Source organism: Coptis chinensis, chromosome 5 (assembly GCF_015680905.1).
Source record: "Coptis chinensis isolate HL-2020 chromosome 5, ASM1568090v1, whole genome shotgun sequence".
In the NCBI taxonomy this organism is placed as follows: Eukaryota; Viridiplantae; Streptophyta; class Magnoliopsida; order Ranunculales; family Ranunculaceae; genus Coptis; species Coptis chinensis.
The window spans coordinates 20,968,570-21,040,658 of NC_141460.1; the positions used below are offsets into that span (position 1 = coordinate 20,968,570).

Consider the following 72,089-nt stretch of genomic DNA (forward strand, 5'->3'; position numbering starts at 1 on the left):
GTAGTAACTGAGTTGACATGTTCATGGAGGTGATCAGTACTAGAAGTTGTCCCAATGTGGCATACATCTTCACTCTTCAATATTGGTTCTAATAAGCTAGGTTGAGTGGCTTGTGTCTTTACAGGCAAAGCAATGGTGAGTTTGTCGACCTTAGCCTCTAGAGACTCCATTCTAGAACATTGACTTGCCTGAGATTGCTGGAGATTGAGCTGAGACTGTGCAATAAGCTCTAGAACACTTTCAAACTTCTGATTTTTTCGTGATAGCAAAGTAATTGCATTCTCCAGTTCAAGGTCTTGCATAATTTCTCCTAGGATCGTGCAATAGCTCTCCACTTGTATTAGAATTTTGTTGAGAGTATAATTGTGTTGTTGAGGACCAACCGTGAAACTTGACTTGTCGTGGAATATAACTTTGATCTTGAGAACACTGGGGTCCAAAGATTCTGTCTCCAATAATTAACTTGAAAGTTATTACCACCTTGGTTGGGCCTCTCGAAATGAATTTATATTGTACTCTCCAACCGATGCATGTTGATAGTAACTAGGACATTCTAGAGTTGCATGAGAAGTGTCCGAACAGACTTCGCAGATTGGCTAGCTTGCATGGTCGGGAGAGATTTAGCTTGAAACTTGTTGAACTTGGAGGGATTCATAGAGAACTGATTAAATTTCTTACTCAGAGTTTCAATGCTGGTGGCCAGGCTGGCCAATGTAGACTTCAGTTCTTGATCTGATTGTTCATGTGCTTGGTAGCCAAATTGCTTTGACTCCCCCTCCATGCTAGCGACATCCTCGTTGCTAGTAGTCCACTGTTGTGTTTCTTCAGCTAAATTCTCGAGAAAGTTGTAAGCTTCCTCTCCATCCATCGATGTAAACTTGCCTTTGTGCATTGACTGTATCATCTGCTTGTTCATCATCGAGAGTCCTCGATAGAAAAAATGAGCAAGTGTGCTCTTATCGTATCCATGATGTGGACATGAGACTAGCAGATTATTGAATTTCTCCCAGCTTTGATGATATTCTTCAGTCACCTTCCCTTTGAAATTGTTGATGGCTTGCTGCATGGCATCTGTCTTCTGGGGTGGGTAGAACTTGTTCATAAACTTTGTTCTCAACTTCTCCCAGTTGTCTATTGAATTGATCTACCGTGGCAGTTAACTATTCGGGATGTTTTTACCTTCGAGTGAGAGTGGGAACAGAATGATTTTGATACTCTCATCCCTGATATTCTGGTTCTTGAAAGTTCTGAGGACTGATAGAAATTTGTTCATGTGAACATAAGGCTGAACATTGTCTGAACCGTTGAACTTTGGAAGCATAGAGATTACTGATGCTCTAAGCTCAAACTGGTTAGCTTCTGTTTCTGGAAAAACAATACTGCTGGGTGGGTCTCCAATGATTGGCGAATAGAAATCGCTCAACTTCTTCCTCTGTTGTGCTTGCATGGGTGGGATAGCTTTAGGATTATTGGTGTCCAAAACACCTCCATCATTGCGTGCGTGCATTATATCAATCCTGTCTTGTATTCTTGCTATGCGAAGATGATGAAAACTATCCTATTATGCTTGAATGCAATTAAACTAATATGCAACTATTCTAAATTATACTAATATGCAAAACTACTTTCCTTCAACTTGGTTGGGCTTTGCAGCTAGTATCTCGCCCGTTGTCTAAAGCTGTCTCTTCTAGGGTTATGGTGAATCACTTGGATTGCTTAAGTACCACGTCCCACAGACGATAGTCCGTTTGTCAAGATTCAGACAAGAAACACTAGAGTTTGATATTTCACTGTGTTGGCTTACAACTTCAATTGTTGAAAAGATCCTAAATGCAATTATATTAGAAAGTAATAAAACTAAACTAATTATGATGCAACTAAACTAAGAATGAAATAAAAAGAATGAAGATTCGACTAACCTGGATGGTAGATCTTGTCTTTGAGATGTCCTTCAAGCTTCTCTCTTTCTCAAAAAGATGGATGATACGGTTAAAATTGCCTTAAAATCCAAACTTCTAATCTTGAAAGAAAACGTTAAACATAAACAACTTAAACCGGCAGCGGCGCCATTTGACACTGCCTCTTTTTTGTGTGTGTAAATGTGTATGGGTGATGTAGATAGATGATGGTCGTTGAACAAATAGAAGCATATCAAAACCTAATTATCTCTCAATAAGTAAAGGATGAGTAGGGTATCGTTCCACTTTTAAGTGTATGGTTATATGAAGGACAGGACTGGAAAGGGGGTTTGAGGGATTAAAAACTATGATTATAGATATTGTAGATTCTAATGCTAAACTAAACTAAACTAACTAAACTTATACTAAAGCTAAGAATTGGAAATAAGGAGAGAATATGAGAGAGATAGATTCAAGAGATTCAAATCCACCAATGCTTTTGATTCAATGACTTTTTGCTTCATGTTGTTCTCCAAGTAGACTACAATCGGGCAATCGAAAAGAGTGCCGATGCCTTTTGGGTGAAACATCGTTAAACAATTAACTCTACTTAAGGTTGTTCCTATATTCATGTTACTAGTATCTTCTTTCCTTTTATGTGAGCTTGGGCAGCTATTCAATGAATCACCATCTAAGGCAAACACAAGGAATACTTCCCTTACTCTAAAACACTACACAATTAGAAGAAAATTAGAGAATAATAGTATAATATTCAATTACAATAAATAAAACTCTATTCTAGCATTATATTCAATTGCAATAAATAAAAGCATGTTACTAGCAAATATTCAATTACAATAAATAAAACCCTAAACTAGCATGATATTCAATTGTAATAAATAAAAACCTTAATCTATACTTCCATCCCCTGGTGTGGGCAATGGAACTAATAACTAAAAACATAAAGAACTAACCTGATTGAAGAACACCATAAACCAGAAGAATCATTAAACCTTAAGCACCGGCTTCATCTCCTCCCTTGAAGGAGAAGATTAGCCTTCCATATAGAAGGAGGAACACGAAGAACGAGAAGAAGAAGAGTTGAAGAACATAAAACTAGAAAGACTAATTTATTAAGACTCTCTACCTCAAGTTCTGGAGACAAGAATATAAGTGAATTGGCCCTTTACATGAGGCACTTGGGTCCTCTATTTATAGGGGTTACAATGAGCTCTAGAAGCATTCCAAACCGTCATTTGTTTCCTAATACAAATAGACTTCTTTCAGAGTCCAACTTCGTCTTCAAAACTGAGAAGGAATTGGCTACATTAATTCGATTCATGCGTCGGACTCATTATCCATGCATCTCAGACTCAAGAAATGTGCGGACTCACGATCTATGCGTCCCAGACGCAAGCATTGAGTCTAGACTCACGATCCATGAGTCTCAGACTCAGAAGTCTATTTTCCCTCTTTTGCTCCATCCTTCTATCCTCTTTTGCGGGCTTTGGTCCAAGCAACGAATCCTTTGGCCTTGGGCTTCCAAATAGGCTTTAAAATAGGTCCAAGTCACATCTTTAATAGCTCCAATTCCTTGGCCTTCTCCATGATTGTCCACGGGCCTCCCATGTGATCCTTAATGCTCCGAATTGCTCCGTTTTACCCCATTTTCTCTAATATTCTACAAAACTCTCTTTTTTACCTGTAGAATCTTAAAACACAACTTATAAACACTATTAGTCCACTAAGATGGCTAAACAAGAGGCATAATCGAGGGTTAAATAGCACTTTTTGAGCACTTATCATTTGGCTGTGGGTTCCAAGTCCAATATTGTTGCTAAGGGTAAGGTTTACGTGGAGCTTGGACCAGAGACTAAGTTGCACAATGTTCCCTTAGGGCCAAACAATGCACGCGTATCAGTAGATAAGATTTTGGGAGGTAAAAATCATGTTGCTCTTCCTATACCATTTCGCGATGAGCTGGTAATTTTGAAAGATGCTCTTGGATCACAAGTTGCTTGGCCAAAGCACTTAGTATTGAAAGGCATTGAGGTAATTTCATTAAGTTTTAATTTATTTTGAAGTACTTTAAAATATTTTTTGTGTGTCTAGTTTTTTTTTTTAGTTCTAAATATTCTCACCTAAAATTTGTTGAAGACCAAAAAGGCTAATTCTCCGATACCAGCAAAAAATTCTAAAAAGGAAAATGCTGAAGTAGCAAGTCATGCACCAGTACGAAATCATACATTGGATCTTGGAAAGGTGAATACTAATGCTCGAATCCCTGTTTTATGTTATATTTGCAATTAACCCATTATGACTTTACAATTCATCTTAGGGCCGGAGTTGCAGTTTGGCTGTGGATTTCAAATCCAATGTTATTGCTAAGGGTATAGTCTACGAGAAGCTTGGACCAGAAACTAAGTTGCACAATGTTCCCTTAGGGCAATACAACTTACATGTAGCAGTTGGGAAGATTTTGGAAGATAAAGAACAAGCTCTTCTTCCTGTACCAGTTGGTGATAAGTTGAAATTTGTGGAAGACGCTATTGGATCACACGTTGCTTGGCCCAGGGAATTAGTGGTGAAAGCCAACCAAGTAAAAATATCGATGATTGTAAATTTATAAGAATCCCCCTTTAGGATCTGACCTCTCCCTTTCTCTGTCTAGCTCCCTCTATTTATACATTTCTCTCTTCTAATCCACCTCATGATCCTTACACAACTCAACATTCCACCTCCAATTTGTGTGGATGTGCATCTGGCACTTCTGCTCCCGACGTACACATAGGCCATAACACAGCCCACTACGGGCCATAACACAGCCCACTGCAGGACACTTCAAGCCACTGCCGGCCACCTACAAACCACTTCCAAATCACGTACACATAGGCCATGTTGCGACCACCCTTGCTAGACATGACATTATAATTTTTTATGCTTATCATTTATTCTTCGGTTTCTGAATCAAGAAAAAATAGGGCAACCGAGTAAAAGTAAAGGTGAAAAAACTAAGTCAGCTGGCCACAGCAAAGGAAGCGATCTATGCACTTCCTTTGGTGCCATGATTGGTACAATTATTCAAAGTGGTCTACTTAAGTTTCCATATGGACAAGAATTATTCGGAGAGAACATAGAGTTTTCATACATAGAGACAAATGATGTGAAGGATGTTTGTAATCTTGAATCTGTCGAGTCTCCTTGTATGGTTGCATATATGAGGTGATAAAACTTACGTTGTTACTAACTATTTTATTGAATGTTTACTGCGCTTATAAAATGAGTTGTGTTTTCACATTTCAGATGCTTGTATGAGAAATTTGTGTGTTCTAGAGATGGATATTTGTTTGTCAACTCGGTTTTCTTTAGTGTTGCGGATTCAAAAGAAAAATCTAAACTTGTTCTTGTTAGATTGAGGGAAGCAAACATGAATGAAATTGTTTTCATTCCTTACAACCCATGGTATGGACATATATTATATTGGTTTTGTTGAACTCATATTTGGTTACAAGTACATATTAAATGCTAGTTAATAACTTGTTTGGTTTTAGCTTCCATTGGATTGTGATTGTCATCGACTTGTCTAGTATGGATGTTTATTGGTTGGATTCGATTTACATGGTAAATGCACGGTGACATGGAAATCATTGTCAACACGCACGTAACTATTTCCATACGCATTTATTGTATATACTTTTTTATTATATATGTAGACTTTTTATTTCTTATATTGACATTAATTGCTTAATTTTTTAACTTGAAGTGCGTTGATAGCTTTAAAAGGGATCCAAGTGAATAGAAGTTCTCAAAAACCATGTTGGCACCACATCAAGGTAACCGATTACAGTTACTATTTTTTTTTTTTTTTTTTTATAAGCAAGCAAGGTTGTTTGAGAGGTCCCCTACCCCTTTTCATTAATAATTGTAAAAATTGTATTACATCCTGACATACACTTTCCCTATAGCATCATCATAAACTATTTTCTTTATATCCTCAGAAAATGAGCTAGGGATAACTTTTATGTATCTTGCATCGGGTACATTACTTGCTAAAGCATCAGCTAATTTATTACATTCTCTATAAACATGTCTTATAGAAAACATTTCCATTTGACCCATAAGTTCCAATGCATCTGTAAGCTTCCTTGCTTGCCATGGGGTGTTGCTCCTGTTTTTAGTGAAGGAGATAACATTTGTAGAGTTTGTCCTTGCCTCCAACAGCTGTCCCACCAAAAAGATGTTTGGAGTCAATGCCCAACTTATTCTTCCCTCAAAGAAAACACACGCTTAGTTGAGCGGAGTTGTAGTCTCCAAAGAGACCTCCCTCACTCACTGACTTCCTTACAACTGGAAGAACTGGACACGAAATTGCCTATGTAGTACGCAGAAAAAATTGTACCCTGACATCACAGTTAACTAACATGACAGCAGTAGGAACCACATTCAGGCAAGGAAACCCGACAACCAACTAGCCCGAGACTGAAGAGACTACACTAGAAGACCAAGGGCCTTACAGAATAAGGACTCATAGCTTCCCCTTTACCACATATGTTATCCATACCCAAGCCGGAGAGCACGCCATCTCTTCTAAGCTAAGACGACTGCCCTCAGGTACTTGACTGAACAAGGTCAACTCCGCAACTTACAGTAGATTGAATGAGTGGTTCGTTATACCACTGATACTGCCTTAACAGCTACTTGTGTGGAGCTTCTCGGCTCATCACCTTTACGTTCTCGAACTATAGCAACCTTTTCCACAGTAGTGAGATATCCCCTAGTAGTTCCATACCTCGGCACGAGATATTCATCCAATCGGACCTACCAGGGAAAAGGACTCGCACAACCCGGCTGTGTGTCTTAACACCAAAAGTAAGGATGACAAGAGTTCCTGCCTAAGTGTCAAACCAATATCCGATCAACGGACTTTGACGCCTTTGGAATACACCTCTCAAAACGAGAGGAAACTAATCCATCCGATCTACATTACATAGACCACTGGTCAAAATCACTGCGTAGGACCCTTTCAAACCTGCTATCCCTGTAGATTGAGCTAATAAATTACATGCAGGTTATTGATAACACCCTAGCCAAGAACCCTTTGTAGAACTCTTGAATGACTCGGAGACCAGAAAGAGTAAACATGATCCATCCTTAGGTTAGGTACTTCTCTGATTGGTTTATTCCTTGCAGAACAGGAAATGTGAGGATCGCTTACCTGACGCTTTCTTCTGGTATAAAGAAAGACAAGGGACACACGAAACAAGATAACTATTCGCTACCAAAAGTCTTCCCCGTCTCCTGAATCAAGAGAGGATCACATAACATTATTGGCTGGCACCTTTGGGAACTTTTTCGGTTCCCGTAGGTATGCTTTCCTTGGAAGGCGCAGAACCAAGCATAGCTTCCATTTGCAGCTTCAAAAGCATAACTGCAGTATATACTTGTGAATAGTCTTTTCTGCCAGTGAGTTTCAGTCCAGGAGGAAGAGTAGTCCGACAGTCTCTAAAATCACAAGTTGCCCACTCACAAAGGAAAAAAATAGAACACACCAGTGACAAGCTGACTGTACCTATCCACTTCAAGGATGCTCGTAAGCAAGGACTAACTTCAGCAATCCAGACTTCCTTACCACCACTATCACAAAGATCCTCAAAGAGATAACTATAAGCCTCTCTAACATCTCCCACAATCAAAGCTTTATCCAGAGTATGTACAGCTTTAGCTAGCCACACCACTACCTTGAGCTCCATGGCTTACAACCTTGACAAGATTGTCCACACGTTTCTGAAGAGACGAAACAGGTTCATCGAAGGATAAGAACTTACAAAGAACTGGTCGATACAGGCCCTGCAATTCTTATTGTGAAACCCTTGCCTCCGATTATGCTTTTTCTATTTAGAACTAAATTGTTGTGAAAATACAATTTTGCCCCTAATAAGTAATTTGCCCCTTAATTCAATTTGATATTTTTGCACCCTTAATTCAATTTGATATTTTTGCAGGGCCCTCTGCAACCAGATGGTAAACAATGTGGTATTCATGCAATGCGCTTTATGTGAGACATAACGAGCGATCCTTCTCTTTTTCCATTGAAAGTAAATAAAATACCTCATATTTTAACTTAATTTATGCTTTTGATATCTTTAGCAACTGTGTTTTTAACTTTTTTTTTTCTCTATTTTGCAAAATATTAAACTTGTTTCTTATATTCTAGATAAAAAATCTTAACAATAAAAAGGCCTTCACCGACAAGGAAATAAATGAAGTTCGAATGTATTTTGTTATGTTCATCCAAGAATGTATTATGAACTATCCTCAAGATGAAGATGGACCATAAGGCTGAAGACATATATGTGGGTGATTGAATTTGATGAGATTAGGTTATTTTTTCATTTGGATTTGGATTAGGCTGATTATATTTATATGAATTAGATTGGAAATGTGTTATTTATTTCATTACGTTTTACGATTAAGTACAAATATATATTGGTTATCCAATGGAATTGGAATGTTTCAATGAAATTAGCAATATATATGTGTTATTTGAAATTTAATGGATCATATTCAGATATGTAGTTTATTCAGGTGTATAGTTTATTGCAGGTCCCCAATTTTGGGGGTTTTTATATATATTCACGTTTTTATTTTTATTTTTAATAAAAAAAATATATATATACATATCATTGTTTTACCCAAACCGTCATGACTAATGGTACTTTTTATGACCGTTAAAAAGGATGAATGCATAACCGTTTATTTAAAACCGTCACAAATCATATCATTTGTTGTGACGGTTTTTGAGCAGTTGTTACCGTTTTTATGGTAGAGAGAGGCTAGTCTGGAACAAATATTTGTGACGGTTTTAGGAAAAAAAATAAATGACTCTCACTCCGTCACGGTTTTGGAAAAAAAAAAACCTTCACAAAAGACTTTTTGTGACTGTTTTTAACAATGATATAAAGCCTTTTTTCGTGCTTAACAATCTTCCAGTAGATATAGCGCGCCCGCGCCTCGAGTCAAGTACACTGCACCGTTTGTTTTGTTCCTATTTAGAAACTTATAATATCTATATAAACAATTGTAATCTCCTTAGAAATCAATCAAGTAAATATTCTCAAATCTCTCTCTCTCTAATTTATCATGGTATCAGCCTAATTTCGATCCAAATCCTAACCCTAACCACTCTAAACTTCCATCTCCTCTCAATTCTCAATGGCTGACGCCTTAAACACCAATAATGACTCTCCTCCAGGTTCTGATGATCCTTTATTTGTCCACCACTCAGATAGTCCCACGACTATTCTCGTCTTTCCTCTGTTATCTGGTGACAATTATCCGACTTGGTTACGATCTATTTCTAGTGCCCTTCAAGCAAAGAATAAGTTTGGTTTTGTCGATGGCTCTGTCACCTCTCCCACTACTCCCAAAGAAAAATCCAAGTGGCCGCGATGTGATGACCTCGTTGCTTTATGGATTCTCAATTCTATTACTCCAGATATCCGTGGAAGCATCCTCTATGCCGACTCTGCTTCCAAAATCTGGAAAGATCTAGGTGACTGTTTTTCACAAACTAATGCACCCAAGGTCTTTCAACTGAAGGATTCTGTCACTCTTATCAAACAAGACAATCGTGCGGTATCTATTTACTTCACTTTACTTAAATCTTTATGGGATTAATTAAGTTCTTTGTCTACTATGCCTGTTTGTATTTGTGGTCATGCATCTATTTTTGCCAAAGAGGTTGAAGATGGTCGTTCTATGAAATTCATGCAAGGCCTAGATGCTCGTTTTCACTCCATTCGCAGTCAAATTCTCTTAATTGATCATTTTCCTCGTATGTCCAAGATTTATTGTTTAGTCCGACAGGAAGAGAAGCAACAAGAGATTCATGCACTCTTTCTTCCTTTTGCTCCAAATGCTGCTGCCTTGAGTACCCACTTCCAAAAGACCAATTGGGCTTCTTCTTCCAAATTAGGCCTGTCTAAACCTCCACAAAGCAACACACTGGTTCGCAACAGCCTCGAGCGCGTCGCCCTCAGATACAAGGCAACCAGAGTGTGCACGCACTCGTTCATTCTGCAACCACTGTAACCGAGTTGGACATCATATTGGTACATGTTACAAACTGCACAGTTATCCACCTAAGCCTGCTCAAGCCAATTCGGTTAGAACAGACTCCAATTCTCCTATTTTCTCCATAAAACAACACAACTAACTTCTTAGTTTGCTTGATTCAGGTAGTACCTCTTCACAGGCAAGCCTGACAGGTATATCTCTCTCTTGTGTTTTTCTAAATCCATATGGATCATTGACTCTGGTGCTACTAATCATGTATGTCCATCATTACATCTGTTTTCTCATTATCATACTTGTTTAACACATTCTACTCTTAAACTTTTGGATGGAACATACCATTTAATTACTCATGTTGGTAATGTTATTCTCTCCCCTCTATTGTATCTTGACAATGTTCTGTTTGTTCCCACCTTTCATTTTAACTTGCTTTCCATTAGTAAACTAGTCAAATCTCACCCTATCTCTGTCACGTTCACTAATGATTCTTGCCTTTTTCAGGACCAGTTATCGAAGAAGAAGATTGGATTAGGACGGCATAATGGGGGACTCTACCATCTCCAACTAGCTTCCGTTTGCTCATCCCATAACTCCACCACCAATAATTTATGGCATTATCGCTTAGGACATCTCTCTTCCATGCCTTTGCAGATTTTAGCTAAGCAGTTTCCTTTCATTTCTAGTTCCAATAATGCTACTTGTAATGTATGTCCGCAAGCTAAGCAAACACGTTTATCTTTTTCTCATAGTTCAATAAAAACTATTAGACCTTTCCAAATGATCATTGTGACATTTGGGGTCCTTTTCATTTACCATCCTATTCCAATGCTCGTTTTTTTCTTAACTATTGTCGATGATTTTAGTCGTGCTACATGGATTTATCTTATGACTGTAAAATCTGAAACTGCCATGCATTTACAATCTTTTTTTGTCATGGTTCATACTCAATTTCATTCACTCATATCTAGCCATAGCAACATTGATGAACATTTTCATGAAATCCAAGTCCTTCGATCCGACAATGGATCCGAATTTATATCCCATAACATGCAACAATTTTTTTCAAAATATGGGGTTATCCACCAACGTAGTTGCGTTGCTACTCCCCAACAAAGCGTTGTTTTTGAAAGAAAACATCGTCACTTACTCAACGTTGCACGAGTGTTACGTTTTCAAGCTCATCTCCCATTATCTTTCTGGGGTGAATGCATTCTCACCGTAAGCTATCTTATTAACAAAATTCCTAGCACCTTGTTAAATGACAAATCACTTCATGAACTTTTATTTTCAACACCTCCCACTCTTATCCATATTCATGTTTTTTGTTGTTTATATTTTGCTCACAACCACTACAAGAAAATGAACTTTTGCCCACAGATGCCCGATATTTTTTGCCACGGTTATGAACCTTTGCTGATTCGCCCACTATTATTGACCAAAGGTAATAATTTTTTCATCCGTAGGTCTACTTACGGGTACGTTTTCTCTGGCTGTAGATTCACACCAACGCTTTTTGACCGTGGGTTAAGGGATCGTAAATTGGGTGAGTAGACCACAGTTGCTTGACTTGCTTCCCCATCACTTGTTTAACTTTACAAAACAAAAACAAAGAAACCGTCAATTTTCTACTTCCCCACCACCGCTCCCCACAATTAGCCACTTGCTCTTTTTTTTTTTTTTTTTTTTTTTTTTCACTCTTTCTTCTTCTCACATCTCAACAAGATAATGAAATCAAAAAAATAATTTATTTCAAGCACCGATTTTTTTGTGTATGGTTTTATTTGACAAAAAATTTCAATTTTAATTTTCTTAGGATTTACAAGCTTTGTTTCTCTTCACTACTCAAAGACACATTTTTTTTTCCTTCAATGTCTTAACTTGGAATCATTGCTGACCGAAACCCAGGTCAATTTATTTTCTTCAAAGGTTTTCATATTCATTTATTTTACTCTTCTACTTAAAGATTGTAGATTTGCCTTTCTAGTGTTTATTGTACGTGTTAATTACTATGTTTCCATATGTTAATAATAGACAATTGATAAAGTAAGGTTGGGATTTCAGTGTTTGAATAACTAATTGGATTTGTCACTGCTGGGGTTTCAAGCTAGTGTATAAATCTGTAGATTTGGGTAAGTTTGGGTAAGTGGGTTTCACATACTGAAAATTTATTTGTTTCTATAAGGTCTAATTGTTGATGAATAAGGCCTAAGAAATTTTTTTGTTTGTAGAGATGTAACTATAATAATTGGGCTGAGTTTGGTCTTCTTTGACTGCATAAGGTCTCGAGTTTCAGGTGTGTATGAGATTGGTTCCTTCCACTGCTTTAAGTTTTCCAAGTCTTCATTGTTTGTTAGTAACATAAACTGATAATTAGTACAAGGAGAAACATATAATGCATTATTCAGTTAGCTCTGATATACATTTTATTTTTGTTAATCAACACTTGTAAAAACTACTTTTGTAATATTTGAAATAATTAAACTGGGTTGAGAATCGATGCTCGATGATGTAGAACTCAGAACACCATCTAGATCATTAGTTCACTTCCATAATACCCTTATGTATATCAATTATAAGAAGTTTGGTAATTTGAGAACGGCGGTGATAAAAAATGTCTAGGTCTTGGACTTGTGTTCCTTTAGAGAGATATTATAACTCGTCTAATGCAGTGACTCTGATTTTATCGGGTCAAAAGCTGGATTAATGCCCTGAGCTTGTATCAAGTAGGTAAAGTCTAATTGCTACTTAATCCATATTTTCTTTTGCTTTCATAGATGTTTTCCATGGACTGCCGAGAAATACATTGGAGTTATTAAAGGCATATATAAAGAGAGATATCATGGAGTTTTGTGTGTGTGTGTGTGTGTCTTCATTTAATTGTATTTCTCAAAATCTAAGAATTATGTGACCTGGGACATGGGTTTGTGTTAGAATCATTTATTGCTATTTTTACACTCACTTTCCACTTAGAGAAATTGACACTGCTCTGTGTCCTCTAATATGTGATTTCTTTTCTTTATTCTTGGCTAGATCGATGTGATGTCTTTGTCATTTACAAGGATTAGGATAAACAGGTTTGGACAAGACTCAGTTAACTACCTTTAGTTATGACAAAGAAATCACAGAGACGTCTTGTGCAAAGATGAAAGAGGTCCCCAGTCAGTAGTATGTCGCTTGATCAGTATTTTTGACTTCCGCCAAAGGGCTTCCACTCACAAATTCATGTCGATAGAAGGCATGGCAAGAGCAGTGCACCCCGTTGGTAAGAGATCTGTTTTGAATTTGTAAGAGATGTGACAGTTTCTTTTAAGTTAAGTAGTGTCTGAGTTGGAAGTTTAGGATTCACCCTTGATCATACCGAATGGTATTTTTAATTTTATGTTGCTATATAGATCGTGTGTCTTTTAATCTTTTGGAATATGAACTATCTTATGTGATTTAACAGTATTCTCTCTCTCTAGAATAAGCTTATTTTATTCTTTGTTCATGATATGTTTGTTATTAGTTCACGATAGGCTTATTATAGTTTAGATGGTAATTCAAGACTAGTCATTTATTAGTGCCTTGCATTACTCTTTATATGTCAAGAAATTGAATCCTATACATCTGTCTACAGTTTTACAAATATAAATATGGAAGAGTAGCTGATATTTTACGAAAACCCCCAAGAAATCGAGTGATTTCTATGGTTGATGTAGATGAATGTTAACAAATATAAAATTCCATTAGAAATGTATGCAAACCCATTTAGAAATACGAGCTCTTATAGGCTGTATAGGGTAATTTCCTGTTTGAGTAATCATCAAGTCCCGTTGTGCTATACTTAAAGAGCATTTAAATATTTTATCGGGCACCAGTGAGTAATAGTTTATTTATAGTTGACAGTCATGTAGATTCCTTAATCCCGCTTTTTAACTTAAAATGGAAGTTACTATAATTTGTAGGAGAAAGCATGATTAGACGCACCTCCATATCATATTTATTCAGTCATTCAAGGTACCGATTTGCAGTTGATAAAGACTAAACATTGTTGCTGCGTTACATCTCTTTTCCAGTCCGAAACTTGATTACTATAGTTTTGTCCGTTGTTAATTGTCGGAGTGTTGCAAAAATCCTATTTTAGTCAATTTTGGTATATCATTGCAATCATAAGCAATTATCTTCACGAGTTGGTCTGTTGATTTTCCTTTTGCAGGTACTGCCCCTTCAAAGAGTAGACTTAAGTTATTGAATAAGATTGATGAAAAGCATCAAGGAAGTGATGCAGATGTTGAAAACTATTATGTAAGTTCAGATTTTGATAACATGTTTTTTTCTAGGTCTTAGGTCAACAAGGTGCATGTAGGCTTTACTTCTATTTTGATTAGCACCATTTGATTAAGATAAATTACTGAATAGATCACTCTTTAGTTTTATACACGAATTTCTACTTTGGTTTGCATTTCCTAGTTAATTTGCTTAGTTGTAACTAGTTACCGACTTTCCTTTTTCTAAGCATTTGAGTGCGCACATATTACAAGCATTGGGTCATTCAGGCCTAAGAAAATCATTGGGCTGCTTGAGTTTTGAAAGGTTAATAACTATAAGACGTCCTTCCAAATATTTGTAGAGAATCTGTTCATTGAGCCATTTTTCTCATTTGTGCTTTAGCGCAGGTTACGAAAATGCTAGTGGTGAATGGGGGGAACATCATCAATACTTTACGGCTGAGAATATGGAAATTGGATCTCCTGTAAGTACAAATCCTTCCCTTGTATATTCCAGTATTCTTGTTTCTCTTTAAGTATCACTAAAGTCTTCTTTTATTTGACATGTTTAAGGGCATTTACAATGATAACCCATCTCTCGTGTTTCACAACATGTACAGGTACAATCCTCAAATGCCGTTTGAAGTTTAGGCTTTCAAGGGGTATGGCTATACTGCCGAGGATTGGGTATTAAGAATTACTTCATTATCGGGAGCGTTCAATGGCACTACTAGGACCTATTTAGATGGGATGTAGTGAGTGATGTTTGCTTCTAATATGTTTTTCCTATTGAGATTTTATTAGGAACTTCCCTAATCTTTGTAAATATGTTAGGCTAGAAGATGGAAGATCCTTGAGACCATTGTCTGCTACAGTTATGTCGCTTAGGCATCATAATTTATGATTGGCTTGATATATCTTGGTTCAAGACACTACGGCTTTGGGTCCGACTACTTCAACTTATATATTTGTTTGTTTCTTTGATTTTCATGGTTCGTGCTTGTATAAAAAATTATACGCGGTGTTTAACATTAACTTGCATGTATGGATAGTTAACTTTTATATACCTAGCATGCTTGTTTTCGAGATCTTGGTTAATTCAATCAATCCTTGGCTTTGCGAGCTTTCTTTTATAGATCTTTTGGGATAAGTAATGAGGTGTAGGATGGTTATGGTGATTGGTGGTTATTTGTATTCAGATTTTGGGTTTAATCTCCCTGCTACTTAAATGGTTTCACAAAAACCCCCTCTAACCGAACACATGCGTAAAACCTCCCTATTATTTAAAACATAACATTAAAGCCAAAACAGACCAAAATACCCCTGTAAAAACCGGGCTGATGTCATCAATCTTTACTTAAAATTTCGATTTAAGGACAAACCGGGTTGACGTCATCCTATGTAAATTTGTATTTACATATGACAATATAAAATTACATAGTGTTTTTAACCTATTTAAATTTAAATTTTCATATGAAATTTTTTTTCATAAGAAAATTTATATTTATATTTACATATGAAAATTCATATTTACATAACCTGTGTCACCTGTCAGATGTCAGAAAAAATGTGTAAGAAAAAATGTCTATGAAATTTCATACTTGCATATGTAAATTTGTATGCACATATGTAATTTCATATTTGCATATGTAAATTCATATTTCCATAACCCGTGTCACATGATTAGAACTCAAATGTCAAAAAAACGTCTATAAAAATTCAGTGACTGTACATATAGTTTTACAAAATGTGTCTATATAACATCAAAATGAGCGATAAATGGAGCAGCGCCACCAAGGCCAGCCGGACGACGAGAAAGAGGAGTTTGAACAGGTTCTACAACAGGTAGAATTTCAGGGTTCCTATTTAAACCAGAATCGTGCAATTCCCCAATTGAAGGAGACTCTTCTTTCTTTTGTTTATCCTGAATTTCCAGCACTTTAGGCTCCTTGACCACATCCTGACTACTAGAGCCTTCATCAATGTTCACACTGGCGTCGGGAACATGTAAGTTACGGGAATCTTTTACTTCCGATTCAGCTACATCTGAAGTATCAGGCTGTCTATTCTTAATTTCTCTCTCTATCTCTTCATCAGCAGAAAAAGAGATAGCATTGGTTACACATTTTTCTGTTTTCGAGTCCGAATCTCTTCCTTAACAAAGGTATCCACATGAGCAGCAGTCTGTCTCAGTTCACAAGTCTGGTCACTTTCAAAGATCTTCTCTCTAGACTCAATCCCTTCGAAAGAGACAATATCATTAGAACCAACAAAATGAAATAGTACCAGAAGAGCATCACCATGTACTGTTATTACTAGATCAGATATGTCTTCCGGATCCCTTGCTACAAGCAGTCAACATTTGGAATTAGCCAAGAAGCATCAAATTTTCGATTAACTAAAATCTTTCTGAGCAACCGCTAAATAAGGGACTGATTATTGCAAAGAAAAGTAAAACAGATTAACGGTCTGTGAATAAGAAATTTGTCATGGCATGTCAGAAGTGGAAGAGTCACTGGGAGCAGATTGGACCCTAAGGATCTCCTATTTAAAAAACAAAATCTACCTTAGACATCCCAAATCAGTTTCTTTCTTGTCCATAGTAAAATCATGCATCAAAATTTTTGAGCATCACACAGGAGTACAGGACAAATCACTTATCTAAGATAGAGGTTTACAAATCTTGCAATCAGAAAATTTTAATCCAAAGAACCAATTCTCAAATACATACCTTAGTATGAACTGCCAAGCTACTAACTGCCAATATTGGAGATCCATCGGCATCACATGCAAAGTCAACAATCGATCCCGACAGATAACCCTGATATTTCTGCAAGTAAAAAAGGATGGAGGAACAATTCTATAATTATAACGTTTAAGCATATGGACAATATATCAACTGATTACCCTTCAACAAAGCCCACAATAAATGCTTACAAAAGCATTCACACATAAAATTAGATTCTCTACTGTAGCCTTTGTCTTTATGAACACAAATTCGAATACCATCATAACCAGCCTCACAACCTTACCAAAGTTTCTCACTCACTCAACAATCGCCTTCACAATCACCACCTACTCTATCTGCTATATGCGATGACGGTATGTAAAAATGAGTTGCCCAGCCCCCTAACACTACAATCAGTGGCGGAGCCAAGAAATTGAGTGAGGTTGAGCCAACCCCAACCCAACCAAGCATAAAAAAAAAAACTCATTTTTAAAACTAATTATTTACAACTCTTATTTGAAATTATTATTTGTCACACAAAATGAAAGGAATCAAAACTGAATGCCAGTGCAAATCTCTAGACTCATTAGTATTATTATGTACTAATGTCTAGATATTTTATGAATAATTTCAACAATTCTTGTGCATCTACATTTCTTATTTTTTAATTCTCTTAGGTGTTTTAGATATGATTAGGTTTTACTAATGTCACATAGAGTGATGCAATTGTTCAAAGAGGGGCTCTGTTTTTGGTTGAAAGGGGTCAGGACTATATACAGAGATTATTCCAAGTTCTTCGAGGAATTATATACGTACTTAAATTATTTTTACCGGATTGTGAGGTCATGAATAGTAATTTGGAACTTCAATCATCATCTCTAGAATTACAAGTCAATCATTAGGTCTAGTATAATGTCTCGGTTCAACTATCTATAGTGCGCATATCGCTTTTGTTTTAACTTTGGTTACGACAAGTCAAAGACATTTACCATCTGACTAATGCAATTTAGATTTAAAGAGGCAGAACATGAGCCATTACCAGATGAAAAGTCAGAAAACCTTTTAATTCGATCTTTCGGCCTTCTTCCGGTTGCCTTCCATAAATCAAAGGACTAAGAATTGACCAATAACAAGCTAATCCAAGACTATAAGCATATATATAGAACACTCAAAAGAATTAGGTTAAGTTTTTTTTTTTTTTTTTTTTTTTTTTTTTTTTTTTTTTTTTTTTCTGCTTAGTCTTTTGGTATAGTGAAGTATATTTTTTTTATTTTTTAGAAAGTGAAGGTGAGCCATGGTGTACCCTGGGACCCTCTAGCTCCGCCACTAACTACAATACATAATCCTCTTCTGATTTCCAAAAAAATGAAAATTGCAATATGAATGATTAACAAAGTTGGCGGACATATAAACATACATCTTTTACATATATAAAAGTATAGGATACCTTAGAAAACGTAGAGAGTGTGCCACTTAACACTCTGATCAAAAGCAGTTCGAACTTCTTCAATTGGAGGAAGTCGAGCAGCAATTGGAGGAACTTCTTCTCGGTCGAAATTACGATTAATATAGAAAAAGGGTAAAACGGGTAATAAAATAAAATAAGAAATAGAAATCAGACTGGAATTTCACTGTTATTGGAAAGCAGGGAGTTTTTGTGATATTGGCCGATAAATAGGGAGGTTATGTGATATGGGCCGATAGGATGGTGTTTACACTCATCCGGATTCAAACCAAGGGGTTGAGCCCCATTTCTTGTATTTGTAGGTATAAGACCTTTGTTAGGTGATTGGTGGTTATTTGTGGATTGCAGGGGAAAAGATCTCATAATTGAAAATATCAATGATTATTATTATTTTTTTTTAAAAATGACTTTGCCACGGTCTATAGCCGTAGCAAAAACAGTAGATCCCACGGGCCAAAATCGTAGGAAAAACTAATCTTTTCCCACGGACCAAAACCGTAGGTAAAAGTGATTTTTTGCCACGGATTTTCCAACGGTTTCTGCCATGGCCATACCGACGACAATAGCTGACACAAAGACCGTCGCTATTGATAGGCTTTATCTATGGTCATGTGAGTAGACTATTTTTGATGCAAAAAAACCCACGGTCCTGCGACGGTCCAAAACCGTGGGAAAATTGGTTTGGTTATTTTTATGCTCATAAAGGCTATCGCATTTATGATTTATCTTCTAAGAAAATTTATACTTCCCGTGACGTGATTTTCTATGAGAATGTCTTCCCCTATCAAAATTTATCTTCCCTTATCCCTTACCCATCCCCAACAATGAGACATTCGACTTTCAATCATCTCATGTAACTCCAAAGAGATGAAGAGCACGCGCCGGCTCTCGGCCACTACAAAAATTGAGCGCGCTGCTCTCAACCACCACAAATTGAGTGCGCCCTCGCGCTCTCAGCCACTACAAATTGAGCACGCCTGCGCCCTCAACCACCACAAATTGAGTGCGCCCGCGCCCTCCCTATTGACACTCTTCCAACTCAGACAGCTCCGATACTTGTAATTTTGGAACTCCTTCAATCACCACAACCCAACCCTCCTACCTCACCTCGATCTACTAGAGTATGAAACAAGCCAGTGTACTTTTTAGACCATCCATGGAGTATGGAATTGAGTTAACCCAAATCTTATTGTAAGAAAAGCCTCGAATCACCTCCTCCTAGAACTCAACGAAATGGAAATGAAAATTTTACTTTTGCGCCGTCAACTCCTGTACTTAATTGGACCAACAATATGGTGGAAGTCTAATCATTCCTTTGTTGTTAGGATTGCAAAGGCTTGGAGTCCACCAAGACTGCGGCAGAGGTGGATTCACTTCTACTCTTGAAGCAGCTGTCTCGTGGTAGAACTGAACTTCATTGGTCACGTAAACCATGGCTTGCAGATATCAATCACTTTAATGAGGTCAAATTGCAAGGATCTATATTACGAAAAAAACGGATGTGCATACGGGCATGCTTGACACGCTTTAGGCATAATCTGACTTTCGAAAGAGAGAGCTAGCCACTGACTCGCTCTCATCTCACTCCTTTAGGGTGGTGATGTGGCCTCTTGAACAAATATTAAGAGAAAAGCATTTTATTATCTCAAGTCCTGCATGCTTAAGTCCACACTGAACATTCTCATATTACATGTTTATATAGAGACATTACACTGAAACCTAATTAACCTAAAGCATATTGTTGTAGGTGTCAACTGTTGGATTGGTTACAGGTGTTATGAGTTGTCTACTAGTCTGTTGGATTAGTTACAAGTGTTGTGAGTCCTTGTATAATGACGTGCTCACTGTAGTGTTGTTAGGAAGCTTTGACTTGCGTTATACTAGTTGTAGTGTGAAAGATACGGTAGGTGTAACTACTAATAGCTAGAGAAGGAATTATAAGAAAAACGTTGTGGCATATGAGAAAGGGCTTCTTGCTGCACAATTTTTACTCAATTCTTCCTCGTAACATTGTATCAATTTCAAACTCGGTAAAAATAAATTACACTAGCATTAATCTTCATATCTAAGTGTTGGAAAATGGGTATTGACTAAGGTATAGGGGCGCGCGCCCTATAATATGCTTTGGTGAAGGGTGCACGCCCCTAGTCTTGATCAGCAGAGTTTCTCCAGGAAAGGCGAACATCAGTACTATAAGTTGATTCTTCACAAGAGCACGCCTCCATGCTCTTGCACAGGTAAAGTTTTGGTTTTACCAAGATGATTGAATTTTGTCTTACACCAAAATTTCAGATTACTATATAAAAGAAGTTAGGGTTTTGACCCAAAATGTAAGCTAATGAGTGAGAATAAAAAAGAGAGATTTGAGAGAACATTCTTTGTGAGTGATTCATTTTTTGTGAGTGATTAAGAATTGATTGTTGTGTACAATCAAAGCAAATCCTCTTGTCGAAAGCTGAAATAATCTATTTATATAATCAGTTCTAGTACGTTTACCATTCTCATATTTGGCTTTCTTGAATTCGGAATTACTTGATATGATCCTATGAACAATAGCTGTGTCTGTAAAGATCACGTGCTGATTCGGCGTTGCTCACCGATAAGGGGGCGTTGCTCACCGATAAGGGGAATTATTTCCTTGCAGTTTGATTAGAGAGTAGTATGATCCACCGTGTCCAATCGCAAGTAGGTTGGAGTGGGATCCTTTTTCTACGACTTTCCCATCCTTAATCACTGCTATGGAATCTGATTTTTGTATTGTAGACAGTCGGTGAGCTACAACTACGCATGTTCTTCCAATCATCATCTTGTCAAGTGCTTCCTGAACCAGGTTTTCTGATACGCTGTCGAGTGCACTTGTCGCTTCATCCAATAGCAGGATTGCTGGATTCTTTAGTATTGCACGAGCAAGTGCTATCCTCTGCTTTTGACCTCCTGATAATTGGAGTCCTCTTTCTCCGCAGTAGGTTTCATACCCATCCTTCATGGAGCTGCAACAATAAAAGTGAAAAAAAATGTTCATCCATGAAGAGAGCATTTTGCAAATAGAAACTTGAAGCTCATACCTTATAAATTCATGAGCATTGGCAAGAACTGTAGCCTTCGTTAGTTCAGCTTCAGTCACATTCTCTTTACCATATGTAATGTTCTCGCGGATAGTTACAGCAAAAAGAGTGGGCTCCTGACTAACCAGTGCAATATGTGACCTCAGGCGTTTAAGGTTATAGCTCCTTATGTCCCGTCCGTCTATCTCTACTGCACCTCTCATTGGATCATAGAATCTCTCAATCAGCCCAAGAATAGTAGATTTTCCTGAACCACTTTGGCCGACCAATGCCAACTTTTCCCCAGCTTTCATCCTCAGATTCAGACCCTTGAAGATCATCTGGTCAGGCCTTGCTGGATAAGAGAAAAACACATTTTTTAGCGCAACAAGGCCTTTGATTTTATTGTCAGCGTTGATTCCTTCCTCGTTATCAGTCTCGATCTCACTTTTCCTGTCTAGGATTGCGAAAATGGATCTGATGGCATCACCACCCTTAGCTAAATCCGTTGTCATGCTTCCTGCATCGGCAATGCTCTTCCCTGTGCTCATCAAAATAAAGAATGCTTGAAAGAGTGCCTTTGCAGTTATTAGCTCTTGAGTCATCAGCCTCCCTCCGTACCAATATGCCAAAGCTATGGAAGCTGTGGTGATAAACTGGGAACTGCATAAGGCAACACCTGCAAACCAGGACTGTTTGATGTTCTCCTTCTGAGGACCTTTGAAAGTTGTTTCAAATAGATTCACTATTCGTTTCTGAGAAGAGAATGCAGTGATGGTCCTGTGATTCACCACTGCTTCACTTGCTAGTTGGCTTCCTTCACTTTGGGCTGTCCGGGCTTTTCCAGACATGCTCTTCATGAATACACTCCTTGAATAGAAACAACCAATGACAAAAGGCTGCATGGCGATCATCACGCTGGCCAACCTCCATGTGACTATCAACCCTAGCACAAATGCAAGGGAAGCACCAACAGTGATCTGAACTAGTAAGGACATTCGATCGCCAATAAGTGAGCGCGCCATGTTGGCTTCAGTCGCTAACCTTGCACAAATGGCTGCACTAGTGTTTTCATCGCGGTCAAACCACCCTATCTCAAATGTCAATACCTTCTCGAGCATTTTCTCTCGTACTCTTTTAGTTAATCGCTCTCCCATAATCGCAAAGTTGTAATGTTGGAGGAGATTCATGATAAAGCTGAAACCTGCTATAGCTAAGAAGATGACACAATATACATTGGTCTCTGATCTGACGAGAGATTTGTCTGGCAAGAAGTAAACTGAAGCAATTGATCCCAAGCAATAGGCATGTATGGGCTGAACGGCACCGTAGCCGACAGCACCTATGCACCCAAGTAAAGTTCTCTTCCACTCAGGTGCATTCAGCTGTAGCAAACGCCACTGCACTGGTGGTGAATGAGAGGGTGAGTTCAAAGTTTTGTCATCTTTGTCATCAAAGGTATGACTTTGAGTAAAGGAACGTGTCATGCTGATGGGCGGTGTTCCTGAGCTGAAGATCCATGCTGGGCTGATGGAGTATGTTGGGGTGTTAGGAATGCTTGATCGTACATTAAATGGAGGCAATGAACTCTTTGTCCTACCATGATGGCTGCCTTCTGGTGGTAAATAAGATGGATCTGAAGCTTCATTTTGCCCTGTTTTCTGTTGTACCTGCACCATTTCAGAATAGACTCCTCCCTTATTTGTTTGGATCAGTTCATCATGAGTACCTGATTCAATAACTTTCCCTGATTGAAGTACTGCAATGAAGTTGGCCCTGCGTATGGTTGAGAGGCGGTGAGCAATAATGATTGTTGTCCTCCCTAGTGTTGCTTTATCAAGTGCCTCCTGTACTATCTGTTCTGACTGTGCGTCCAATGCACTTGTAGCTTCATCTAGAAGCAGAATTTTTGGGTCTCGAATCAAAGCCCTTGCAATGGCAATCCTTTGCTTCTGGCCTCCAGACAGTTGAACTCCAAACTGCCCAACCTGGTATATCAAATGAATATGGTAAGTTGAAATTTAAGATTCACTAAACATGTATAAGTTTTGAGTATTGGCTGAAAGAATTTAAAAATCAAAAGCTTTTCCTTACTTGAGTCTCGTATCCGTTGGGTAACTTGGTGATGAAATCATGGGCATTTGCATCCTTGGCTGCGCTAACAATAAGATCCACTGAAGCTCCTTCTTTTCCAAACAGTATATTCTCTTTAATGGATGTTGCAAAAAGAATCGGCTCCTGGTTTACCAGGCCCATTTCAGACCTTAGCCATTTAAGTTGAAGTTTCTTGATTTCATTTCCGTCCAGGAAAATTTTACCTTTGACAGGGTCGTAAAACCTTTGCAGAAGTGAAATGATTGTGGACTTTCCAGACCCACTACCTCCTACTAGCCCTACAGTCTTACCAGCTGACACTTTAAGATTGAAATCTCGCAGGATGCGAGAATCTGGTCTTGATGGGTAGCTGAAAAACACATTTATAAACTCCAAGTCTCCATTGACATTTGCTAGAACCTTTCCTTCTTCTTCGGAATCTATAGCAGGAACTCTGTCAATCATCTTATATATCTGCGAAGCCGTAGCCATTGCCTCTGACAAGAACGAGATATTTGGGAGGGCACTCATAATAGACCTGAATTCGGAAAACTTTCAGTGTTAAACAGTCATACTTTAGAGAAACAAACGTGTACAATGCATTTCTTCTATCTTTGTATTATTAGGTGGAATTGTGGACCTGTAGTCTGTTATACCGGTCATTTGTTATTCAAGGTCGTACTGTAGAGGCCCCTAACTCTTTGATCAACTACTTGAGAACCTTTCCCTTTTCCTCTTGGTGAAGGAGTAGAAGGAATTTTCTTGTGAACGGCATTTATATGCTAATCCTAATTACAGACATGCATGGAACATACTCAAGTTTTCCTTTTTACCAATTTCTAAACCTTAGGACCAAAACTAGCATAGATTTTCTAAAGTTTGGTAGAAAAAAGTGGTGACAAGAAGCTCACAGTCCTCCCATGATCGTACAGATTCCAGCAACAAAAACAGGACCTCCTTGTTCACCCTTCTCAACTACCAGAATGCTTCCAATCCAAGACTGGAAAGCCCAAGCAGCGAAAATCATTCCCATGCTCCCAATCAACATTCCCTTTGTAAACCCTTGCTTTATTCCGAGCTTCATACTTTGCCGAAGCTCATAGCTGAACCTATCTATTGTCTGGCCCTCGCCTACATACGAATACACAGTTCGAACTGATGAGACTGCTTGTTCTGCAATTCCTCCAGCAATGGCGTAAGCGTCTTTCATTTTTTTCCCCAATTTCATCATGACCTTTCCAAATCCAACACCCGGAATGATGAACAGTAGTGTGAATGGGAGGCCAAGCAAGGCCAATCTCCATGAGAGTAGAAAACTGACTAGGAGACTGAAGATGAATGCTGATACTTGAGCAAGGCAGTTGGGTATCTGCAGAAATACAAATGCCAGGATTTCAATACTCATGACATTATAATCTGATGAAATTGCAAACATTCATTATGTTTATGTCTACACAGAGGAAACGGGTGTCAGAGAAAACCTTTTCGCTTAGAGCTTCTTGGATTGAATGGGTACTGGAGGAAATGGTAGAGACAACCTGGTAGGTTGTTGAAATGTTAGTTTGAGTATCAAAGAAACCAACTTCCTGCCTAAGGACAGACTTTAGGTACTCCTTTTTAATACGAGATGTCTGTCGTTCTGCTGTTCTTGTCCAACAGACTCCTTCTGCGGAAATAACATTCAATACACGATGATAGTCGCATAGTTGATCAAGTTACAAAATCAAATGATAAATACTATAAACACCATTGATATAAGGTTCATTTTAGCTGTGAATTTGAATTTACGTACTGCCACAAACTGTTTGTAGATTGAATACTAAAGGAATCTATGTAAGAGTGTTGATCGGAGCACACATACCTACAAAAGCACAAACTCCAACTCCAATAGCAAGGAACAGCAGTTTGAGTGAATACTACAAAATCAACAAAATCGAGGTTAACATTTTGCACCGTTTGAGTTTTATAACCTAGTGGTACTGCGAACAGGGAACTAAATCTACCGTCTGCTGATCAGGATAATATGAGCACGTTGTAGGCCATGCTCCATCGAATTGAACGACAGTTGATAGGAACCAGAAAAAATGTTTTTCATAGAAGTTGCAGATGAGCGAGTGTTGGGACTCATATATTTTGTATGTTATTACGCATGAAGCAGAGCAGTACAGCTTGCAAAACCAATGAATAACATCTATCAAACTAACCTTGTCGACGACATCATTAGAGAAAGAGATACCACCAGACCCATAATCATTGATTGCTCCACTTAGAATCAGCATGGTGAGTGGGCTCATCAACCCATCTCCAATGCTACCCAGAGTTCCGAACAGTAGTAACAACTTGTCTACCCCATCAGCATATCGGAAAAGCTTAAATATGGACATGCTATTTCTCTTGTCCGAATCTTGGGATGCATCAGTGCATGTGACTTAGAGATCTTATATCTTCTTTGTACTAGTAACTTTTCGGCTTTAGTATCGTTTTTCTTGCATTTGGACACTAACACTATACTTCCTGACGTAAACTTTGATCGTCTTAGAGAGCTACATCTTTGGAGGTCGCCACCTTGATTGTCTCTGTATCCGTTTTAACTTTTAACTGCCCCAAATGGAATCAATTGTTTATAATGACTTTAAAAATACATTGTACTTCCATTTTTTTACAATCAATACAATCCATTAAATCTGATTGGACGGCATGTGAATTAGCCGTTAAAAAGGAGCTACGTGAGTTGCATCCCCGTATTTCCCCATTTGAGCCTTTTTTTTTAATATGACTAAAATGCCCTAACAGCAAAATACAGGATCATTGCAAGTTGCAACTACAAAAGTGTGAGGATATTTTGTTTCATAGTGATTCGTGACCACAAATTGATTCAATTGTGCAAAATTCAACTAACTTTCTCTTTTGCTTTCTCATTTATGAAATTTTCAATAATTGCATTTGGTCATTTATTTTACTGATCAGGGTAGTACACTGAACGGGGTTGGAGCTTATATTCCTCCGATAAAGAATTTGCAAGGCTCCTATGATTCAAATTAGTAGTGTTATACCATCTAAATGAATGGAGGGTATTGAATGTTGATATCGTTTATGGGTATTTCCCGAATTCGACTATGCGTCTGTGAATTGTGAATTGAAAAAGGCGATAAGCAATTGATTCTTAGGGATGATATTGTTGGAGATATTAGAAGTTGTTGTTGAAAATGACGCTCAAATTGCCATCGGAATGATCCTCTTTAAGGTCTCTGTACAATACAGTGAAGCCTCAATCACATTGTCATTTTTGTGACAATCTTGATTTGGATAAGTGTTCTAAGTGTTTACTAGCATAAGTAGTAGATAAATTTTTGTGATCAAAAGCTTGGTTTTCAGATTCTGGAATCAAGATCACCAATTGATTTTTTCTAAGAAATACATCTAGTTTTTATCATATTTATGGATTGATGAAGGAGTCTGTTAAAGAGCTAGGCTGTTCAACTACTTTTTAGTGTTTCCATTTGTGGCAGTACAATTTCATTTTGTGAGAGAAGATATTAGTTTTCTATTCTAGTGCATAATGAAAATTCAATTTGTATTTGAGGGTATTTTGGTCATACAAGTAAAATGAGAAGGTGATGGAACTCACATTAGCTTTTTTAACGGCTAATTCACATGTTGTGCAATCGAATTTAACGGATTGTATTGATTGTAAAAAATTGAAAGTATAATATATGTTTAGGCAAAAAAAAAAATATTGTATTTAATGTAATAAACAGCAAAATATATTATATTTTTAGGTCACTATGTCATTATAATACAGTAAGAGGTATGGGCCGTTATAATGACATTAATGCCTCCAGGGAAGGAGTTGCTATTGTTACGGGGCTGTTTTAGATAAATGGACTTAAATAAGGAAAAATGCAAAATAAAAATGTAACTGAAATATATAATTGGCTTGGACAATTGAACAAGGATATCTAAAACTGCAGTTGCAACTTTAAAAATATGATAAGCAATTTTCACAATAAATCTTGTAATATCCCTGGGCCATTCACTTTTCTGATAAACTAACTTGGTTTAATGTAAGTTAGGCCTTTGTGTGCTTAGCCGGCATGGTTGGCTTTTAGTATAAGCTAATGTGTTTTTACCGAAAATCCAAGCATGTCCTTTCAAAACTGAACATTGTGTAGGGGTTTTCTGTTTATCTGTTAGATGCCTAGTGCCTCGATTTTGTTCTCTACTTTCCATTAATATATTGTAATTTAATCAAACTAAGCGTATTCAATCATCCAAGTATTCGTAACTGATGTATGATGTATGAAAAAAAAAAAGAGTTCGTCTACCACGAGGATATCCCTATAGGGACGCCAGCCGAGACCGTTGGATCCGAGATCTAACTGTCCGAAAATAAAAAACAAACCCATATTCTCTCTCTTCCTTTTTGTTTTTGATTTTCGGACCATTGGATCTCGGATCCAACGGTCTCGAAACACTCATCCCTATAGGGATATCCTCGTGGTAGCCCAGATAAAAAAAAAATATATGTTTGTCATAACTCATACAAAAAACATCTCTAGGTGGAGGCATCAACTGTATATTTGCCTCCACCATTTAAAATTTCTTCAAAAACCATTTCTAGGGGGAGGCAAATGTGGAAGTATCAATGTGGTGGCCAAATATTATATATACCGATATTCACCATTATTTCAATAAAATTATAATACAATATCAGCATGAGAGCCGATATATTCACTACTAAAAAATAGTGATTTTATATAGTTATAAAATCTCTTAATATCGGTTGTAAGTAAAACCGATATAATAATTCCCTCCAAAATATCTGATATCGGTTCCAGTTTTGTAATATTGGTTTTGAATTTCAAATATCGGGCAGACTGTAACCGATATATTAATTTTGCAATTTCATATCACAAAATTGAAACCGATACAATTAGTTTGTTATATTTAATATCGGGCCGATTCATGTGCTATGTTAATAACTTAAAGCCATAACTTAATATACTTCGTTAAAAATTAAAGCTCTCTCAAAGTATGTTATATCACTTAAAATCATAGGCGGGATACAATGCCGAAAGTTTTCAGTCTCCCGCTTAAAATGGAAATAGAAGACAACTTTCTTCTCGCAGCCCACAATACTTCAAACAGCAAAATAGAAACTTCTCGTTCAAAAGTAGATATCTTTCTTCTCCAAAGTTGTGACTTTTCTTCTTTTCTTTTGCAGTGCTTTGGTGTGTTTCCCCGTAGTAATTTTTCTTCCTCTTTTGCAGTGTTCTTCTTGTTTTTGTGAATATCTTTGTGTTTACTGTGATTATGCATCTGTCGATTGCTAAACATGGTTGGGGTTTGTTTTAGTTTTCAATATAAAATGTAAATATTGTGTTTTTTTTCTGGGTTCTTGCTAGAACGTTGATCTGGTCATAGTTTTGGGTGTGAATATATTAGTTTATGAAACTTTGAACTTTGATGCTCAGTTGTTTGACTAAATGTTTGTTTAGAATGTAAATTAAAGTGTGGCTTATGTTTTTTGCATCAGTTAAATTTAAAGTAGGTAGCTTCATTTCCATTGTCTAGCTTAGAACCACACTAATTACCAAATTTGCTGGAAACTTAACTTATCTATGATGCATTAAGCTACCTTACTTCCGGTTCTAAACATTTTCTTTGTATTTTAATAGGAATGATTTAAAACAAATCTTGAAGTAAACTTTATTATTTTCCAGTTTTGTTTTTGTATTTGTTTAAATATACCTATATTTTGTAAGTTGTACATGTGTTTTTTTACATAATATTGGCATTGTTACGAAAATTCTTAGGTAATTAGGCAATGACTTTCTGATTATTTCTTGTTTCTAGCATTTTATTCTGCTATCCAGAAATGGACAAGTCTCAGATGTCGTAGAATCGGTTTACTGCATACGGGAAAGGGGTTGAAAGTTTTATGACGTTTGCCAAAAAAAAGTTTGGTGAACATAATCCCATGCCATGTCCATGCAAAACATGTGGGAATCTCAATAAATTTGTGGCTAAGGATGTTGAGTTCCATATGTTTTACCATGGTGTTGATGGAAGTTATACCAAATGGATATGGCATGGAGAAAAATCTCCTGGTTAAGCTCCATCGAGTGTGCCTTTAGATAGGCCCACCCAACACCATTTTGGGAGTGAAGCCCCAGGTGATGCTGCACTCGCAGATGATACCACACCCCTAGATGATGCTGCAAGTACAATAAAATTGGCTCAGACCGCTTGTGGCCAGTATTCATCTAATCCCGAAAAGTTTCAAAAAATTCTTGAAGAGGCTGAGGAACCTTTATACAAAGGTTGCCCAAAGTTCACCAAATTATCTGTGGCCGTTACATTGTTTAATGAGAAAGCGAGGAGTGAGTGGTCTGACATAAGCTTTTCACGGTTGTTGAAAATCATTGGAGATATGCTACCCGATGATGATAATTTACTACCCCAAAGTATGAGAGAGGTGAAAAAGACATTGTCTGTGTATGGGATGAGCTATGAGAAAATAGATGCCTATCCGAATGATTGTGTGCTTTATAGAAAGGGATCTGATAATGAGAATAAAACTAATTGCCCTACTTGTGGTGAGTCAAGATACAAAGTGAATAAGAACGACCGACCGAAAAGTATTTTCCAACGTAAATTGGGGGCCATCAAAACTTCGACAAGAGAGAGGGTATTTTCCACCTATCCCTAGGTTTAAGAAATTGTTTCAGTCGATACATACATTGAAACATATGACTTGGCATGCTGACAAGAGAGAGGTTCATGATAAGTTACGCCACCCAACGTGGGATATAGGGGTTAAACTCCCCGCATGGAAGTTGGTAGATGATATATGGTAAAAGGAGTTTGGCCAAGAGCCAAGATATTTAGAATGTACCTTCGAGGAAGATCATTGGCACTTTGGGTGAGCAGATGGGGTTAATCCATTATGGCTCAATGAGCAGCAAGTATAGTTGTTGGCCAGTAATGTTAGTCACTTACAATCTCCCACCTTGGTTGTACATGAAAAGAAAGTTTGTTATGTTAAGGGATGAATTGGTACCTGATGTAAGTGAAAAGAAAGCGTACTTACCACCAGCTTGTTACTCATTATCTAAAGAAGAGAAATTTAGTGTGTGCGAAACATTGCATAAGTTAAAAGTTCCAGATGGATACTCATCGAATTTCAGAGCATTGGTATCTATGCAAGACTTGAAGTTGGGGGGTATGAAATCTCATGATTGTCATGTGTTGATGTAGCAATTACTTCTCGTGGCTATACGATCGGTGTTACCAAAACATGTGAGGATTGTACTTATCAAATTTTGCTCATTTTTCCATGAATTATGTGCGAAGGTAGTAGATGTTCCTAGATTGCTTGAAGTTTAGAAGAATCTGGTGGTCACCTTGTGTTTGCTAGAAAAATATTTCACATCGTCATTCTTTGATGTTATGGTTCATTTAACCGTCCATCTTGTTCGAGAAGTCCAACTTGGTGGTCCCGTTTGCTTTCGATGGATGTATGGATTTGAGAGGTATTAAGAACATTAAATATTCTTCTAATATTATTACTAATTTAAATTATTTAAAGTAAAGAGTGGTTTATGTGTTTTAGGTATATGTCGATGTTAAAAGGTCAAGTAAGAAATGGTTATCGTCCAGAAGGTTGCATGGTGGAATGTTATATTGATGAGGAAGCGGTTGAGTTTTTTAGTGAGTTCTTCTCTGAATTGGATGCAGTTAGAATTTCTCCCATTGAAAATAACACACCCTCTGAAATTGTGACTGGAAATAATCCTCCAGGAGGTGATTTTCTTGAAGCTGATGTTAAGTCCTTGGAGCAAGCACATTGCTATGTATTGCACAACACAAGTGTTGTTCAACCATATATTGAGTGATTATACTTCAACTATTTGACTTACAAATTTTACGCTTTACTCTAATTCTTTATGGAAATTTTAGAGCTAACCATGTGGTTCATATGGAAAATTATGTAGGAGACACATGAACCACCTAAAGAAAACATTTCCCCGACAGTCCAAAGTTCAAAAATGGTTACAAGATGAACATAATCGTTCTTTTAGTTCTTGGCTAAAAAACGAGGTAACAATTGTCAACAGTAAAACATGTGTTGTGTCTATTTAATAAATGTAGCTAACATTTTTAAGGACAGGTTTTTGAAGATCAGTGCGTCTCCGGTAACAAAATCTCAGAAATCTTGAGATGGGTATCACAAGGTCTCCGCATACATGTAATGAAATATCATGGTTACACAATTAATGGCTATCATTTTACCACAAAGGATCGTGATGCTTCACGTATCAGTCAGAATAGTGGTGTTAGTCTTGTGGCCACTGCAATGCATGTCTCTAGTGCAAAGGATAAAAATCATGTTTTCTGTGAAGCAGGATACTATGGTGTTATTGAGGAAATATGGTTGATTGATTATGGTCATTTCAAAATACCAGTGTTCCAGTGTGATTGGGTTGACAACAAGAATGGCTTTAAGGTTGATGAGTTGGGTTTCACCATAGTTGATCTTTCTAGAATTGGTTATAAATCCAATTCTTTCATTTTAGCCTCTCAAGCAAAGAAAGTCTTCTATGTACCTGATCTAGTCAATCAAAATGGTCCATTGCTCTAGCAGCTCCTCAAAGAACCTATCATGCTGATGACAATGAAGAAGACCTCTTTGATGCTGGCATTGAAGATCATACCTATCCTGAAGTAGTGCATTATGATGAACCTTTGGATGCTGTAAATGAATCTGAGAAAATGTACACACGTGAAGATGTTGAGGGGATTTGGACTGACAATGATATTTAAGTGATAGATCTTTTTGCATGGTGCTACTGTTTCTGGTCTTTTTTTGTCTTACGACCTATTTTTTTGCTTGTTTTGAAAATTGATGCCAAAGACATGTAATCAGTCTATGTATGGTAATTGTGATTTTTGTGTAAGTGTCTTTTGTTCCTATATATTTCCTGCATTGCATTGTTGTACTATGTTTATTCATACTCGTATGCTCTGCATTGCATTGTTCTGTGTATCATGTTGAACTTACCCATTCCAGGCCATGCACAATATATCTATTGATGTATGTTTTTTTCATAGCATAGTAATGGATCTGGAAAGGAATGGTGAATCACAGGACAATAGAAGTAATGTTGATCAACCCCACATTTAGAAAAAAAAAAGAAGGAAAGCTAGTAGGGGGACAACTGTAATGCTTGAGATGACCAAGAATTGGGATGGAAAGGTAATTACTGTTGAGTATGATAAAAAAAGGTAGGCCTACACCACGAGCAGTACGCAGGAAGATAGCTGGTTATGAAAGGGCTTTGGCAAGAGTAATGGTCCCACTTAACACATTTAGTGATTGGCGCAAACTAAAAGATCTTTGGGGAGGGCAATTGGAAAAAGATTTATGGGCTACAATGCAGGTAAAGAAATATGTGCTTTCCGGCCTGTTATTTATATATTTTAGAATGAATTTTTTGCGGGCTTACCATTTAATTCATTTGATATAGACAAGATTTGTGTTAGATCCAAATACGAGGGCTCAAGTTATATCTGATATTGGCCTCAAGTGGAGGACATTTAAGACAACTCTGACTACTAAGTACATACGTCCATTCAAAGATGATCTCGAACTACTTGTGGCGCCACCTACAAAGTATAAATATCTTGACAAAATGGTTTGGACTGCATTTGTGCAATCAAGGTTGACCCCAGAGTTCCAGGTATATATCTACTTCTTTTGTCTATTAATGTATTATATATATATATAAACTTGCTACAATCTGAAAGGCAATCCAATAATGTGTATACACACCGACTGAGTAGATCAGGCTATATGTGGGTCTTGAATAAGATATTATAAGTACATTTAGTAAATACTATTTTAAGTAGTTTCTTACGTTCAAACTAAACTAACTTAGATGTCTAATTGTGTTGTTATGGTTCATGTGTAGAAAAAAAAATCCATAGAGACAGGCATTTTTGTTGATCATGAAGATAGGAGTGTCAAATGGAAATTGGCTCGTCAAAATAAAAATGGCAAATATTCAAATGATGCCGCAAGGGAAGTAATAGGAAAAGTTGTAAGTTTCCATTGTAAACTGTTTTAGACTTTTTGTAAGATTTCCCAAGGTTGTGACGTATCAAACGCCTTAACTATAGTTTGTAGGTCCGGAATTCTTCCTAACTGCTCCATTAATGTTAATTTTTATGGTTCGAGCAGTAGGTCGTTCCCACTGATTGCTCTTAATTCGCGGGGCAGTAGGAAGACTGCCTTGCATGTCCATACATCAAGCTATTTTTATATCACCTGTATACAAATGGCTCGGGATTCACTTGTTTCATTATTATTGTAGGATGATCTGAAAAAGCAAGTAGATGAGGGGATTGTAGTGACTGAGGGAAGCAATGATGTTCTTGCTATGGCTTTGGGTACCCCGGAGCATTGTGGGCGAGTTAGAGGCAAAGGGAAGCATGTCACGCCAATGGCCTATTTCAAAATACCAAAATGGGGAACAAAGAAGTATAATGCGGAGCTGTTGGCCCAATTACATGAATCTCAAGAAAGGGTGAGAGTTTTAGAACATATTGTGAAGGAAAAAGAGACAAATAACTCCCACCATTCAGAAAATGTTGCATCCAATAGTAGTGGCATCTCAAGAGGTCAACAGGTAGTTTGCCAAACCTTAGCTTTTTGGTTTAGTAGAAATTTTAGAAATTTATGCAATGTTGCTTTGTCTTTATTTATTGACTTTCACTATCTCTTACATGTAGTTTGAAGGATGGTGGTACTTCAAAAGTGGACAAGGCAGCTTCAAATATTGAGTTAAGTATCCCGCAAGTATGTTTTATGGGCTAAATTGTGAAATTATATCCAACATTAGTTTCATTCTATCATATACATTAGTATTTAGTACTTGTATGTATTATTTGATAGATGCAGAATGGTAGATTGGCTTTGGGATCAAAGGACAAGATTCTTGCCAAAGGAAAGGTTTATGAGAAGACGGGACCATTGGAAAAAATTCACAATCTTCCTTTAGGGGAGCACAATGTAAAAGTGTCAATTGATTGTGTATTGTGTCCTGATTCCCCTTCCTATACTTGTACGTGGTGTTTTGACCACTATTTTAGATGCACACAACTCATTTGTGGCTTGGCCTGAAAAGCGGGTGATAGTAGGTGATAAGGTAAAGTATATTTTCTAAATTTTATTAGTTATGCTTTTAGAACTATCGTAACTAACTTTAACATTTTTACTTGATTGTAGGATGTGGTTGATGATTCTTTTGCAGCTAGTGGTGAAGTGGCAAGTCAGCTCCAAAAGTTTGGCAAGATTATAGAAAAGATGATGAAATCAAGTCAAATAAGTATTCCACTTGAGAAGGGGGTGTTTGAAGAAGAGATAGCATTCAATCGTTTCTTCAAATCTGATTTATTAGATGTTTGTAACATGAAGAAGCTTAAGGTTAACTTAATGACTGCATACCTAAGGTAAACTATTTGTCTCAAGAGGAATCTTTTATACACTGGGTGTTATTGCCATTTAATTTACTATACTTATTTTTTTAGGTTTCTCTACAACCGATTTGAAATTTCTCGAGCAAAATATGGATTCTTCCATCCTTCACATTTCAATGATTTTGGAGATAGAGAAGAAACATAACCTGATAAAGAGAATGAAAGTTGTGAGAAAGGATCAACTAATTTTTGTGCCATACTCCACCATGTAAGTGTGTATGTACTGCATATTCATGTGTGTTCAATGTATCTTACTAGTTATTTAATTTTAACCACTTGTATGTAATTAAATCTTTCTTGTCATTTAATCCGTCCACTTTTGTGGCTTTAGGGGTCATTGGCTTTTGTTAGTCATTGATATGACATCAATGGAAGTGTTTTGGTTGGACTCCATGGTACAAAAGGCTATTGACTTGGATGTAAAGTTCATAGTGAATGAGTGAGTAGTTCATTCTTCTTTTTTTTTTCAAGGCTTCATTTTTAAAATACTAAGTAAGTAATGGATCTTGTTGTGTGAAGTGTGATGAAAGTGGCAGCTATGGAAATGGGAAAAAGAACAAAAGGAAATCCGACTTGGGAATTGGTGAAGGTGAGGAATGAATAGTTGTGCTGATGATATACCACATAGTTTAATCCTCTGTGTGTGACTTTTTTTGTCTCTATGTAGTGCCCTAAACAAACGGGGAATAAGGAATGCGGCGTTTATGGAATGAAATTTATGAAGCACCTTATGGAAGATCCTCTCGTGTCGACCAAATCTAAGTTGAAAGAACTTGGGGAAGCAGTGACATACAAAGACGAGGAGCTTAATGATATTCGTTTGGAGTTAGTTGAATACATTTTGGATTTTATCAACCATGGAGAATAGGTACTTCCTACGCTTTTGGCTCTTAATTGGCATGAATGCATGTTTGTCTTTCTTGATGGAATAAGGGTAGTTTTAATACTTTGTTGATTGACTGATCCATGACCATGGAAATATTTTACTGTTAGTTTATGGTACCATATATACCTTGCAGCTTTATCGGGGAATTTCTCATCTTAGTGGGAGATTTCCAAGCGGTATGGTACATAACATAAATTAACACTCAATTTCACTGATTAAAACATCAGTCTGAACTGTTTATTACAAAAGATGAGTATATGGAGATGGGTGTTGACTCTCTTTTCTACTCCCTCAAACACGGATGACATCCATCCTTTGTTAGGCATGTCCCTTTCCCAGTCATTAAGTGAGATATCAATTCCCTGTCTTCAAGTTCGATTGAAACCTATTCCCTTTACGACCTAAAACAAGCTGACCTCTGCATTTGTATTCCTATTAAGGACAAGAGTTAGACTTGTCTATTCCTACTAAAGGAAAGATAAAAGTGACTTAGCTACTAGAGCAGTGCAGTAGTCAGGGAGTTAATGGTAACCTTATCTATGTACTAGATGTATCTGGACATGCTCTTTCTTCCCCTGCCTTTGGTCAAAGGCGGTCGCATATGTCGGTTCTTTTGGTGATCTGAAGCCGAGGAAGGCACTCGTAGGTGAGCTTGAGTGAGTGTGCCTGGTAGGAACAATCAGTCTGTCCCTTACCTGCCCATTCAAGCCTTTCAATATCTCATTTGGTTAAGCAATTGATAGGAAGTAAACACTTACACTTACACTACTACACTTATTTGCCATGCATGTGTGAAATAGTGTAAAATAATATTCAATGTTAGGTTGGCGACTTCTCTTGGAGTTGAGTAGTTACATGTTTAATTTGCTTAGTGTACTTGCATGGTATTATTTTGTCAGGCTACTCTTGCAAAGTATTGATGAAGTGATTGATTTATGCCGTGTAGGTAAAGTTTTCATTGGAGAACTAATGGGGCAAGCTTTACATGGAGGCATCATGTGCTACTTTTGGTTTTTTGTTTAGTTTTAATTTTTTTTGTACATGCATGGAATGGAAGTTAGAGAACTAATCGAGGAAGCTTTACATGGAGGCATCCTGTGTTACTTTTGGTTTTTTGTTTTGTTTTAACTTTTTGTACATTTTCGCAACACGTACTTTTTCAGTGGAAAATTGTCTATAACAAGCTTTCTTATGCAAGTCTTCCTTCGTTAGCGTACTGCAAGGATGTTGTTGGTATATTGTGAGATTGCAGGTTATTTTGTGGTGCTGCAATTGGTTTTAATATTAAATAATAATAATAATAATATTATTATTTCGGATATAACAGACAATATCAAAATCGATATAACAACTCTTTTTTATATCGGTTTTCTCTGTTAGTTATATCAATTTTTAATAAATTTATGTTATAAATACATAAGATTATTACATCAGTTCATGTTTAACCGATCTAGAAAGGGACACTTATTATATCGGTTATGGTTATCTGTTATATCGGTGGTACTTATATCAGTTTGAAGTTCATTGAAAACCCGATATAATAAGTCTTTTATATCACTTTTTAGTCGATATAAAACCAGTTTTTTTTTTAGTAGTGATTCATGATAAATTTTAGGTACAAATGAAAGAGACAAGGATAGACATATGTCAAAAAGCTATTGGATGGACACATGTGGAGCAACTATAAAAGGAGTGGAGACAAAAGAAAGATGGACGAGATTCATTTTGGACACTTTACTTTTTCTATTTCTCACATGTAAACAGAGAGAGAAAGGGTGAACAGTGTAAACCACCATTAATGAATAAAGAAAAAAGCTTTGTTAATTATCATTCTCTTCTTGCATCGTACATTGGCGCCGTCTGTGCATCGAAGACAAGAAAACTTTTCTTTTCTTCTTCTTCGATTTCGAATCTATGTTATGATGAAGAAGAGATTGATTGGTCAATTGAGTTTTTCTTACTCTCCACCATTAAAGCTTCAAAGATAAGTTTCTTGATCTCATTCTTCATTTCTTGTTTTTTCTATTTTCTGAAAAAGAAATTACTTCTAAAACTGATTTCAGCATTTTCCATCATGGATCTATGACGTTTGATTCTTTAATTGTCACAAGGTTTTCGTTATTGAAAAGGGATGTGAACTCAATTTTTTGTTTCTAATACTGTTGATGATAAGCCTGGTTATATAAATGTTGAGGTATTTAATAATAAGCTTGAGATGATGGTTTATGGAGTTTGATATTGGTTAGTTTTCTCTCGTTTTTGTTTGTTTGTTTGGGTTTCTTGGGTGTAAAAGTTAGGTTCGATACTGGAGGATGTACAATATCTCGGAACTTCTTCCTTGTTTCAACTCTGATAAACGTAAAATTGAATAATTTACCTACGAAATGAACGATGAAACTCAAAACGCAAGTGAAACTAAACTTAATTACTTGTTGCTATCAAAGATTTATATACTCTCAATTCTATCAAAATAGAGTGGAGTAAAAAGTTAGTTCCACTCTTAGTTATTTAGCATTCAAGTTTCCTAGATTGACTAATCTATTCAAAGTCTAATGAGAGCAATGGTGGGAATTATACTACGATGTGAATTAAAACTAGACGAAATATAAAGATGATAACTTTATTAAATTTAACTAAACAATAATTGAATTATAAATTAATAACTATGAATTGAATAACAACCACTGAAATTAGATCTAACAATTTTAAATGACAAAATTGAAATGAACAAGAAATAACTATTTTATTTATCTAATCAATGAAGAACTATGATTCAAAGAATTAATATAAAACAATGTATGAAACTAATTAATTTAACTAATTGAATTCAAAAACTAGATCTACAAGCTATTTTAATGGCTACTTTATATTCTAAGCTATCTAACTATATCTTTCTTAAGAGCTAAGTCTTGTTTTATGTAAAGGAGGAGATCAGATCCACAATTTCGTGCATAGGCTGAGGTCTCATGTTTTGGGTCGGAAAATCGAGCCCAAAGCCCAATTTCTTTAGTCCACAGAGCCCGTTTCAGCTAGCTTTGACTTCAGTAGACTTTTCATCTACTTTTTCTCCTCTGATTGGGTCAAGGCTTAGACCATTGGAAAGCTCTTTCCGAGCTGGTCGTTTTGACGTAAGGTAGGTCCAAATCCGAGGCCTGAGTCCAAAGATATGGTCTTCGGAAGTTCTGCTGACTTGTGCACTATTTCTGCCCGTGTTGACTTTTCAGCTTTTGACCGGGCTTCATAAAGGCTTTGTCTCCTTGAATCTTGGCCTTTATCATAGAACTTCTTAGCAACCAACCCTTTGCTCCTTTATATCGCCAAAGTGGCACATTTCTGCACATAATTGAGTTCCATGTCTGAAATACATAAAAGCACGTAATTAGCATTAACTCTTATTTATTACTCGCATAATTGGTCTAAAAGTAGTATTATTAAGGGGTTAAAACTACAGTTTTGGGCTCTTATCAAACCACCCCCAAACAGCATTTTGCTTGTCCTCAAGCAAATATGAGAAATTAGCATAAGTGACCAAAAATGGAGTTCTAACTAATCTCGTTTCGCCGAGTGCGATTGCATTGACCATATGCAACAACGCCTTAAACCACTAGGAATTCCCTAGTGGACGAGTTATAACATCGCGAGAGTTTTTCAGTGAAGGTACTCACAAACTTCATCTATACTACAACGACTCAAAAATAAAACTATTGTTTCCTTATCTATGTCTCAATTATCTATACATCTCACTAGCAATGAATACAGAATAATCAAGTCGAAACCTAAGCTAATATATGTATAATAATATATTATCTACGAATAAACATATTTGCAATGAGTAATACTATGAGATGAACTAGCAGGTCCATTTCTGAAAACTCGGAATAGCGTCCATAAGTAGGTCCTCACATAAATGTCAAGACAAAAACCACTCTGATTTTTCCGCTCAAGTTTCGCTACTCCAGTGTGCAGTGGGCACACTTTACCTTACAAACTCAATGACACACAAGGAAGCCGGAGTTGATCAAACACATCTGCCACTTACTATCACACTAATCTATTCCTAATTGAGCTAGAGGTCTTTATTAGGTGTTGCGGGGATTAGGAGGTGGTTTTAAGAAGGAAGGAAATGGATATTCAAAAAGAACAAGTCTGAGATAATAAAGTCTTCATATTATATAACTAGAGAAAACCTTATTCTTTACTTTTGCTTCTACACTTTGTTTCTATCCTTAGCCATATATAAATATATATATATATATATATATATATATATATATATATATATATATATATATATATATATATATATATATATATATATATATTTTTTTTTTTTTCCTTTGGCTTTTGACTCCTTGATTCTATTTTTGGAGTTCTAACTCTTTCTTTTATTTCATTTTTCTTTTATTTGGATGGAAACTTACTTTTCTCTTCTGAAGCGACTGACGAATTCTTGATTTCAAAGGTTATTCTCTTTTCTATTCTTCATCTCTATTCTCAAACTTACTCAAAGAATTGGGTAGGTTGATTTTTTATTTTGTTTTGTTTTGTAACAGGGTAAAGGATTTGTGGTTTATGAAAGGCTAAAGAAAGGCTCAGAGGGGTGACTAGCGGAAAATAATTCATAGGTTGGAATTTCTGGCTATATCGATCCAAAGAAGGCCTAAATTCTCTCTTAGGATATGGTATAGTGATCTAGCAAGTGGACGTGTGATTTCTCTATCCGGATTTTACTTCTCCCTTGTGTCATTTCTTAAATGTGTCACTCATATAAGGCTTTAGGCTATATTCTCACAGAATTTGTAGAATAAGTACTCTAGCCTAGATTTCAGAAACTTACTGCCAACAATCATAGATACACTCATGTAACATATTTATAGATAGATGCAAGGATTATTACATACATATTAGCCTAAGTTTCTAAAAACTATTCTAATGCAAAAGCTACGTGAAACTTCTAGATTATTGAGAGCATAGAGAAATAAAACAATACCAATGTTCCTAAGTGTATAACATACTTTTTATTTATATTTTTAAAATTTTTAAATTTTTTAGCTAGAAAACAAGTGCATATTATACATATCTATATCCTAACAGATGTCTTAATTACACGTGTTTCTATGCCCCAAACAAGAAGCATGCTTTGTCCTCAAAGTATTTTAAATAAAGAGGGTAGGAAAATACCATTGAAACGCGTGAAATTCCGGAACATCTGCAAAACAAGATTATAACATACTAGTATAAGAGTTCCACCCGTTATGGGGTTAATAAGAAATAGATTGCTTGGGACATAAACCGACACTTACTGAAACTAACACTTACCTGTACTCTCGTTTAAACATTGTCCTCCTCATTTCCCTCTTCAAAGAGTCAATGGTATCATGTACTCCTGTTTACCTGTACTCCCATTATGGGGTTCTTTCGCATCCTGCCATGCCATGATAACTTGCCAAGCCCGCCGCCGGGTGTTGTCAACTTGTGCTAACCTCTTTAGTGTTACTATGTTTGATGGGGTGTAAGGAGCAACCAAATGAGGTTGCACTTGCCATCCCGACCAAGTCATTACTCGAAATGAGCGAACCACCCAATGGGGGGTCTCATGACTTCAACCCTTTTCCAATTCGTGAAATGGGTACATAATTCTGGTAGACAACTGCGAAGGATGCGGCAAACCAAAACAGGCATAAGAAGATACTTATGGCACATGCTTTGGGCTCTCTTAAGACTAGCCACTAATACTCGGGGAATGTCATATCGGTGACGTCCCTCAGCTAAAGCAAGGAAAACGTCACCAGCGGTACTATTTGCAGAAGTAAACTGGAACTCCCCTAGAATATTCATGAGGATGAATAACATGGTGGTGCCTATATTTAGGGACATGCTACCAAGGGCTATGTTGTAATGCCTTTGGTCCATTATACGAAATACCCCTCCCCCATAATACTCATGGAAATATGTATAGTCATAGAGGTATGAATTATCAGTCATATATCCCCACGTGTGAATAGGATCAGGTATTGGTATTCCCGAAACTAATGCTACCACATACTTACTGAATTCTAGGGGTGTGTTATCAACCGTGATGGAGAATTCTTGTTCTCCATCCTGGTTACAATAGAACTTAACATTATTGTAGAAAAATTCAGTAAGCTTAGGTGAATACGAGTCGTCTTCACTTACCAGAAGATGCCTCCATCCGAACTGCGTGATCCTCTTGCGGAACCAATGTCCATAAGACTCGCTCCCCAACAAGTGTTCAAAAGACTGCTCCGGTATTACTATAGGAGAAGTCATCACAAAACTACTCTCTAGAACAGCTGCAACTATCCCGGAATAACCCTCATAAAACTTGAAATTTTTGGTGCCCACAGGGGTCAGGGCGCAGGTGCGCTCAAGGTATGCCTGGGATGGGCGCGGGTGTGCTCTGTTGAGTTTCGAATTCCAGGCACTTGGGTGCAGGGTGCGCTCACTTTTAGCCTGGGATGGGCGCGGGGTGCGCTCAGGATGAAAACTGGAATTCCAGTGTTTTGGGCGCAGGTGGCACTCAGGTTTATGCTGGAGAGGGTGCAGGTCGCTTCGGGGGGTAGAATTCCTCGGCGATCTTGAGGGTGCAAGTGGCGCCCATGAGTGAATGCGCTCGGGGAGCTGTGAGGCCGAAGTGCGAAGGAAAAATAAGGTAAAGTGGGAATGAAACGTGAGAGATGAATGTGAGATGTAGTTGGGGTTGTGAGTGTAGAATGAATGTAGTTTTTATAGGATTTAAGTTGCTAAAACGAATCGGAAGTTACCTAAAAAGTTTTAAAGCAATTGCCGGAAATAATAAAATTTCCAAAACCGAAAACGGAAACAACCCATATTCTCTATTCCAAAACAAACCTAATATCTTTTAGGTTGAATTTAGGTTAGATACTACCTAATTTATCGAGATTTCATCCTAACACAATATCTATTTATAGCGATGCTCATATCGGCAATATTCTCAACCCTCATTCCAAAACAACTTCTGAAAATAGATGATCATATAACGAATTATGTTAGGCTAAATAATACCACCCCCAAACAATTCGGGATGGTGGGATTAATGATAAGAACAACGCATAATTTGAAATTAACCAACTTATATTAAAATTGAATTCCAAATAACATACGAGAACCAAATTCAAATTTAATTACTGAACTAATCTTTTTACATCCGTACTAAATGAAAACAAATACAATAAAACAAATCAACTCATTAGATCCCTAAACTACTCTCTGCTAGTAGTGGAATGCGCTTGAGAAGCAGATGGCTCTTGGGCTTCCGATGGGCCAGAGTCATCCGTCTTCTTGGGCGACGACTTCGTGCCTCGCAGGCGGCTCCTCCAAAAGAACCCCCAGGGTGGAAAGCGCGGCAAGCATGTCGTCACCGGGCCGGTGCCGAAGCGTCTATCTCAGCTCTCGTCAGTTCCCACAACTCATCCTCGCGCCGGGCATGAGTCTCGAAGTTATGATGCATGGTAGCCTGCCGAGTTCAGAGGTCTTCACAAATAGTATTGAGAGAATGCATGCCACGGTGAATCACAGCCATGCGTTCTGCATCCGACCTACACCTCTCCAAGGCATCGACATCAAAACATGCTGTGTCATCCTCATCCTCCGAGTCACTCTCCTCGACTACCCTCTCTTTAGGCAACCTCCAAACTCTCTGGATACACTCCGTATAAATATGATGATTTCGGTGCTCCTTCAGGCAAATCCTATCAGACCTCGGAGTTGCTCTCAAGGTTATATGATCTTCGTTATCAAAACAGGGAGAGGTGCAATACTCTTTCCAACTCCCATAATCATGTTACGCAAAAACTCCAAAATATAGAACTCATACTTCTGCTCCTGGAGTATCCATAGAACGTGAAGGCAGTTTAGACCGATATCACTGACTTTATCCTTCCCTATGACATTCTTACCAATCCACTGAGCTACAGCCAGCTGGTTGGTTCGGAGAGACGACTGGCGAACACAATGCGAGCTCGCATTGTAGTTCCCTTCCACAACAGTCGCGTTCATCAAAGGTTCTACAGCAGTAAACTGGGAATCCTGTAATGTGGCATCGAGATGGTGTCTAGGTGGAATGCCTAAAATCTCAACCAACAACCCAGTAGTAACCTCTCTCCTCCCAGCCACCTTAACAAAAATTCGATCCCCATTCAACTCCCTCGTCCTATAAAACTCTCGTACCAAATCTTCATGGTAAAAATTGTCTGTCGAGTACCACAAACCACTCCAGTCTCTCCTAGCCATCTCGTCACCGTAAAACGGCGTGAAGTGGTCGGCAGTAAAAGCGTGCTCCAGCAATATCCGACGTCTTTGAGCCATTGGAGTTTTTATAAGATGTGTGGGTTTGAATAAGGTAGGGGACTTGTTTTGAAACACCCTAACTAAAAATAATGGCAGGAGGCGTGGTGGTGGTGGTGGCAGTCGAAATTTTTGAATTTTTGGTGGTGTTTGGTTGTTTAAGTTGGTGGAGGTGGTGGTGGTTGTAGCTAGGAGGAGATTTGGGGTGGGTTTTAACTTTGGGCATGGGTGTATTTAGGTTTCTTATTTTTATTTATTTTTTAGGTTAGGTTTTTGAAGCTTTGATGTTTGGTAATGGCGGTTTGGAGAATGGAATCGCGACTATTGGTGTGAAGGAAAGAGACGCACGTGCGCTGCACGTGCGTGCGAAGTTAGGCCAAGCCCACTTGATTTTCCGATTTTGATTTTTTGATATTTCACGCAACTTCAAACTTAAATTGCCACTTCGTTACCGGGCCTATTTTTGTGAATGAGGTATGGAAATGATCAGGAGAGAATTTCCAATCCAATGATCCATAAAATACTCTAATCTGACCGTTGGTGACATGTAAGAAAATAGAAAACGCCTTAAAGTGCGTGCATGACGTAAGTTATGCGAACGAATGAAATCTAATTTCATAGATAATGTTAACCCGAATCGTAATATAATTAAACGGTCTAGCCAACACAACTGGAGAGTTGAATAATCCAGGATGGAACGAACACCCCACCCCCAAACAAATTTTAGACACACAATTGAGAAAATTTGTTTTAAAAAGTGGGTCTTTTAAAGTCAGATTCCCGAGACTTCTTAACTTACTATGTTTGTGATTTTAACAAATTTTTTTTTTATTTTTTATATAAGAAAGCAAGAAAGCATTAAATGCATAATTCACACCATAGAGGGACATGACTCAAAACTCAAGAAAACATGCAAGAGTGGAAAACGTGAATTATGTTTAATGTGGACTTAGGATCTGGTACTTACAGCCACACACTCCATAGGGAGGGCCCGGTTACCTTAATGGTGCACTTACCAATATATGGAAATGAAAGGAAATATACCAATGAAAAAGGTCAGTCCTTATAAACAGGATCCTATAAAAGGACTTCCTCTACATCAGGGGACAATAGCTCGTGAAAATATTTCAACCGTTGGCCATTTACTTGAAAGGTACTGTTGTCCTCGGGATTTACCAAGGTGATTGCCCCGTAAGGGGTGACTTCAGTAACCAGAAAAAGACCAGTCCAACGGGTTTTTAATTTCCCTAGAAAAATATATAGACGGGAATTGTAAAGTAAGACCTTTTGACCTACCACAAACTCTTTGCACAAAATTTGCTTATCATGAACACGTTTCATGTTAGCTTTATAATCCTTTGCGAGGTCATAAGAATCGCTACGGATTTCTTCAAGCTCATTAAATTGCAACTTGTGCTTGACACCCGCCTCATCAAAATTGAAGTTAAGGATTTTTATAGCCCACATAACACGATGCTCCAATTCAATGGGCAAATGACAAGGTTTCCCAAATACAAGTCTAAAGGGAGACATACCTATAGGAGTTTTGAAAGCAGTCCTATATGCCCATAAGGCATCAGATAGACGCTTTGACTAGTCTTTCCTATCAGGATTTACAGTTGTTTCTAAGATCTTTTTGATTTCCCTATTAGAAACTTCTACTTATCCGCTAGTTTGCGGATGATACGGAGTTGCTACCTTATGTGTAACTCCATATTTTTTCATAAGAGATGCAACAACTCTGTTGCAAAAATGTGTTCCACCATCACTAATGATGGCCTTGGGAATGCCAAATCGACTAAAAATATACTCTTTTTCAAAAAACACAACTGTCTTATGGTCATTGCTACGGCAAGCCATGGCCTCTATCCATTTAGACACGTAGTCCATAACAACTAGAATATAGATGAACCCGTGGGAAACTAGAAAGGGACCCATGAAATCAATGCCCCATACGTTAAAAATTTCTACCACCATGATTGGATCCAATGACATCATATTACGCTTTGTGATTCGCCCAAGTTGTTGGCAACGAATGCACGCCTCGCAATGTACTTGGGCATCTTTAAAGAGAGTAGGCTAATAAAACCCACATTGTAGAATTTTAGTAGCTGTTTTCATACCACTGAAATGGCCACCACACTCCTTTTCATGGCAGAATGAGAGAACCTCATTATATTCCCACTGGGGAATATAACGACGAATAATCTGATCTGTACAATACTAAAAAAGGTAAGGCTCATCCCAGTATTATAGCTTAACTCTGGCCAAGAACTTCTTACGTTCATTTCTTGAAAAATCATAAGGAATAGCATCAGCCGCTAAATAATTCACAATGTCAGCATACCATGGTGTAGAAAAAATAGCATACAAATACTCATCAGGAAAAGAGTCGGGTATGGACTCCGAATCACTATCATCGTCGTTTGTCAGTCTAGATAAGTGGTCGGCAACTACGTTTTCGACCCCTCTTTTGTCCTTTATTTCTAATGTGAACTCTTGCAAGAGGAGAATCTATCGGATTAATCTCTGCTTAGCATCCTTCTTTGCGAGAAGGTACTTGAGGGCTGCATGGTCGGTGTAAACTAGGGTCTTAGAACCAACCAAATAAGGACGAAACTTATCTAAAGCATAAACGACAGCTAAAAATTCTTTTTCAGTAGTTGTATAATTCCTTTGAGCATCGTTTAGAGTTTTACTAGCATAATAAATAACAGTGGATTTATTATCTAGTTTCTGTCCCAAGAAAGCACCAACTGCATAATCACTAGCATCACACATGAGTTCGGAAGGTTTAGACCAATCGGGAGGCTGTATAATGGGTGCAGAAGTTAAGGTGGCTTTTAAAGTTTCAAAAGCCTGTTTACAGTTAAAATTAAAATCAAAGATGCCATCCTTTAAAAGCAGATTAGTTAGCGGCCTAACTATTTTCGAAAAATCTTTGATAAAGTACCTATAAAAACCTGCATGGCCTAGAAAGGCTCCAATATCACGAATAGTCCGTGGTATAGGTAGAGTCGCTATCTTATCTAGTTTGGCCTTATCAACTTCTATGCCATCACTAGATACAATGTGACCTAGTACTATACCCTTTTTTACCATGAAATGACATTTTTCCCAATTTAAAATTAGACTTTTCTCTTCACACCGTGTCAAAACCTTAGATAGGTTAGACAGGCAGTCAGTGAAAGAGACTCCATAGATAGAAAAATCATTTATGAATACTTCCATGAAACACTCTACCATGTCACTAAATATATGAAGCATACACCGCTGGAAGGTACCAGGAGCATTACAAAGGCCAAAAGACATTCATTTATAGGCGTATGTTCCAAAAGGACATGTAAAGGTAGTCTTTTCTTGGTCATCAATATCAATAATAATTTAGAAATAGCCAGAGTAGCCATCCAAAAAACAAGTAAAAACATGACCAGCTAGACGTTCTAGCATCTGATCTATAAATGGTAATGGAAAATGATCCTTTCATGTCATGGCATTTAAACGTCTGTAATCAATACAGATCCTCCATTTCATAGGTCCATGTGTGGCAACATATTCACCCTTGGCATTACGTACCATTGTAATGCCTGATTTTTTTAGAACTACATGAATGGGACTGACCCATTCGTCATCAGAGATTAGGTATATGATACCCGCATCAAGTAACCGTAAGACTTCTTCCCTGACCACTTCATTCATGGTTGGGTTCAAATGTCACTGAGGTTCGCGAGAAGTCTTTGCGTTATCCTCTAAATGGATACGGTGAGTGCACACATTAGGGTAAATTCCCTTAATATCGGCTAGGGACCAACCAATCGCAGAACAATGTTCCTTAATCGCCCTGATTAAACGTGTCACTTCCTCCTTAGATAATAGAGAAGATATAATTACCGGATGGCTACCATCCGGATCAAGTTGAATATATTTTAACTCAGGAGGAAGAGGTGTAAGTACCGGGGTGGTTGGTATGTCGATAAAAGCTTCTGGGGTGTCCTCATCTTGAGTAATGAATACTTGCTTAGGCAGTAGGTCTTCAAACTCTGTATATGGAGCAATCAAAGGTTCTATGATTTGTGTAGACTCGAAGATGGTGTTGACTTCTTGTACGTAGGAGTCATCGACAAAATCTGAACTTCCAAAAGAAAGGAATTTATGCATATGGTTTTCTGGAAACGTGTTATTAAAGTAATCTTGCGCTAAACTCTCGATCATGCTAATCTCTCCATCTATAGATGAATCTGGTAACTATTTCATCATTTTAAAACTATTTACCTCAACCGAAAGATGGCCAAAAGACAAGGACATCGAACCATTTTGGCAGTTTATAAGTGCGTTGGCAGTTGCCAAAAATGGATGCCCTTAGATGATCGGAACAGAGTCATTAACGACTTCTGTATCGAGGATAACAAAATTAGCAAGATAGTAGAAATCCTGGACCTTAACTAGCACATTTTCAACCACACCCTTAGGATACTTAATAGACCTATCCGCTAATTGCAACGTCATTTGAGTAGGTTGCATCTCTTGTAGACCTATTTGTTTGTATAAATAATACGGGAGTAAGTTGACACTTGCCCCTAGGTCTAATAAAGCGGTGGTCGTATGAGAATCTCCTAAGGTGCATTGTACAGTAGGACGACAGGGTCCTTGTACTTCACAATTCCATTATGTTCTGTTAAAGTTGGAAATTATTCAGTTAGAAAGGCGTCTTTAGGAATATTTGTCCTACGCCTAGTAGTGCACAACTCAAGAAACTTAGCGTGGTGAGATAATTTTTTAATTGCTTCGAGAAAGGGTAGGTTAATTGTTAGATTCTTGAATACTTCCCTACTCTAGTCAAAGTTTGTATCTCTGTTTAACATAGCTAATTTCTGGGGAAACGGTGGTGTCTCTTTATGCTTAGCGTATGGTTCAACTAGATGTTTAACCTTTGCTTTTTGTTTCTTAGGTTGTGGTTTAACTGGTACCTCTACAGGGGTAGGCTCTTCAGTTTCCATTTCGGTATCTAGTTCAATCTCCTGTGTAGGGACTACTTGTGGGATAACTATAGGCATAGTTACATTGTTGTCAACCACTCTACCAGAACGGAGAGTGGTGATGGCATTTAGGTCACCTACGTTTACATTTTCCGTACTAGTATTACCATTCACCTCAAAGGTTGTGTTTGGTGTTTTAGGATTAGGTATCGCTTGTCCTAGAAACACACCTTTGGATTGTACTTTCTCTTGAGCTAGCTGCTGTAAAGAAAGTTGGATGGCTTGCAAAATCTGTTGTTGAGATTGCATAAAGGTATCGAAACGATTCGGTTGTGGAAGAGTGTTAGCTATAGGTTGTTTGATAGGAACTATGTCACGTTGATTATTTATGGGTGGGTTGTGATAGTTATTATTATTAACCGGAACGATACCTCGATTTGCATTATAATTATTATTGTTATAATTATTATAATTACCTTGACCTTGTGCTTGACCTTGTCGTGGTTGCGCTTGGTTGTTATAATTATTATAATTACCCTGACCTTGTCCTTGTCGTGGTGGAGGTTGGTTATAATTGTTTGCTTGCCTAACATTTTGATTATTAAATCCTGGAGTTGTTACTTGTTGATTATTTCTCCAACTGAAGTTGGGGTGTTGTCTCCAAGGGGCGTTAGGAATAGGATAACTATTAATTGAGCAAACGTTATCTTGTTGTAATGTTTGTTGTTCGTAAATGAAAGGATAATAGGAGTCGGGGTGCTCTGGACTTAAACAGAAATTACATGGGTTGGAGTTGACATTCATGACGGGAATATGTTTTTGTTGGACAGAAATAGCCTCTGCCTTTTTTGTTAGAGATTCGATTAAATTTTTAAGTTCTGGATCGGGTTTCATCTCAAACATACCGGTGGCTTTAGCTGTTGTAGAAAAACTAGCGGAACGGGAGATATCATCACTACCCCCCCAATTATTATTCCGCTTAGTCTGATCTTCTAAAAATTTATAAGCCTCCGAGGCTCCTTAACTTAAGAAACTACCCCCATTCATTATGTCAAGGACTTCTTTATGGTGGTGTAGAAGTCCCTTGAAAAAGGCACGAACTAACGTGTCTTTTGCGAGGTTATAATGTGGACACTCTATAAATAAATCGGTGAAACGATTCCAAGCCTCTGAAAATGATTCATGAGGATTATGTCGAAAGAAATGAATCTTGGAAAGCATTTCATCGGTCTTCAGTGGTGGGTAAAAATGTTCCATGAATAGTTGAACAAGTTTAGCCCACGAGTCCACAGAATTAGGCGCTTGGGCAGTTAACCAAGACGCCGCCTTATCGGCTAAGGTGAAGGGAAATAGCCTTAGTTTAATTTGTTCAACACCTACCGTAGGATGGTGGAATGTAGTAAGGACTTGGTCAATCCTATGCATATGCTGATAAGGTTTTTCATGGTCTAACCCATGAAAAACGGGTAACAAATTAAATATATTTGGGGAAATTCGGAAATCCCCGACTGGGTCTGATAGAACGATGCAAGATTTAGGGCTATCGTTCAAGGCTTTGTAAAAGTCAGTGAGAGGAGACTCACTTTCTTCAGCCATTACTTCAGGTGGTGTGTGTGGTATGCTAGCTAGAGGTGTAGTGAGTGGTATACTAGAAAGACTTGTTTGTTGCCATTGTCCGTTTATTACGTTAAGTGTTTTTCTTCGGCCTGACCTTAATCTCATGCAAGGCTAAGACCAATATTAATGAAACATAATAACACTCCAAACAATTCTGATATGCTAGTATAAACCTCTAACAGAAGATGCGAGGTGTGGAAGAAAAGAGTACCTGAAAGCCTCCTTGCTTCGCTTATGAATAGGGTCTTGTTTACGCGTGCTCAGTGTATATAACAAGTTAGAACACTGAAAACTTTGAAGAAATGGAAGTTCAAACAAAACCCGTGGAAACCGGCAGGCCAGCAGAGGGGTAGGTGCGCTTCGCCGAATATGCCTAGGCAGGCGCAGTCGCTTCGTGCAAAAGGTAGGATTCTAGGCATGTAGGCGTAGGTGGCGCTCCAAGTTGGCCTTGGTAGGGCGCAGGTGGCGTTCAGCCAAAGGGTGGGATTCCAGCGCAGCGAGGGCGCTCCCTCCACTGCTTGCCTAGAAGCAGCGCAGTGCGCCCGAAAGTAATTTTTCGTGGAAACTTGCAAAGCTGAAATAGACAACCATAGTGAGAATCCAAACAAGGGTAGGTGGGTTATGGGACTTTGAAAAACTATCAAGTCTACAGAAAACAATACTAAAGAGTACTAAGATGGTAGCGACACCATTTGATAAACGTAAAATTGAATAATTTACCTACGAAATGAACAATGAAACTCAAAACGCAAGTGAAACTAAACTTAATTACGCGTTGCTATCAAAGATTTCTATATTCTCAATTCTATCGAAATAGAGTGGAGTAAAAAGTTCGTTCCACTCTTAGTTCTTTAGCATTCAAGTTTCCTAGATTAACTAATCTATTCAAAGTCTAATGAGAGCAATGGTGGAAATTATACTACGATGTGAATTAAAAATAGACGAAATATAAAGATTATAACTTTATTAAATTTAACTAAACAATAATTGAATTCTAAATTAATAACTAAGAATTGAATAACAACCACTGAAATTAGATCTAACAATTTTAAATGACAAAATTGAAATGAACAAGAAATAACTATTTTATTTATCTAATCAATGAAGAACTATAATTCAAAGAATTAATCTAAAACAATGTATGAAACTAATTAATTTAACTAATTGAATTCAAAAACTAGATCTACAAGCTATTTTAATAGCTACTTTATATTCTAAGCTATCTAACTATATCTTTCTTAAGAGCTAAGTCTTGTTTTATGTAAAGGAGGAGATCAGATCCACAATTTTGTGCATGGGCTGAGGTCTTATGTTTTGGGCCGGAAAATCGAGCCCAAAGCCCAATTTCTTCAGTCAACAGAGCCCGTTTCAGCTGGCTTTGACTTCAGCAGACTTTTCGTCCACTTATGCTCCTATGATTGGGTTAAATCTTTGACCATTGGAAAGCTCTTTCCGAGCCGGTCGTTTTGACGTAAGGTAGGCCCAAATCCAAGGCCTGAGTCCAAAGATATAGTCTTCGGAAGTTCTGCTGACTTGTGCACTGTTTCTGCCCGTGTTGACTTTTCAGCTTTTGACCAGGCTTCATAAAGGCTTTGTCTCCTTGAATCTTGGCCTTTATCACAGAACTTCTTAGCAACTAACCCATTGCTCCTTTATATCGCCAAAGTGGCACATTTCTGCACATAATTGAGTTTCATGCCTGAAATACATAAAAGCACGTAATTAACATTAACTCTTATTTATTACTTGCATAATTGGTCTAACAGTAGTATTATTAAGGGGTTAAAACTACTGTTTTGGGATCTTATCAAACTCCATAATACAACAACCCGATGTCGATACCGATACCAATACCCATAACCACATACCCGATACCCAATAAAAATTCGATACCAATACCCACAACCAAATACCCGATACCCAACAAAGATTCAATACCGATACTAGAGAATGACAAGGACAAACCGATATCGATACAACAATCCAATCCAAAAGAGAAGAAACAGTAGAAGCCGATATACAGTTTCCGATACAGATATATGGGTATCGGTCTCAAAAGTATGGCATTGACTTCAGAAGTGGGTGTCGGTGTTTCAGAGGAGTTTAGAAGTGGGCATCGATGTCAGAAGCAAACCCAAAACATTTCTTGCACGCTGTTTGCCTTAAATCTCTAGTGGCGCTTCTCAACTCTCTGGAAACACTGTTTGCCTAAAATCTCTAGTGGCGCTTCTCAACTCTTTGGAAACAATTCATTACATTTTGATGCACGCTGGTGAGCTTATCTCAAGCAGAAATAGTGTATAAAAGAATATATCGAGAGGGATGAATAGTGTATATGAAAAGTGCGGATGCGCAGTATCGGATAAAAGAATATATCGGATAAATAGTGTATATAAAAAGTGCAGATATCGAATAAAAGAATATATCGGATGAATAGTGTATATGAAAAGTGCGGTTGAACAGTGTCGATGAACAGTAAAAAAAATATTAATAATAATAATAATAAAAATGACAAATTTCAAATTTATTTTCTATTGCTTCTCGAAATCTTCAAATTTTCACTTATAAATTTTGAAAATTTCGAGAGGGGGCGATGTGGTGGCCAAATATCGTACATACTGATATTCGCCCTTATTTCAATAAAGTTCAAATACAATATCGGCATGAGGGCCGATATATTAATGATAAATTTCAGGTACAAATGAAAGAGACAAGGATATACACATGTCAAAAAGCTATTGGATGGACACATGTGGAGCAACTATTAAAAGAGTGGAGACAAAAAAAAGAGGGATGAGATTCAATTTGGACACTTTACTTTTTCTATTTCTCACATGTAAACAGAGAGAGAAAGGGTAAATAGTGTAAACCACCATTAATGAATAAAGAAAAAGCTTTGTTGATTATCATTCTCTTCTTGCATCTTACAATCAATTGTCTAGCCACATCCGTGGAGGCAAATTTGCGGTTTCGGATACGGATGTGCTACAACAGTGGTAGTGTCGCGCACCACTTCTAATGTCGCCTGTGGGTTTTTTTTTTTTTTTTGAATGGTAATGCGACATTCCCACTGTTGTGCGCCACTTCTAATGTCGCGTGGGTTGTTTTTTTTTTTATACTTTTGGAATAGTACGTGCGACACTCCAACTGTCATGTGATAGTGGTAATGTCGCGTGGGGTAGGTGAAGTATGAGTCTTGTGTTAAGTATTTCAAAGATTATTTGGTTGAGGTTCACCATAAATTGCTTAGAAGATCGTATTTAATCTTAGCTTTAGGACTTGTTTGTATTAACTAAACTTGTATTGAAAGAAAACTAAAAGGAAACAAATTGATTGAGGAAAGAAAACTTGAAAGAAACTTATTTGATTGAATGATTGAAACATAAACTTGAAAGAAAATAAATTTGATTGAATGATTGAAACATAAACTTGAAAGAAAAAAGGATTGAATTGAAGAACAAAAAGTGAAACAAACTTGAATGTAAATGACTTGAAAAATAAATCCTACACTACTCCTACGTGATACGAGAATAAGTCTAGGTGCATTATCTCATCCTACTTTTTGGTTTTTAACCCCTACTTTTACAAAAGTCTGATTTGTCCTCTCCCTCTTCAATCAAGACACCTCACTATGGTTACTAGCTTTATGCTTTTCCTTTTTGCTTTTTCTTTTGCTTTTGCATATCTTCTTGATCAAGCTAGGTTTTGAGCAAGTCTTCTTTTGTATCAAGGACATCCGTCTCTAGTCTTCTGACTTAAGGATGTAACTTTCAGTTCTCTGGTTTTGAGTCCTTGACCTTTGACCTTTGACTTTGACTTTGACATTTTCAGCACTTTTTCATAGCAACTTCGAGTTTTCATAATAAGCGTAAATAAGGCTCCTTTTGGTGCTAAGATGCAACTTTTATGATAAATGATATGAATTGCCTTGTAACCTGAAAAAGACAATAAAAGCTATGAGTTATCTTTTCATTATGCGTAAGAAGAGTTGTAATGCAGTAATATAAGGGTAATAAAATGCACATTTGGGAGCTGATCACCGCCCCCAAATAGTATTTTTCTTGTTCTCAAACAAGGATGAGAGAAAAAAACTAAGATCACAAATGAGTGATTTATTATTATTATACTAATCTCGTTTCGCGGAGTGCGATTCCATTAACCATATGTAACAAGGCCTTAAACCATTAGGAATTCCCTAGTGGATGACCTTTAAGCCTCGTGAGAGTTTTCTAGATAAGGTACTCACAAACTTCTTCTATTTAGTACAAAGGTCTTGTCTCCTAATTTATTCTCAGAAGTTTATTGTAACGCCCGTATTTAAAATACGTATTTATTTATTAATTAATTAATTTAATTATTTATTTAAAATTCGTTGAATTGGATTTGGGATATGTGGGACTGATTTTTGGGCCCGAGTATGTGTTGGCTTAGGTTTCAAACCCGAGTATATATTCATATTTTTCTAGAGAATAGGGTTTGGAGATAAAAATAAAATAAAAATGGAGGCGGAGATAAAAGCTTGAATTGCTAGAGCGTCGGAGCGCGATGATTCGGACTACGAGGGATTCGTGGTGCTTTTAATACAGGTGAATAGTTATAGTTTTTGGTTTTCGTCGAAGCTACGAGAGCTATATATGTTTTGATCTGTTTCCTTCTGTTCATTTTTGTACTATTTTTTTCTAGGTTGTTTTTCTCTCATCCTGTTAAATGGTTAACTCGTTAAATGTGAGGTGTTGTTTTCACTTAAATTTCTAAAACTTTGGAAGTAGGATTCGTCGGAACTGTTGCTCGAACTCCGGAGGCTGTTAATGGCGGTGCAAGCTCCACACCAAGATTTCGGCCTGTGTTTCGTTTAAACTCTTTTTGTTTGTGGTTTTGAAACTCTGAACTTAATCTGTCGAAGCTCGTAGAAGCTGTTAATGGTGGCTCGCCCAAATATAATCCTGTAATATGTGTTGAACTGTTATTCTGTTGATTGTGTTGGTTGTTTTATGATTGGTTGTAGTGGGGTGGTGTAGTGTGTGTGAGGGGGTTGTCGAAGCATTAAAAAGGGGTTGTAATGGTGTCGAGACAGTGGTGCGGATAAAGCTTCGACTGGCGTTAATGGCGGTGCGATGGAGTTTTGGAGTAGCGAAGGTTTTGATTTTTTTTGGTACCAAAGTGTTGGGTTTTTCACCATGAGTCAAACCGCTGGAATGGAATTGGAGGAGGAGGAGAATACGGTAGTGGCTGGTGGTGGAAGAAGCTGGTGAGCTGAGGGAGATGAGGAAGACGATTGTTGTTGTGGTTGGGCCTTGGGCCAAACCAATTAGTTACTTGGGCCGGTCCATATTAGTTTAAATTGTTTTGGGCCAAGTTTCTTTTGAGTTTGGACCAGTTTGGTTTAGTTCTTTGGGCCCGATTCTATTGTTTGGCTGGGCCGAAACATGTTAGTTGTTTGGGCCTTTTCAGTTTAGTCTTTGGGACAAAATTTCATGTATTCTTTGGGCCGGTTTATAATTTTATGTGGGTTGGTCCTTATGTCCCCAATTGGGTCAGGTCGAATAAATAAGTTGGTTTTAGACTTTTGGGCTTGGGCCAAAACTAACTAGTGTTCTCTTTGGGTCAGTTTCTAAGTTTGTTTTGGGGCCGGTCCATATAACTTAAAATAGATCTAATTGGGTCTTTAAATGTTTAGACTTTTGGGGCCGGGTTCTAAGGTTTGGGTTTGGGCTTGGCTAGTTGGGTCCGAACCATTTACCTTAGTCATGAGCCCATGAGCCATGTACCTTTGCCCTTAGCCATGAACCATGTCTATGACCCTGAACCTGTTGAACATGGAAATGATAGTTTGACTTTGACATTGACCGTTGACTGTGGAATGTTGACTTTTTTCTAGATTTTTCACATATTTAAGAATATGGACAAATGTAGTAATAAAATATTGTCGAAAATTGTATATCCTTGTTTGTCATTTTCTAATTAAGATTTGACGTGAGTAGTGCGTAAAACACATAAATATTGGCACGTAACAAGAGGAGAATTCTTATAAGACTTAGATATATACGTTTTTATGAGAATTAAACTACACATGGACTTAGATTCATGGACTTTAGTATTGGGCTTTTATGGTGACTTGCGTTAAAATAAATATATTGAACGAATACGTTACATGATTGATTGCTATTATGAGTTACTACTTAAATGAATTGTAGTATTTATGAAGGCTTGAGATATTCCATAGGGTGTAGTGCAATATATGATTGGCACGTGAAATAATAAATTCGAGATTTGATATAGAGATATTTGGATATCGTGCAATGAATAGTATTGGCACGTGATAATGTGGATTGTATTATAGCGAGAAACATTGAGCTTCAGTACAATTAAGTATATTGGCATGAGATAGAATAAGAATTATTCCAAGATATAAATGTATGACACTTGAATAAATTACGTAACGAAAATTCTAGAACCTAGCTACCACAACTCATGTGATTTGGCCTTTGTGATGGGCGTATGTGATATGATTGGCCCTTCGGGCGTTTCAGTGAATCTGAATGGCCCTTCTGGCATAAGTAATGTGATTGGCTCTTCTGACGTTTCAGTGAAGCTGAATGGCCCTTCGGGCATAGCTGAATGGTGGTTTGATTATTCCATTCGTAAAATTAGAACGAGATGCGCGATATTTTATGCCGAATAGTGGCAGTACTTGCATAATGACTTTCGTGTGAGGGTTACCTGGTGTGCGGCATCCCACTCAGGATAGTTATGCACGGAGTGGTTCATTATATGAGGGGAGGTGTTTCGGCAGTAAACTGCTTCAACACAACGAGAGCAATGGTAAAGAACGCACTAAGAAACAGAGGAATTTGATGTTGGGGGAGATGAAACTGAACCAAGATAATGGCTGCCTACGTACCCAAGATCTAATTTGTTCGTTGCACAGATAACATTGTTGAAGAGCTTAATGATTTGTTGGAAGTAAAAAGATTAATTGTGGAGAGCGTCCAGACATGGAAAGCAATATTGAATAATAAATATAGGTCTCACTTGATTATGGCCCAATGATTTCCAAAGCACTTAGGTTTGGATGCAATGCATCTCTTACTCTTGCGGTTATAACTGGAGGTGTTATTCTTCTTGGCACCATCATTGCCAATTTGCCATTGCCCTTGCTAAAACGATGAGGATGAAGCTTCTATTCAAAATAGGTGGATCACTAATGTTCATATGCCAGATTGTGGATGAGTATAAATTTGGGGTGTGGCCGGCAAATAGTTCAAATTTCTACACCAATGATTTACTACCTGTGTCATCCTATTTTGTAGATGATGAACAGGAACGTAAGGTTGGAGGAACCAAAGCCATGGCTGCTGCATACCAAGTTGGAAGAAAGTGTTCTAGTGAATCAAAATTTAGAGAAGAATGCGAGAGAACCAGGCGTATGAATTAAGAGCTTGTGATGGTGACATGGATAAAAGTGGTGGAAATAGAGATAAGGAAAGAGAACAGAGAGAGAACAGAGAGAGAACAGAGAGAGGGAAGGCATGGGAGTCGGGACCGTAGTGAGAAGTACAGAGAGGCGGAGCGAGGGAATCTTGACTTGGAAGCTTGTGTCTAGTTGGACGAAATAGCAGAGCGTGGTTTTACAACTAGGTCTACTGGAATTACTCTCTACTGTGAGATGTCGGTAATTTCGAATTGGATTTGCTAGGATATTAAGTTCAAATTGTTGGGCTTCGATCAAAATTGAATTTAGGCTGCCGAAGAAGACGAAGAAAATGGATATTGATGAAAAATTTGCGAAAAAAGTTTCGAACGGAAAAATCTCAATGCCTTGTAAAAAATAAATAATAATAATAATAATAAAGAAGCTGAATAAAGGTTTCGCTTAGAAAGTTAATGTCATGCGAATTTTTGCCGCACGGAGAAACGACGGTTGTACGAGCCTCGGAAAGTTTCGCTCAGAAAGTTCGGCTTAATGCCTTAGAAAAAATAATGACGCTGACGAAAATTTTCATTCGGAAAAATTCTCGTAGAAAGATCGGTAGAATGCCTTAGAAAAAATAATGACGCTGATGAAAATTTTTGCTCGGAGAATTTTTTGTAGAAAGATCGGCACAATGCCTTAGAAAAAATAATGAAGCTGACGAAAATTGTCGCTCGGAAAATTTTTCATAGAAAGATCGGCACAATGCTTTAGAAAAAATAACGACATTGACGAAAATTTTCGAGCGAAAATTTTTTCGTAGAAAGATCGGCACAATGCCATAGAAAAAATAATGAAGCTGACGAAAATTTTCGCTCGGAAAATTTTTCGTAGAAAGATCGGCACAATGCCTTAGAAAAAATAATGAAGCTGACAAAAATTTTCGCTCGGAAATTTTTTCGTAGAAAGATCGGCACAATATCTTAGAAAAAATAACGACGTTGATTGAAAATTTTAATTTCGAAAAATTTTTTCGTAGAAAGATCGGCACAATGCCTTAGAAAAAATAATGAAGCTGACGAAAATTTTTGCTTGGAAAATTTTTCGTAGAAAGATCGGCACAATGTCTTAGAAAAAATAATGAAGCTGGCGGAAAATTTCTGTCGGAAAGATCGGCACAATGCCTTAGAAAAAATAATGAAGCTGGCGGAAAATTTCTGTCAGAAAGATCGGCACAATGCCTTAGAAAAAATAATGAAACGGGCAGATAGTTTCACTTGGAACGGAAAGATTTGTACGAGTTGTATAAGCGAAAAATTGGTAAGGAAACATTGGATTTTCCCAAAAACCAATGATTATGTGATTGTGTGAATGTAATACTATAGAGTGAAAAATTCATTTTATGAAAAATAAAAATAAAGTATGGGTTTGCTATTGAATATTGTTGTTGTGACAGATAACATACCTGCGGAAAATTGACAATGTTGTTGATTTATGCAGTTGAAATGAAATAGATCGAGACGCCTCCATGTAGAGAAAAACGCCCCCAATGCTAACTTAACTCGGCAAATTTAGACTAAGCGAGTGTAAAAACGTTTCGAACTTCGACTGACAAAACGAAACGTGGTAACTTAGTCGGATATTGTCGTAGTGATAGTAACGGACTAAGCGAGCGTAAAAGCATTCAAACTTAGATTGACGAAGCTAAACGTGATAACTTTGTCAGATTTTGTCGTAGCGATAGTGACGGACGAAGCGAGCGAAAAAAGCGTTCAAACGTAGGCTGACGAAGCTACACGTGGTAACTTTGCCAGATTTTATTATAGTGATAGTAACGAACTAAGCGAGCGTAAAAACGTTCAAACTTAGACTGACAAAGCTAAATGTGGTAACTTCGTCAGATTTTTTCGTAATGATAGTAATGAACTAAGCGAGCGTAAAAGCGTTCAACCTTAAGCTGACGAAGCTAAATGTGGTAATTTCGTTAGATTTTTTTCGTAATAATAGTAATGAACTAAGCGAGCGTAAAAACGTTCAAACTTAGACTGACGAAAAGATGACTGCAAAAAGTGATGTGTCTTGACCCTTCGCTTCTAACGGCGGCGGAGAGATAAGCCAATGAATCAGCATGACGTAAGTCATTCGGGGTCTTTGAGTGAAAGAGATGCTATCAAATTGTCGAGCAAGACTATGTATCAAACTAAGATAAGCCACCATACGCTCATCTCTTGCTTCAAAAGATCCACAAAACTAATTGGCAACAAGGCAAGAATCCGTGTATAACTGGAGCTTTCGCGCCCCCAGTGTCAAAACTGTTCTCAAGGCACAAATGGCAGCCTCATACTCGACTTTGTTATTTGAAGCGGCGAAGCCAAGTCCACAGATTTCCCAATCTTTTCTCCGCCGAGTTTAACAAAAACGCATCCAACTCCAGACCCAGATTTACTATGGGAGCCATCTGAGTAAACAATCCATAGGTCAATAGGATTAGGAATCGCGTTTTCATGTTGGTCTTCATCGCCCCCTGTTAGTGGCGGCAGAATGTCTTCCATAGATTCATCCTAGCGCAAGAAATCGTCAATAGGAAAATCATCAATCGGAAAATTAGCTATCAAAAAAGCCAGAGCATGTCCTTTTTCAGTAGTACGACATCATCAATGAAAAGAACAGCACTAACAGCTTGAGTTGTAGCTGCTAGGTATATGCCACTAGGTTGACCCCTTGAAGGACTTGTCAATATAGGAGGACTGACCAAGTATTTCTTCAGTTGTTGCAATGCCATCTCACAATCAATGTTCCAAGTTGCTGCCCTCTTTAAAGTCTGGAAGAAGGGATGACAACGATCGGAATATTTAGAAATAAATCTATGAAGAGCGGCAAGCCGACCAGTAAGTCGTTGAATTTTCTTCTTATTTTTGGGTGATGACATATCAATAACGGCGCGTATCTGATCAGGATTAGCCTCAATACCTCTACGAGTCATGAGGTATCCCATAAATTTTCTAGAAGAGAGGCCCAAAAGAACATTTGGCGGGATTGAGTCTCATGTTATACTTGTTAAGCCTATCAAAAACAAGTTAAAGATCGGAAAGATGATCACCCGTATCCTTCGATTTAACGACTATATCATCGATATAAGCCTCCATTATTTTTCCCAACAGATCGGAAAAAATTGTATTGAAGAGTGAAATCCATTTCACCCAGAAGATTTAAACAGACAGACGCCCCCGGTCGAGCCTATGTGGAAGATGACACCTGCCATTACCTCTTACAAGAGTTAGAGATTTTAGGCGGTACACACTTTCGGGTCCGACTGGAGATTGTCTTTTTCTTTGCGTGTAACCAACCTATCTAGGTCGGTAGTTTGTCTGGGATTGTGGTCTTCCCTCTAATTGCTTCTGTGACACCTTCCTTCCTAGTCTGGTCGGACCTATCTAGGATGGCGATTTTCCTCAAATTTGCGAGGTCGGCCTTACCTGTCAGGTCGGTCCAGTCTGGGATGAAGGTTTTCCTTATACTTTCTTCCGCGACGCCTTCTTTCCCTGCCTAGTCGGACCTATCTAGGATGGCGATTTTCCTCAAATTTGCGAGGTCGGCCTTCCCTGTCAGGTCGGTCCAGTCTGGGATGAAGGTTTTGCTTATACTTTCTTCCGCGACGCCTTCTTTTCCTGCCTGGTCGGACCTATCTAGGATGGCGATTTTCCTCAAATTTGCGATGTTGGCCTTCCCTGTCAGGTCGGTCCAGTCTGGGATGAAAGTTTTTCTTATACTTTTTTCCGTGACGCCTACTTTCGGAGGCGTTTGTACCGCCATTTGTGGTAACGGCGGCGGTGGTGCTGCTGCCTTCCGGAACCTAGTAACAAAAGTACGTAACTTTTCATCACGTTGTCGCTTGATGTTCAAAAGTGAGTCGACATCCTTTGGAGTCTTGCAATTGTGGCGGAAATGATTAACAAACTGATTTTCTAGTTCATTGTATTGGTGAATTAGACTTGTTGTAACTCACGCTCAACCGTATTAGGAGTGGCGGTAGTGGAGGCGGTGGTGGTTGTGGTGGCGCTGCTACGGTTGGATGTTGAGAATTGATCCTACTACTAGGAGCAACTTGATTGTTCAACGGTTCTTGCATTGGCCGATTTGAATTTCGAGGGTTGCGATTCCTATTGGCAGGAGGAATATGTTGACTGTTCGGTCTGCTTCTTGTGCTTACCATCTTGATTGTTTCACGTGATAATGGATTCAAAATCCCCACAGACGGCGCCAATTATGTTTCAGCAGTAAACTGCTTCAACACAACGAGAGCAATGGTAAAGAACGCACTAAGAAACAGAGGAATTTGATGTTGGGGGAGATCACTACACCATAACAGGCTATTTGCAACGGCAAAAAACCGTTGCGAATAATTTTCGCAACGCTTTTTAAGCGTTGCAAATAGGGCGTCGGTAAAGTGTTGGAAATATTTGCAATGGTTAAAAAGCGTTGCAAACCAAATTTTCCAACGGTTATTAACCGTTGCAGAGTGACAATTACTAACGGTTAAAAAGCGTTGCAAACCAAATTTTCCAACGGTTATTAACCGTTGCAGAGTGACTATTACTAACGGTTAAAAAGCGTTGCGTAGTTTGATTTGTAACGATTATTGATGATGCTTTAATATTTATTTTTTGCTTTGCAACGGTTTACAACCATTACTAATGTGTTGATATTGTAAAAAAAATTATTTTTATTTTTTTCTTGCCCTAAACCTGCACCTCGTGGTTTCATATAGAAGCAAAGAAAATTACCAATGCTTTTTCATACCATTTGATAAGTAAAATAAACACAAACAAACGCCTGAAAAAACATATTACATTCATTGAATCATATATATAACTTCAAAAGAGTTTTGAGGGTTACAAATTCAGATTTACTAAGAGTTACAAATTTCTATACGATTTTCCAAGAAATTCCGAATCTTCCAAATGCAATAACAAGCATTAGTGACGATGGCTTCACTCAATATAAATCCTAGTGCCGCTCCGCCCATCTAATTCCAAAAAAATCACAAAACAAATAATGAACTCAGAAAAACAATCATACTAATTAAATTCATGCAATTAATTAAATACTTGATATTAATTACTTGACCACCCTTCCCCTCAAAAATAGACCATTTGTTGTCTACTCCCATATCTCGACGACATAAACAATGATTACATAAAATCAGTGCATAAAAAGAAAACCAACGGTGCTTTTTACCTTCAAACATAACTTCTCATAAGTCATATCTAGCCAAAAGAAAGACTTAACCATTGAATATCACCAAATAAGCAACGGTGATTAGTATTTGAAGGAATAATTAGTGTTGATGCAAATGAAGAATAAACTTTTCTATAAATCACCATATTTATATTATATTTTGATACACGACTTTAAACTACCGATGTGGGACTATTTATCTCAACACACCCCCTCATGTGTGACGAGACTTGACCCTAAAACATGGACTTTTATTCTAATGTGTGACATGGAGCATTTAGCAAACATAGCCTGTTCTCATACCATACAAACTTTGGAGCAGCCAACTGAAAACCGATTGGAAATGAGTGGAAACGCCCCAGGATTTATACCAACTGTTTATCTCACAACAGTTTGAAATGGAAGTTCTAAAATTCTTGTCATATACAGCAAAACAGGACGTAACTTCCAATATTTCTTGAAGTATTCAAATGTATCGGGGCATAACTTATATAAGCAAAGCAAATAGACTCATTACTAAGAGAAATTTAACAAAGTAATTATAATAATGAAAAAAAAGGGTGAAAAGAGACCTTGAACTAGCGGTCCGTTGTTCGCAATAACTTTCCTCCTACTTCGACGCAAAAAGTGTTGGCAATATTGGGTTCACTATGTGATAAACTGCTTGATGAAAAGAGATTAAGTTACGGTCTTGATAACATGTTTGTACAAAAGCAAAATTGCCATCAAGAGGTTTAAAATAAAAGACTTGAATGACCAATAGCTTTTTGGTTTTGCAACAAAGGGTCGTGTCATTTATATAAATTCGATGAAGGTACTACGTCCATAAGCATTATCATGCAAATGATAAAACAACATAAATTTCTTACCTGCCAAATTTCAGCTCTAGAGTTTGTGTGAAAACTATTAATCAACATAGCGGTGGCTGTCCCACTGGGGTATGTAAGCTTGTAATCCATAACCATCACCTGTAACATAATAAAAACACACAAAGATGTAATAGTGACGATCAAATGTCATAGCATATGAAAGCATCACAAGATATATATATATACCTTACGAAGCGGAACAAGGCTAAACAAGCCAAGAAAACTAACAACAAACATGAACCCAATCATCCACCCTAACCCCGGATTCTTAACATCCTCAATCTGATTACCCAGATAACCAGGACCAATTAATTTATAAGTCTTGTCATCCATAGCAATCATATACGATCCAAATCCCCCTATAACACAAAAAAGCTCATCATCAACTACCAAACCATCAACATAACTAAATAAATGAAAGCTTACTTACCACTAAACGCTAACCCATAACAAGCAACAACACAAGTCTGAATAACAGTATTCTCTTGTCTGGTAAAAGGCTTAACAGAAAAACCAAACTTGGATAAAAAACTAGTCCATGACTTGACAAGAAAGAAATCAAGTAATCCAAAGGCAACATTGAGTGAAGGTATAACACCAGCGGTGAGATTTAATTTATGTGTTATGACACAAAATAATGTTCCTAATAGTGCACTTGCTAGTAACCCTCGATTGTTATATGTTCTTTCCATGTTGGGATTTCAACGGCTGTGATGTTCTCGGATGATGGGACAAGTAACGGTTCGGATATTTCTTATTGGAACTTAAACCAAGTAAAAATGGTCCAGTCAAACCATTGTCCCTAACTCTGTAACTCCCAAGTAAGAACAATGTAAAACCATAGTGATCTCCTACTATTACTACATACAAATGAAAATCATAAGATTTAATGCACTTAACCGCTTTTGACGATGGAGCGAGTAAATGAGAGCGAGAATAATCACGGACATATGCTTGTGCGAATCTGCACTTAACAAGTGTCTTCTTGGTTGTTCTGAAGTATATGGCCACGTTCCCTTTAAAAGATCAATTGCAGATCCCGTGGTAGCTTGGCGCCACCGTTAAATAGAGAAGTGAACCTATAATTAAAGCATCAAATTACAGATTAGCTGAAGCGATTGGGAAGAAAAATTAGGAAAGTTTGCGGTTTCAATCGTAATGTATTTGCTCACTATCCTGTTAAGAAATACTGAACGGACTAGTAGATAGTAGAGGAGATGATCAATCAAGAAGATAGATGCAAATGAAAGGCTGATTAGGATGTGACGCAATTAGGGACGATCTGAGGGGCAATATCTGAGAAAAGAACAAGGCAAGCCGGTCAACTCTAAGTCCAACAACACCCGAGAGAAAAAAAAACTCAGACGCAAATTAAGAAATAACCTTAACGATATATAGTTTAAGGGTAGGATACTAGAAAACTTGGACTTATATATGTAAGTAGGTTCCATTTAGAATTACATTTCATACAATCTACCTTAGATGATGAGCTAAGGGCTGAGTTTTTGTATAAGAAGAAATAAAATTACAGACAACTCTAATACTTTGAATGAGCATTCCAACTTAAAAAATTTCAAAATCTCTATCCTTGCGAGAAAAAGCTGTGAATTCATCGGTCCTGTCTTCATTGAATTTCTTTTTGCCATTGGGCAGTTCTCTGGAACGAAAATGAATTTCTTCCATAACATTTTACTTTATTGGTTTTGGGCGGCTTATCATCACCTATACCGCACAATAAGGCCAGCCAAAAGAATCTCCTTGAACGAAAGTCTTGTAATGAAATTTGAAATAGAACGTAAATAGAACGACCGGTGAATTTCTTCAATTGAAAGATTCCTAGAAATAAATGTGAGACTACATGAACCAAATGATGATTAGTTGTGATATATTCTAATCCGCGTAATATCTTACTGTAGGTGGTAGTGCCATGTACATGTGTTTTGTATGGAATCCAATCAACCATGACTCGCATGGGGTAAAAGAACCAATCAATCACTAATTACTTGTACAAATGAAAAATGAGAGATGAAGACACCTTTGCCATACAGAGAAAAGGAAGCAGTCCAAATAATTCTAGAGGTAAAGGACTAAAGGGTACTCCATCTATGTATACAAGCACATATTTTTCTTCTTTTTCTCTCTAGTTCTTATTGTGATGAATGAGGGTCATCACATGTGTTTTTCATGCTTGTATTTGACAAGTCGAGAACCATGATAACTTGCCAAACCAAGAGAACTCTTCAATAATCAATCTCCATAATGGACCTTATACAATCAATCCTACCTGCAAAAATGAGAAGGTGATGTAGGATACAGAGCATACCTTAAAAGAGCAACTTTACTTAGGGAGCGATGGTTTTCGCTCATCCTCACATGTCGATGACTAGCCCGAGAGAAAGAACAGGGAACCAAGGTATTAGTTCCAGATATTTTAACATATAACCATTTATCCTCGAGAAAGATAAAGCTAAGTTTCTCACATCCTCATTTGCTCCTACCGCCATATTTATAAAGGATGAATCCTTCGACTGAAATGAGAACATAGACTCGTTAGGGACAAGTAAGCGCTATTTGGAAGGGAAGTAGAAAATCTATCTCAGAAGGCCGAACTTGACACTAATACAACGTACCAACGGGAAGGGAGATTAGAATAAGAAATATTGCTTAAAATTACAAGTATGCAGCTAGCATGATGCACATTTTACATGTCTTTTTTTTACCTTACGAAAATAAAACATTTTGAACCATAAAGACTTGTCCACGAACCATTTTTCCATTAACACTAATCCACTCAACCCTCAAAAGCACCCAAAAAGATCGAAGCAAATGTGATAATTAATACCAACTCCAAAATTGCAGCTACTACACCTAGCTGGGCTTAAATGGTATGGTTTCTCCATTGCAGATTCTGCAGAAATTAAGAAGAGAACATCACCACATGCTGCGGGAATGTAACGTGCTACATAAGCGTGGCAGTGCCTATTTGACTTCTTGAAAGTTCAACCAGTTCTCTCGCAAGGTATAATCAATGTCCCTAAACTTCGACCCCATTCAAGCAGCAGCTATGGAATTCAAAGAACAACAAGCCTAATGTCCCAAATATGGAAGTCAAGAAATCGATGCTAGTTTGATGACAAGGGGATGAAAAAAGCAACATCAAGAAGGAAGTCATTAAAGAACTAAAAGTTGGAGGGAAGATTGCAAATGGGTTCATGTTCAACACAGTTGATGACTTGAGTATCCCCACTCACTAAATATCAAAGGTAGAGCACGACCCTCAAACAACATCAAAGAAGTCAGCTGGATACCGCCAAACTATGGTTTTGTGAAAGCTAATACCGATGGATCATCTGTTGGAAACCCGGGACTTGGAGGTGCAGGAATAATTTTCCGAGACCACAATGCTCAAGTGATAGGAGTGAAAGGCTATACGGTCTAGGAATCACTACAAATTTTGATGCGGAATGCTATGCTTTAGTGTTGGCAGTAGAACTAGCAGTATTAAATGGATGGGTGAACTTGTGGCTAGAAAGTGACTCCATAGCAGCTACCCTAGCCTTCACTAGCGCCAAAATTCCATGGGTTCTTAAAGCACGATGGCTATGAGCAACTCAAAGACCATCACAATGGAGAATCTCACACATATATCGTGAAGCAAATTTTGGAGCGGATGTTGTAGCAAAAATGGGAACAACTTTGAGTCAAGGCCAAGGACTTTGGTGCACTTCAAGACCTCCCTTTTTAAAATGCATAGAAAGTCCTTGCAGGATATACTACAATTTTAACTAGGAAATGCTTGTACTGATCACAGAAATCCTTGAGTTGTAAACTATATCATTCATTGATGTAACATTTTTTTATTATATTAATAATATATCCCTACTTGCATGCCAAAAATAAATCATGAACCTATATAACCCCAATCAAAAAATCAAATGGAAAGCTAGCAATCAACAAAGTTTCAAACTTCATACTTATTAAAAAAAAAAAAAAAAATGAAAACGCATACATGGCGTACTTATCGGCTTGAAACCTTGGAACTAATCAGTAGTGAAAAATCTACCTGTTAACATTCCTTGAAAATCACAAGAAAATCATATCTATACATATTGTATATACAAGAAAATTACAGTTCTACAGGAATAACATTACTAGAAAAATTACCGAGCAGTCTTGAGCTTCTCTTTAAGATAGAAAGAAGCCTGCTTCTTGAACTCATGGAAGGAAGGTGTGCCCATGTTGTTATCGTTTTTGATCGACGTGTCGAAGAACGAGCTAGTTAGTCAGTTATGATCCAAGGTAGAGAACTATCACAAACACTAAACTTGTGTGAGAACTGAAAAGGGTGCTTAACTAAGCTGACTTATCGAGAAATCTAACAATCCTTTTTAATTGTCTTTTCCCACACAGCGGCTTCATATTGCTGTGACACCATATCCTAACAGAGCTTTCTTGGTCCTGCAAGGCTGGAACCCACCAAATTAGTTTCTATACAATACCTACTTGATAACCGCGAACATCATTGATCTTGTTCCCTCCATTGACTTACAACAACAACACGAGCTGCCAAAGCTTGTTCACAATCCATATACTAGTAATAGATATAGAAACGACTATTCCAATCTTTGAGCTACAACAACCATCGCCCAAAGAAGAAATTTTGAAACAAAAATAAATATGGAAATAGAAACAAACAATCACACAAGATCTAGATTCAAACTTTCAAGCAGTAGGCTAGTAACTTCAAATTCGTGTTCTATGAACCGATATACAAAATAGGGGAATACATTCAACTTAATACAAAAGCATCCGGTATACACAAAAATATGCAAAAGCATCGGTATCAAACAACTTCTGGAAATTAGCAAATTAAAAGTATCTTCTTGGTGGCTTAGACAATTTAACAAACAAAAATCAGTCGAAAATACACAAACTTGAAGCTTTAAAATTATTAATTAACTAAATTTTATGTTTTGAAGAGAGAGAGAGAGAGAGAGAGAGAGAGAGAGAGAGAGAGAGAGAGAGAGCTTACAACTTCACAGAAGCTCACAAGCTCTTGCTTTGTGTTCCTTGCAGAAGCTCTGAATGGCTTGTTAGAAGCCACCTCTATTTTTTTTTCTCTCACTTTCCACTAGTGTCTCTGGGTTGTGTTAGTGAAAATAACGAGCGCCAGAATGGGAAAAAAATGAGCGCAATAGGGAAAAGGCAGTGAGAGTGAGAATGAAAACTAGCCCCACCACCTAAGCGACGAGTTCTAGAACTACCTCTACGGTCGTGTATTTACTACACCAAAACCCGTCCCCTATTTTAGCTTAGGTCAGTATACGACGGCCTTATGCCATATACGACGGTTTTTGCAGTTCTAAATTAAGGACGGTCATGACAGTCCTAAGCTATTGTCATTTTTTAGCAATTCTGGTGTAGTAACCATTAAATTAAAACAACTGATCAAGGTTACATACTAAATAAGTACTAACAACCACATATATGAAAGAAGTCTGAGATGAGAAGGAAAGCATCTTGATTTTCCAGGACAAAATCATTACAAAAGAACCCATGTAAGAGAAGTATGATTTTGAAGAGGACTGTAGGGATTCGGTCATGCAATTGTAAACTCTGCAAATCCAAACAGAAAGAAGGAAAGTAAAAGCAAACCGATACCCTCTTTGTACCTTTTTCAGTACCATCAAGGCATCAAGGCATTGCAAAGGAACCCGATGATCGGTTCATTTGTTACATGTCACGCTCTATAGTAACAAAAAGAAAATGGGAATTGAACATAAAACAAAAAGAGAAAATAAAACACTCTTTAGTAAAAGATCATATATATATCATTCAAAACGCATTACAAGTACAATAGGATTTGGTCCGTTAAACCATACTTCCATCATGACCAAATCTAAAAGGAATCTCACTTACCCATCTCTTCTAAAAGCTAAATAAACAAGCTTTCTATGACAAAAACTTTAAGAATATATATGAGAGAGAGAAGAATCATAAAAGTACCTTTTTTTCTATTTTTTTTCAATCAAACAAGCTTAGCTTATTATCTCAAAGAAAGAGAGTGACTCACGTGTTTGATCTTGGCCCGATGATCAATCCATTTCTTACCGGATTCGGATGAACAAGAGAGATGGTAGTGGCAGAGAAGTCTGCTTGTTTGTTGATAAGGTATGCACAACTCTATTCAATTTTTTTTTTCTATTGTTTGCCATTATCTGTGAAGAATTGAACAAATTAGAAAAATTGAATAACTAGAGAACTTTAAAGTTTTGAAGAAAGAAAGACAAACTGGTTAATCCAATCAAAATTAGTATTCTTGGCGGTGATGAATTAGTTTTGAGGAGTGCGAAAATTAGTTTTGAGGAGTGGATGATTTTAGGGATCTTGAAACGCGGCGGTGAGAGAGAGAGAGAGAGGAGAGAAAGAAAGTAATGTTTTATATTTCGAAATTTTTCGTTTATCTCTTTCGCGAAATTTCAAGCTTTTAATTTGTAACACTTTTCCAACGCTTTTTAAGCGTTAGCAATTAATTCCGGAAATTCACCCAAATAAAGCAACGCTTTACAACATTGCCAACGCTTATTTAACGTTGGAAACTTACTAACGGTAAATAACCGTTGCAAATCAAAAAAGGTGCGTGTTGCGAATATCCTATTATGGTGTAGTGGATGAAACTGAACCAAGATAATGGCTGCCTACGTACCCAAGATCTATTCTCTAGGGATCAAGTTTCCACCTAGTTCCTTATGAAAAATAATGTGGTATTTATATAGGTAGAGTAGAGAGTCTTTGTCGGTCAAGTAATCTTGTTGCTTGAGTAAATGTGATAGAATATAACTGTCAACTGATAATTATCTCTTTGATAAGAAATGAATCTTGACATAAATCAATGTACATTAGTGGCAAGCCATGTGGCTAAGGTTCAGCCTTAGACACATGAGTTAATGAGCCTGTACCTTGATCTATGGTATTGTAAATTGGGCTTTAGTCCTGTTGATTAAACGAATAAAATGGAGACCCCTAATAATGGACGTTTGCCACGTATGTGGGGGTCAAAAAAGGAGGCATGTGGATGTACATGTTCGGCATTGGGAAGCGATTGTGGTAGCTAGGGAAACTAGGTAAGACATAGATACGACGTGATTTTAGAGACACGCAAAAAAAGCCTTAAATAATATAATTATGGTAATATGTTGGTTAATGATATATCTTTAGATAGATGATTGTATATAGTTTTGCAGAAGGGTGGGTCAAACTAATTGCTTGTGCAGGGACGACCCACTCTATAATTGAGCATGAAATGCGGTAAGTATAGAATATGCTTGGCTGGTCATTAGTTTAGTTAGAACCTAAGGCGCCTCGTGGAGGAACTAAATGCCTTTTTATTATGCATATGGTTTGTTTTGTGGTTAGTGGGAAGTTAAGGCGCCTCAGTGGAGGAACTACCTGCCTTACTTATTATAGTTAAGAATGTCGTATTAGTTGTTGGAGGTTAAGGCGCCTCGGTGGAGGAACTAACTGCCTTATGGATTGTGTATGTATATGTATAAGTATATGTTGTATTTTAGAGCTACTCACACCAACATTTTTATAATGCTGACCCGATTTGCATGTTTGCTTATCGGGTGTGTTCATTAAATGAACATAGTTGATAAGTCTCGACAGGTTTAG

General features: G+C 37.5%; 3 protein-coding genes and 2 long non-coding RNA genes across 6 annotated transcripts; 3 read left to right on the forward strand and 2 right to left on the reverse strand.

Moving 5' to 3' along the window:
* The first annotated feature begins 9,110 nt into the window (after nucleotides 1–9,110).
* Nucleotides 9,111–9,575, forward strand: LOC147497056 (uncharacterized). The gene has a single exon (XM_086562744.1). The coding sequence runs from the start codon at nucleotides 9,111–9,113 to the stop codon at nucleotides 9,573–9,575; it is 465 nt and encodes a 154-aa protein (XP_086418870.1).
* A 4,454-nt stretch (nucleotides 9,576–14,029) lies between these two features.
* Nucleotides 14,030–15,275, forward strand: LOC147497057 (uncharacterized). The gene is made up of 3 exons (XR_015197147.1): nucleotides 14,030–14,255; nucleotides 14,627–14,703; nucleotides 14,839–15,275. It is a non-coding gene; the product is annotated as an uncharacterized LOC147497057 (long non-coding RNA).
* Nucleotides 15,276–20,856: 5,581 nt separating this feature from the next.
* Nucleotides 20,857–26,136, reverse strand: LOC147497058 (putative multidrug resistance protein). Of its 2 annotated transcripts, none has more exons than XM_086559800.1 (7): nucleotides 25,754–26,136; nucleotides 25,411–25,465; nucleotides 25,031–25,215; nucleotides 24,461–24,918; nucleotides 23,550–24,087; nucleotides 21,477–23,443; nucleotides 20,857–21,401 (listed from the first exon to the last, which is right to left on the reverse strand). In XM_086559800.1, exons 1-7 carry the CDS (start codon nucleotides 25,931–25,933, stop codon nucleotides 21,026–21,028), a joined length of 3,759 nt encoding a protein of 1,252 aa, XP_086415926.1. In that variant the 5' UTR covers nucleotides 25,934–26,136; the 3' UTR covers nucleotides 20,857–21,025. The 2 variants fall into 2 exon arrangements, with proteins under 2 accessions (XP_086415926.1, XP_086415927.1); XM_086559801.1 differs by lacking the exon at nucleotides 25,754–26,136 and adding an exon at nucleotides 25,553–25,700.
* Nucleotides 23,350–27,179, forward strand: LOC147497059 (uncharacterized). Its single transcript, XR_015195021.1, has 2 exons — nucleotides 23,350–23,464; nucleotides 26,517–27,179. It is a non-coding gene; the product is annotated as an uncharacterized LOC147497059 (long non-coding RNA).
* A 37,045-nt stretch (nucleotides 27,180–64,224) lies between these two features.
* On the reverse strand, nucleotides 64,225–65,107 carry LOC147497060 (putative metal-nicotianamine transporter YSL6). Its single transcript, XM_086562745.1, has 4 exons — nucleotides 64,846–65,107; nucleotides 64,602–64,774; nucleotides 64,416–64,514; nucleotides 64,225–64,236 (listed from the first exon to the last, which is right to left on the reverse strand). The coding sequence occupies exons 1-4, from the start codon at nucleotides 65,105–65,107 to the stop codon at nucleotides 64,225–64,227; spliced, it is 546 nt and encodes a 181-aa protein (XP_086418871.1).
* Between the last annotated feature and the right edge of the window lie 6,982 nt (nucleotides 65,108–72,089).

Bases quoted from the DNA above. Each gene is read 5' to 3' on its own strand.
- LOC147497056 (XM_086562744.1), top strand. From the start codon at position 9,111: ATGGCTGACGCCTTAAACACCAATAATGACTCTCCTCCAGGTTCTGAT.
- LOC147497058 (XM_086559800.1), bottom strand. From the start codon at position 25,933: ATGTCCATATTTAAGCTTTTCCGATATGCTGATGGGGTAGACAAGTTG. The intron at 25,216-25,410 runs GTATGTGTGCTC...TTATTTCCGCAG, and splicing joins TGGAGTTTGTGCTTTTGTAG to AAGGAGTCTGTTGGACAAGA. The intron at 23,444-23,549 runs GTAAGGAAAAGC...TTGATATACCAG, and splicing joins CCAACGGATACGAGACTCAA to GTTGGGCAGTTTGGAGTTCA.
- LOC147497060 (XM_086562745.1), bottom strand. From the start codon at position 65,107: ATGGAAAGAACATATAACAATCGAGGGTTACTAGCAAGTGCACTATTA. The intron at 64,775-64,845 runs GTAAGTAAGCTT...TTTGTGTTATAG, and splicing joins TTATGGGTTAGCGTTTAGTG to GGGGATTTGGATCGTATATG. The intron at 64,515-64,601 runs GTATATATATAT...ATTATGTTACAG, and splicing joins GCCTTGTTCCGCTTCGTAAG to GTGATGGTTATGGATTACAA.